Raw genomic sequence first — 72,089 nt, 5'->3', positions numbered from 1 at the left:
ATTACAAAAATGTCATTAATGAGGCAAGGGCCTTGTTTGGTTAGTTGGATGTTGGCTTGAAACTTGAAAAGACTCCGTCTTGCACATATAACCATCATCCAATCCTCAAAGCTTGCAATTGTGACCATTTGCATCTATGCCCTTTCTTTTGCACGTCTAGCCACATTTGCATTTTTATCCCTTTGCACTTCTAGCCACTTTTGAGTTCTAGGCCTCCTTTCTAGTAGCTTCTTCTCTGAGCCTCGCCCAAGCTACCTTCCACACATCGTAAGCCATCTTGTGTGGCTCATAGGAGCCTCCAAAGGCCTTCCATGCCATCCTTGTCATCCACGCCGCTTGTAGAGTGTGAAGTTCCATGCCTTGGCCTTGGGTGGATGTCTTGAAGTGAAGTGAGCCAAGTAGGATAATATCACTTGCGCTCCAAAACAGAGATATAATTGTCAACATATTTGTGTATAAACCAAGGAACAAAAAATATAATTTGGTTAATCCGAGAAAGATCTTTATAAAATTCATTTTGAAAACTTGTCGTTTCACTATTAGTAAAACTTGCAAAAGAAACCATTTTCTAAATGGCTCTCATGTGGGTGTATAAAATTCATTGCTAATTTTCAGTCTTGCGGGTGACCCCCGACTAAAATCATTTTTTTTATCTTGATACATTAAATATCTTTAAATTCCATTTCAAACGCAGTCAATTCTATGTTTGAAATACTAGTAACAATATTATCCTTGTCAATCTTAAGACCACTGACTCTATTAGTGTCAGTTTCTCTAATCTAAGAAGTAGAAGCTCCATTGATAAACTTGACAAAGCACCTAAGGAACCAGATATCCAACCTGGTATCCAAATAAGAGAGTCATCAGGTCCATACACCATGGCAGAAGTTAAAAGACTTCTTAAGGAAAGGAGGAATATCATATCAACTCCTGCTACAATCCAAGATTTGGAAAAAGAGATTTCTAATCTCAAACAAGAAATCTCTAGTCTCAGACATCATAATAGAATCCTAGATGAAAGGATTTCTAAGATTGAGGACAAATGAAAGTTCGTCATACAAACTCCCATCCATCACACTATGGTAGAAACAACCATGGAAGGAGAAAATTTCGAAGGAAATTTCCTCACAACTATGGAAATAATTACTTCCCAAATTTTTTTCATAAAGGTTACTCTTTTAATTGATTACAATTTCAAAAAGGAATTTACTGCTCTTGTTGATAGTGGAGCTGATTTAAATTGTATTCAAGGAGGATTAATTCCTTCAAAATATTTTTATAAAAATACTCATAGTTTAAGATCTGCTAATGGGCAGAAAATGGGTATTACTTTTAAATTACCAAAAGCCTATATTTGTCAAGACAGAATTTGTATACCACAAAGTTTTGTCTTAGTAAAAGATATTTCAAATGAAATTATTTTGGGAACCCCATTTTTTCAAAAAATATTTCCTATCCAAAAATGGGATACTAAAGGTATTATAGGAACCTTTGAAGGAAAAACTATTGAATTCCAGTTTATAACTGAACCATTTTCCAGAATTATACATGAGATAAAAGATAGGTTAATGGATAAAAATCAGCAAATCAATTTTCTAAAACAAGAAATCTACACTCTTAATATTGAAGGGATTTTGCAACATCCTAAATTACAGCAAAAAATAGATTTCTTAAAAACCAATTTTCATTACAAATTTGTAGTGATCATCCTAATGCTTTTTGGGAAAGAAAAAAACATATTCTTACTCTTCCATATGGAGAAACCTTTTCAGAGGAAAATATTCCTACTAAAGCAAGACCCTGTCAAATGAATTATGAATATTTAGAATTATGCAAAAATGAGATTTCTTCCCTTTTACAAAAAGGTCTTATACGATCTTGAAATCTCCATGGTCATGTACAGCTTTTTATGTTAATAAACATGCCGAACAGGAACGAGGAATTCCTAGGATGGCTATTAATTATAAACCCCTTAATAAGGTTTTGAAATGGATTCGATATCCAATCCCTAATAAAAAGGATTTATTGGATCGACTCCACATGTTATTATATTTTCCAAATTTGATTTAAAATCGGGATATTGACAAATTCAAATTGCCGAAGCAGATAAATTCAAAACTACTTTTAATGTCCCTATGGTCAATTCGGATGGAATTTTATGCCATTTAGATTAAAATATGCCCCTTCTGAATTTCAAAAAATCATGAATGATATTTTTATGCCTTATAGTAATTTTATCATTGTTTATATTGACGATAATTTAGTATTTTCAAATACTCCAGAAATGCATTTTAAACATCTTGATATATTCAAGAAAGTAATTATACAAAATGGATTGGTTATATCCAAACCAAAGATGTCTCTTTTTCAAACCAAAGTTAGATTTTTGGGTCATAATATTGAAAAAGGAAAAATTATTCCAATTAATAGAAGTATAGAATTTGCTTCTAAATTTCCTGATATTATTACTGATAAGACTCAGCTTCAACGATTTCTTGAAAGCTTAAATTATATTTCACCATTTTATAAAGATTTAGCAAAAGATACATCTATTTTATATAATAGATTAAAAAAGATTCTAAAATCATGGATTGATGATCATACCCAAGCAGTTCACAGGATTAAGGAAAAAGTTCATAATCTTCCTTGTCTTACTTTAGTCAATCCTACTTGGCAAAAAATCATTGAAACAGATGCTTCTGATATTGGCTTTGGAGGAATATTGAAACAGCATTCCCCAGATGATAAACATGAATATTTAATACAATTTTATTCTGGTAAATAGAATACTAGCCAGAAAAACTATGCTACTGTGGCTAAAGAAATTCTTGCCATAGTAAAATGTGTACTTAATTTTCAAGGAGATTTATATAATCAAAAGTTTTTAATAAAAACTGATTGCCAAGCTGCAAAATTTATCTTTAATAAAGATTGCAAGCATGATGTTTCTAAACAAAGTTTGCAAGATGGCAGGCACTATTAGCCCCATTTGATTTTGAAATTCATTATAAGAAAGGGATAGATAATAGTCTCCTTGATTTTCTAACAAGGGAATATTTGAGTTCATAACTCTTATTCATCTTATTTGCAGGATGAGGCCACAATTTAGCCCCAACTCTAATAGAGGACGGGGAGGAAGAGGAACAACATCAAAAGGAACAGGTCGTGGTATTGTTCTTGCTCAAATGGGCAATCAAAGGCTAATAGCCGCTAATATTGCAGGATCTTCCAATAATACTAAGGAAGAAATTACATACCAACAATATTTGGATTTTATAAAATCCCAAAAATAGAAGGATAATATGCCTCCATCATACTTTAGTGCCCTTGCAGATGATGATCACGAGGACACTAATTCATATGAAAAAAATGATAACCGAGAATTAATAATTCTCATAGAAAATGATGATCTCCAATGGAGAAATGAACCTTGGCAAATAATGCACAGGTATTTTGATCAAGCATCATATGCCACGATTACTTATAAATATCGTATGAATTATGAGATGGTTCTTTCATCTTTCAGATCAGCAGAATTTTAGCATTTTTATCCTGCTACTAGCAAAAAAGTTTGTAACTTTTCAAAAATTATTAGAAAAAAGATTTTCTCTCCCAATGAATGGGGGTTAAGTACTTTAAAGGAAAGGGATTACACCCATCCTGAACAAAAAGTTCTAGTTAAATTTAATTACTGGAATTATGTTCAAACTTTTAATAAAGTCTTTTTATATGAAAATCCTAATAAAAAGCATTCTTGCTTCATAAAGGTTTGTGCCAATGTTTATAAACAAGACATCCCAAATTGGTTTTCTCTATGGTGGATTAATTATGGTCCAACCATAAAGATTTTACCCGAACCATTCAAAAGTTTATATACTGAATGGGTTGAAGTTTCTCCAAAGATTATAGATTTGGAAACTAATAATATTTTCTTTGAAGGAATTGCTAATATGTATTTCTTCATTGAGTTCTCTATCCCATGGATAATGAAGTGGTCTGTGGAAGTGGGTAATACCCCACTTAATATACCTTGTCTCAACAGGATTTTTTATACAAAGGTCTGGAAAAAATTGCTCCAAAAATCAAATGATGGAACCATTCCAGGGCAAGAGTTAATAAACCAGATCGAAACTACTATTGCTAGTTATAGGGAATCGATCAATTCCAGACAAAGGGAAGTTCCTAGCCCTCTCCAGCATATTGCACGCCGAATTCAGATGAAAAAAGGGATTATATCCCAAGAAGAAATTGAAGCTCTTTATATGGAGGAATTTAAAAAGGTTTTATCCAAGAATCATGGAGTTGATATTTCTCAAATTTCTCCAAACATATCTATGACATCAGTTGGTCATACCACAAACAATGAAGAAAATGAGGAAGAAGATGAAGAAACAGGTGATAGCCATGTTTTAGCTGGAGAATCTCAAAGTCCTGATCATACGGAGGACTTTTCACAATTTTTGGCACAATTCAACAGCCAAAAGAAATAATCTTCCAGCACCGCCAAGGATAAAGGCAAAACCAAAATAAAGTGATAAGGTGGACCTACCCACAAAGAATTAGCTTTTATAAAAGCATAGCTTTAATAAAGCAAAGTAGTTTGTTTTATTTAATTATTGTACTTTTACTTTATTAATGATAGCTTTTTCTTTTTCTTTGTCGGTCATCCTTATCTTCTCATTTTGTCATTTTGCTTTATGATCCGTTATAAAAGGATCACTTGTAACTGAGAAGGGCAAGCTTTCATACACTGCCTTCTCTCTCTTGTAAAAAATCTCTATAAATAAAAGCTTGAAGTTTGCTACATCTCTCTCTCCTCTGGTTACAACACAACCCCCCTAGGTAATTTTCTTTTCTTTTATTTCATTTTATAAATTTCATATATTATCTTTAGCCTAAATGATAGGCTAAACATCTGGTGTTGAACTATATCGCACTAGACTACTAAGTATTATGGTGAAGATCTTTAATTAGTTGGCAAACGTAGTTGTAGTACCGAAAAAGGGCAATAAATTAGAATGTGCATAGATTTTAAAAACCTAAATAAAGCTCGTCCAAAGGATTCATTTTCCTTCCGAGCATCGATCAAATGATCGATGCCACGATCGGTTGTCACGACCCAACCTGAGGGCCATGATGGGCACCCGGAGCTAACCTACCGAGCACCACCTAGCATGATTCTTTAGTCGTATCTCGATGGACCATATATCTAACTCACAATTAGCATAGTCTGGCATAAATTCTAGAATATAAGCTCATTTGTATGATTATCATCAACTCTGCCCCATATATACATCTATACAAGCCCACAAGGCTACAAAAAAAATGATATATAAGATATGAACCGATGGGGTTATGACACGTCCAACTGTACACACACATATCTACGAGCCTCTATACAGAATGCTAGAAGTTATAAAGATAGGACAGGACCCCGCCATGCCCAAACATGTACACAAAAGAGTAATACCAATAGACTGCAGTTCCGAAGCAAATTGAGCGCTCCTGAGACTCCGCAGATGAAGCTCCTAGGGATCTGATTCGTCTCCTTGCCTACCTGCAAGCATGAGCGCAACATCCACAAGCAAAAGAACGTCATTACGAATAATGTACTGAGTATGTAAAGCATGAACAATAACATAATAAAGACATGAGGAGCATGAGATAAAAGAGATAACATGTGCATCTGATTGCCTCTTAAGGCAGATAGCATGTACGCTTAGTTTTTTATTTTATTTTAAAAACATCTTATATATATATATATATATATATATATATATATATATATATATATATATAGTATATTGCCCGACCATATAGGCGCGGTGTTATCATCACATCATCATTGTCCAGCGTCTGGGCATCCCGCGGTCTGGGACGAAATCATAAGCTGCCCACTGCAGTGGTGTGCGCATCTACGAGCCTGCCCGGCCGACTATAGCGCGGCACGGTGTGAGAAAATACATAAATATAGATAAAGCATGCACGAGAGCCCAAATAAAACGTTACTGCTCGATCGGAGTGACATAAGGTCAGTAAACCTCCGATTTCTATTATGGAATCATCATCATCGCCATATCCTACCGTAGAAGAACAGCTATTATAAGATGGGATCAACAACAATGAATACAATCGATAATCATGTGACAAACTCAATAGTATTATGAGAACATTAAGAACTTCAAGCTTTGGCATTTCTAGAATTGAAATCATCATCATTATCATCACAAGGATCATTATCAACTATATCATAAGAATCATGAAAATTATGGGCTTCTAGTGTTTCTAGGAATAGGAATGTTGTGGATATCATGTGTAGGTTGACAACTATGAAATCATGCCTTTAGAAAGGAAAGGGTTAGCCTCACATACCTTCACGTCTTCTTAACTACTAATGTTTTCCTCCAAAGCCCGCAAAATCTACATTCAAGAGGATTCATAACAAGGTTAAGTCTTGAAAACATGCTTAAGTTCAAACTAGAGCAACTAAAAGGCTAACGGAATTTAGGCAGCACTTCCCCTATTTTATCGACTTCCACCATATTGCTAAACAGCTCCCAAACAACAATAACAACATCCATAATATCATAATCAAGAAGTTACATTCAAATTAGTCTCAAATTTAACCAAAATCCCCTTTTCGAGTTCACCTCATAGTCATCTTCTTCACTACAACACTTATAGCTTCTCTACTTTAATTATTTTCCGTTTTAAGGGGTATTAAACCTTTACATCAACTCAACCATAGAAATCGTGTGAAGAACATACCTTGTATTTGAATAACTTCAACTCACACAACTTGTTTCAAGGCCAAGTTCACCACAACTCTATGTAGAAACAAGAGCAAACACCTTTTTATAAACTAGTTGAGGATTTAAGAGTTTGATCCTTCCTCGATTTGATTTAGGGTAGTTATGGATGTTAAAGGAAGCTTAGAGAGGCATTAGGATTTAATTTGGGTGAAAAAATGAAGCCTAGGTCGTGGAAATGGCTATTTATAGTCTTAGAAAAAAATTCCACTGACTTCAAATTTTGAAAATTTCGGGCAAAGTACGGGCTACTGGTCATCCCGTACTTCAAAGTACATGCTACTGTTCATCCCGTACTTTGGAGTTAAAATTTTTAACTTGCTGGAAATTTTGGTAAAATACGCCCAAAATTTTAAACGGGTCGTACTTTCCTCCGTACTTCACAGAAATGCGATTTGTCAGTTGCATTGGAAACAAGACTTGGTGAACTTCAATTTACATAGGTTATGGATTCCGTAACTGCTCATATTCTAGGAGATATTCCTCTTTGAAGTTGGACCAAAAATCCTGCCAAAATTCTGCCAAGTTTTTCCAATTTTCAACGAATCTAATTTCTTTGATTCGCTTGATCCCGAAACCTTTAAATACTTGTCGAAAACTTATTAAAAGTCTTTCTTAACCTTATAGGGGTATCATAGCATCTCTGGACTCACGTTAGTTGGCTTACGACGATGCGAAAATTCACGAGGTGTAACACCGGTCATGAAGTAATGAGTTTTCTCGATACTTACTCAGGGTATAACCAAATAAGGGTGCACCCGGAGGATCAAGAGAAAACCTCATTCATCACCAAATTTGGTACTTACTGCTATAATGTAATGCCCTTTGGTTTGAAGAATGTTGGAGCCACTTACCAGAGGCTTGTAAACAAAATGTTTGAGCAACAAATAGGGAAAATAATGAAAGTATATATTGATGATATGTTGGTCATGAGTCTCCGTATTGGGGACCAGATAAGTCATTTGCAGGATACGTTTGAGTCCTGAGGCAGTACAACATGAAGCTGAATCTGGAGAAATGCGCATTCGGGGTCAGATCTGGGAAAATCCTGTGTTTCCTTGTCTCTCAAAGGGGGATTGAAATAAACCCAGGGAAGATAAAGGCAATAAAGGACATTCCGGATAAGCTACAGGATGTCAAGGCGGTACAATGGTTAACTGGCAGGCTTTCATGACTTACATTACAATAGGCTTAAGTGCATGTATTTACTGGGGCATAGCCGCGCTTGGCAGGTTTATATCTAGGTCTTTAGAGAAGTGCCACAAGGTTTTCTCTTTGCTCAAAAAGAAGAACGAGTTTGAATGGACACCGAAATGTCAGTAGGCGCTGCGAGATCTCACGGCATACCTGTCCTCCCCTCCGCTCATGTCAAAGCCGAAACACGGAGAGGTGTTAATGGTTTACTTAGTCATATCGGAATTAATGGTAAATGTTGTCCTAGTACGAGAATACCAAGGCACGCAATTCCTGTCTATTATGTAAGCCGAGTTATGTCGGGGGTTGAAACGCGGTACCCTCTCGGAAAGGCTGGCCTCTGCTTTAGTAATGGCTTCGCGCAAGCTCCGACCATATTTCCAATGTCACCCAATTGCTATTGTGACCACGTTTCCTTTGCCGAATGTGCTTCACAAGCCGCAGTTATCAGGGTGGTTGGCGAAATGGGCGGTTGAGTTAAGTAAATTTGATAGTAAATATAAGGGCCATACTACGATTAAATCACAAGTCCTCACAGACTTTGTGGCTGATTTGAGCCTGGGTGTAACTCCCCAAGCCGAAAAGAAGGCTTCCTTGGTATCGGGGCTTGCACTCGGAGTGTGGAGGCTCTACAACGATGGGGCATCCAACGTCAAAGGAACGGGGCTGTGTGTGGTACTCCACACTCCAACAGGAGAAATTTTGAGGCAAGCGATTAGTAGCGTGCCTCTAACTAACAATGAAGCGGAGTACGGAGCTTTGATTGCAGGTCTTGAGCTAGCCTGGGGACTCAACGCAGAGGTCATTGAGGCAAAGTATGACTCACTTTTGGTAGTAAATCAAGTGCACGGTGTGTTTGAGGCCAAAGACAAGTGCATGCTGCGGTACCTTGAAAAGGTGCTAACATTGCTTGCCCGATTTCAAGAGTGGACTTTGGTGCGCGTACCTAGAGAAGAGAATATAGAAGCGGACACACTTGCTAATTTGGGCTCTTCAATAGAGGCATCGGGCTTGAGTTCTGAATCAGTGGTCCAATTGGTACACTCGGCACTAGACTGGATTGGTTATGATGAGATCGACTCTACAAGCCTAGTTTAGGATTGGCGGAATGAATTTTCGGACTATCTTAACCACGAAAAGCTGCCAGAGGATCTGAAGGCATCGTTGGCTTTGCCAGCTAAGGAACCTCGATATTGAATCGTAGATGTTTTGCTCAACCGAAGGTGTTTCTTTGGTCCAATGGAGAGATGTATAGGACCAGAAGGGTCTGACTATGTAATGCGAGAGGTCCATGAAAGTATCTGTGACAATCATTGAGGTGCGGATTCACTCACTAAGAAGTTGCTCCGGGCCGGATACTACTGGCCTAGAATGGAGGAGGATGCAAGCTCATATAATCTGTGTGGAGGTGAGCATTTAAAAGAACACCTTCTTAGTGTTTTGGAAGCTTTGACTATTTCTGCAACTTCAAGTGAACTAGTAGCTCTGTTGATTCACCAACAGACTGAAGGGTAACGAGGATTTAAATTGTCTAATCCCCATACGGTTTCATCCTTAAAGAAGGCTGTGTATCTCCATCCTACTTTTGGGGGTTAATATCAGGCAAAGCTACTGAGATTAAGTGGGTCTTTCCTAAAGTTATTTTATATGGACTGTTTGCAAATAGGTGAACCAGTGTGTCTTTGACGGAGAGAGAGTCTCATGGCCAACTCTAAATATACTCTCCTAGTTTAGTTTATTGTTGGGTAAAACTGTAATGGAATGATAGTGTTCTACCGGTTTAGTATTGGGACTTGTTCACTGGTATATAGTATTTCCGTTCTCTAAGGATACATCTTTTTGAACTTCACATGCAAATTTGTATACCACGTTGCACCCACTAGCATGCCTTCAACACATTTACCTGTCCAATTATTGTTCGGAGAAAAACTACTTTTTCTGACCACGATATGAATACATCTTTAAGTTGGGAAATGGAAACAACATCAAATTCCGACGGATAAATGGTTAGAGGGGACGGTCCTAGTGAATGAGTTTCCAGTTCTGTATCAACTAGCCACTGCTAAATACTCCACAATCTCTCAAAACGTGCAAAACAATATCTGGGATATTCAGTTTAGAAGAAATTTTCAAGATTGGGAAATTCCAGAGTTGATGAATCTTTTGGCTAAACTCGAGGGATATTCAGTTAATGAAAACATGACCGACAACATTAAATGGAAGGATGGCCTCTATTCAGTCAAAGCAGGGTACTCTCAATTGTGCTCCACTAATGAAATCATAGACAAATGGCCCTGGAAGAACATCTGGAAACAAGGCTCCCCCCAAAGATCATTTGTTTCAGTTGGTTAGCCCTCAATGAAGTTTGTTTGACCCAGGACAACCTCAACAGAAGAAGAATACATATTGTCAATAGATGCCCCATGTGTCAACAACAACTAGAGTCCAACATACACCTTTTGCTACACTGCCTAGTTGCAGCAGACATATGGTCTATGTTTCTTAGGATTTTTGGTCTAATTTGGTTTATGCCTCAAAGTACTAAAGAAGCTTATGAATGCTGGTCTGGATGGAAAGTTGATAAAGCCATCAAGAAAGTTTGGCAAATGATACCTGCCTGTATATTTTGGTGTGTTTGGACGGAAAGGAATCGTAGATGTTTTGATGGGTTATCAACTCCCACATTCACTCTTAAAGCTAGATGTTTTTTTATGGTTATATGTTGGCTTAAATTAACCCCTGTAGACTGTCCTATTACATTCCTGGATTTTGTCAGCTCATTTGCTCTAGCTTAGGCCTCTTTTTGTATTATAGATGACTCTATGCCCTCTTTTGTACTAATTGCATCTTCTTGATGCCCTTTCTATAAAATCTGTTACTTAATCAAAAAAAAAAAAAAACTACTGCAATATCACCATATCTAGGATAACAGGGCTCAGGATGGCTCATCCACCCACTGAATTTTTTTAATCAGATGTAAGATGGGAGACAGAGAATCATAGCAATACCTCCTTGTCTTCCCTAATATTTTGAACAAACAGACATCAACTGGTTTTTGGAGTCTCTGGTAGAGCTCTATTTACTTTGGGAAACTGATCTTTTCCCTTTCCACTGTATGTTTTGTGACGTAGTTGTTATTTGTGTATGTTGATAATTGTGCGTGCACACAGCTGCAAATTATGGCATAGGTTATTTCTGTGAAAAGCTTTTCAGAAATTCATGGCATATGCAATTGCTTATGTAGGGAATCGTACAATTTTTGTCATCTGAATTTTTCTTTCAATGGGCATACACATTTATTATTTCCTTTTGTTACATCTCCCACAGTTTGTTGCCAAACACTGTGGGACTTATTGAAACAGAATACCAAACACTAAAAGAATGGAAGCAGTAAAGGCGGAAAGAAGCAGAAAAAAAATAGAAACTTAAGATTGGAAATACTAATCATGTACACATATTATTATTAACATGAACAATAAGTACTTGAAGGAATAAAAAAGGATGGCAAAAGTAAGTGTACTATACTCCAACAAGCAACACATTTATACACCACAAAAAGCATCAAAATAATATATATATATATATATATATATATATATATATATATATATATATATATATATATATATATATATATATATATATATATATATATATATATATATGTACAGTATAGCAAGTTAGCAACCAGAGAAAAAAAACAATAACCAATTTTACTTTGATAACATAGCATCAGCAAATAATAACCAAGTGAAAGATCAAGTTTGGCATATTAGGGTACAAACTAATCCAAACCATAACCAATTTTACTTTGACAACATCGCACCAGCAAATTATTAACCAAGTTAAAGATCAAATTTAGCATATATTAGAGTAAAAAAGAACAAAATCACTAAAAAAAAAGCCATATCTAATTTTTTAACATAAAAAAAAAAACAAAGAGCAATAAATCAATCAAATTGAGGAACCTTTGGTGATCAAACCCAAAAGCAAAAAATAATACAGGTGATGATTGTGAAGAATTAAAGAGGACTCAAATGAGAGATAGCAAAAAGAAAGAATCTTGATTGAAATTAAGCTCAAAAACATAAGCAAAATTGTTAAATCAAAGATGAGAAGCATACCAATTTAGCGTTAATATTCTTGTTTCCACTGGTTGCCATAGCTGTAATTGATCTAAATTGGAAAAGGGGAAGTGATTATTTGGTTGTGATTAGAATTTTAGAGTTGAGAAAGAAGAGGGGTTGACGTCAAGCAATTGCAAAAACAAAGGACACTCAACCAAAATTTGTTCATGATGAAAATATTCCTTTTTATTTTATCTCGAAATTTCCTCTTTTTGTTTTTTTTTTCCTATGAATTTCTATAATTAAATAAGAAACTAATGCAAATTGTGTAGAGTTATTGTTCCACCGTCCGTCGCACCTTCCTCTTTTCTCATCTTCTATATTCTATGTAATAATGTCATTAAAAATAATAATACTAGTAATATAGTATTATTCCCTCCGTCTATTTTTATTTGTCTTGTATATTAAAACTAATTGTCCATTTTGAAAAATCAAAATATAGTTTATCATTTCATATTTGTTTAATTACTCCCTCCGTTCATTTTTCTTGTCCAGTATTCTAAAAATAAATTTTCACTTTTACTTGTCACTTTTAGCATATTAAGATAAGACAATTTTGTTTTTCTGTTTTACCCATAGTATTAATTGCTCACTTCAAATAATTTTTCAAATCCAATAAAAATATGCATCAATTAATTTGGGTACATTGATAAATTATGTACTCCATTTATTATTTCTTAAACAGCGTGAAAAGTCCAAAGTGAACAAGTAAAAGTGAATCGAGAGAGTATTAATTATTGGATTGAAAAGCTCAAAGAATTCTTAGTGGTTGCACAACTTTTAAAGTATGTTTTATTGATTTCAATCATTAGATGACTTAGTAATAATAATAAGGGGTGATTTAATAAAATGTCATTCTATTTACGGCGTTTTAAGAGTGTGTCAAGTTAATACAGGACAAGTAAAACTAAATGGAGGGATTAATTAAGAAAATTTTTTTTTGTTCCAACCTATCATTTAACCACAATTTTAATTTGGTCCCCAACGTTTGATTATGTTTCATTCTTCAACGTTTCGGTTTCACATTGAACTGACATTCCAATATCAGTATGTTCACATAGTTTTATTGAGAAAATTTATGTATTTTTTTTAAACTCTATTTCGTATGTAAAAAATTATTTTAAGACCTTGCGTTGGATAAATAATAAAACAATGAAGACGTAAATCTCTCGCTTTCACATATTCAACCGTCAAGTAAAAGTGAATATATAATTTATAAACGACAACTGCTAAAAAAACTATTAGTTACACCAATCTGATATTCAAACGAGATTTTGTTTTATATAATCCTTGGTCATACATAAAACTCGACACATGGGGTGGAATTAAAATTACAAACTTGAAGTTGAGGGAGCTTCATATAATTTACCCAATTTCCTTCCCTGGGCTCTTTTTTTTTTTTTTTTGGGAGTTAATAAGACGCAACGCGTTACCTACCAGTTTTGACTTCTGTTAGAACCTTCCCGGCTTAGTGTTAGCTCTTGACCAATAATTACTCAAGGCTTCAAGCAGCAAATATGAGAAAAGAAACAAAAACATGTACAAAAACAATCAAGAATATATCCAACATAAAGCATATCGAATTAAACTTATATAAAGGTAATTAAAAAAAAAAGTATAGTAATGTAGGTGTTTAGCACATCAGCATCGAAAGAAATGTTTAACTTCTGAACATGTGTCCCCTCCACCCAACCCCCTAATAACTTTGCTACACCTTTTTTTTTATCAAGGCTGATGAGGTATCTTCTGATACTATACAAAGATAGCAAAAAGGCAAGATTTTAGTCATATCTCCACTCCACTAACAAAGGGGACGTCGACTGCTAAGTCACTCGAATAAGTAATACAACCATGACAAAGACTAAAGTCATAACAAAGATCAAAAGCCATTGGAAGCATGTAGTCTTGAAACTCCGCGAATACACGTCCATGGCGCTGGAAGTTGCATGCCCTGTACTTGCCAGGCTATGCTCAACTGCTTTCTCAGTTGAATCAGGTATCTGCATCCACATTATATGTCACAACTACGAGGCCAATATACAAAAAGTGACCTCGTAAAACGAGACACTAAAGTAAAAATTCGTAACTGGAAATCAAGTGAACCCGAACAAATTGAATGATACAGTGTTTAATTATAAGTAAAGAATCCTCAAACATGTAGTAATGCAAGAGTTGAGAGTAATAAAATCTTGTTCTGTGTCAGAAATGATGGTATGAACTAGAATGGTCTCAACTTCCTTCTACACGGAATACTTTAAATGATTTGGACACAACAAATTCATTCTCCAAGAGAAAATTGTTAGAGCTCCTGACAATTTAAACAAACAGTAGGAGTAGGAAAGCCTCAAAGGGAAAAGAGACAGAGAACTTACTTTCTCTGTATTTTGGATAGATTGATTCATCATGAGACTACTCACTTTGAGCTGCCGTGCCAAAACAACCATTTCATCAGTCAAGTCCTCCTGAAGTTTCCTGCAAAAGATGAAACCATCTGAGAATTGATCGAGGAGACTCCACCCAACTACCCTCACCTCTCCTAGAAAAAAAAAATTGCACAAGTGATTAATTTCTCTTTTATACTTTTCTCCTACAAAAGAGAAAGACTTGACAAACATAAACATAGTACCAAAATGCAGGTCTAAGTATCACAATTGCAGATGAAAAACACCATCTTAAACTACAATTAAGACAACAAACCTAGTCTGAACATAAAACTAACCAGCTTTTTTTATTTTATTTGATAAAGGTAGGTTATAAAACTGACCAGTTCACATGGTCATCTGCTTTCTCTACATCTAATTTACAGCGCATACCTTCTTTACCTTGTCTCGTTCTTAGCAACTAAGTTGCATCAATTATTGGCATCCGTTCACAAAAGCATTTCAAGAATTGGACTACTTTAGTAAATGGTAACTTCAACCTTCAGCTAACTTTGTTAGTATGTTATCCATACAACATAAAAAAGTTGTGGATTTATAATCTTTCAACTGCATGGGCCCTTTCTTTTTCGCATTAATTCTATGAAAGAAACATTAAATCTCCTTCCTATGATGTTGATCAAACCAATTTTCGCAGTGGCTCCCACCTTTAACAAAAGGCAATTGTCGATCAGTATGAAGACTCCACTTACAATTTAAGCAAAAGGTATTGGAGACGGATGGGCTCTATTACATTGACCATTTATTTATTTTGATGTACACGTGTCAAACGGAGTGTGGCATGTGCATGGGTATTTCTTGTGGATCCTTCAAACTACACTAAAAATTAGCCCAAAAAAAAATGCACGTAATCTTAGTCAAGTTCATCAAACATAGAATGGGCAGTGGGGTACAAAAAACATCGGAGCTAAGAGTCAGTGTAGTATGTATAATTTATGCAATTTCAGAGCACACAAAACACAAAAAATTCTAAAGATACTACACAAACAAAGATGAACAGTGAAGTAAAAGATGCTTCTCTTCAGCTCAATCAATTTCAAAATGCCAACTTAACTATAATACACCACCTACCATTAAGAGACTTTAGAAAGGCAAATATTGGTAATAATAGCCCCTTATTTTCATTTAAGATGTTAGCTATACAGCATATAACTGATAACCCAACAAAAAGACAGAAGTGGACAGAGCTCATAAAGGATTCCTTGCTCTTCTCCTCCTCTTATTCTTAGTAAAGAACACAAAAAAGAAAGATATGTGGTATCTTAAAAGAAAAAGATTATCATGCTTCCTTTCTACAGGCCCTGTTCTGCTTAAATTTAATAGATTTACTACATTTTAAGAGTGCAGATCCACTGTCTCTTTTAATTACACATGGAAAGTTGTTTCTTTTTTTTTTTTTGGAAAAGATATACATTGTGAAAAACCCTAGGTGAAATAAAAGTCAACAGGCAAAAACTGTCTAAATATTAGTATGGAAAGTATTTATAGATAGAACACCTGTGCTTATCAATATGTGTTCGTGCAGCATCATCCAGTTTGACTGCAGTTGTTTGATCAGAATCGACGGTATCTCGAGATCTCTCCTCATTGTAAGAATGGACCCTGTTTCACTCAAAGAACATCATGTTCAAACGAGCTAATGATAAAATGGCATATTATAATGGCTATAAGTGACAAAAAAAAACATGCAGGTACCCAAATCTTCTTCTCAATCCTTCAGAAGCAGAATTCACACTTTCTACTTCTTTAGGAGTTCCACAGCTGGAAATCTCAGCCAAAGGTTCCTTAGGTGTAAGCACATCAGGCTGGATTTGGTTAAGCAAAGATAACAGATCATTGACATGTTAATCATATCAATAGAAGCCAAAAAAAAAAACAACTGAATACTTGCATATATCTATAGTAAGTTGATGTAATATAAGATCAAATGAGGACACCAGGAGAGAAGATCGAACCATGTTCAAAAACATCGAAAGAATGCAGCATTATGACAAAAAAATTAGCAGCAAGGCCTAGTGAAGTCTGAAAAACTGAGCGCTACTAACACCACAAAATAAGGCACTAAACTTCAAGGACAGTCAATTGGTAAAGAAATGTGAGCTCTTTCATATTCCATCAAAATCAGTAAATTACCTCAATAAGATATGTTTTCTTATATGAAAGCAAGGTGTATCTGAATGGTAAATCACAAGAAATGAACCTATCTTGGGCATACCATGGGCACAACTAACATGGAAGTAACGGCTTCAATGTTCTCTGCATATTCGTTCACCTTGGCTTTTGAAACTCTATTTTGGGGAGGAAATGAAAATTGAACACACATCAGGAAAAAAACATCTCGTAAATAAAGAAAAGACCAATTAAGAACATACACCCTCAAGCAAAGTTTTTCAAGAACATTAAGTCATTCTAAATTAGCCTTTAATTTACAGGAAACACTCTCATGAATAGTTAAGAAAAGTTTAAAACGTTCTCCTCGTACAGTAGATAAAGGAAAAAAAAAAGATAAGAGTTATTAAAAGCATATAGCTGAAGTTCTAGTTTAAAAACAGAAAGACAATAATCCTTTCATGTCATCCCTGGTCATCACATAGATAACAAAAGCATCAAAAGTGCAGAAATGTACTGTTTCCACACACCAGCAAACGGTTTGAACAGAGATTACTAATACCAGCATCATGATTGCCTCCATAAAAGGAGAGAAAGTAGTGTCAACGTACTAGCCATACTGTCGGGATGCAGATTTTTATAGAAAGGATATTTTCCCACTAAGTAAAAAACATAACTAAAATATGACCAAATTTGGAGGGTATGGGGAGTAGAGATTGAAAGAGAGTGATTTTCCTTTTAATTGACCATGGGGGGTTTTCCACCTTATTACTTAGGAAGAGTAAAATTGCTAGGACACGTGCATTTAAATTTATACGATAATTCCAACTAAAGAAACAGAAGGCAGGGACTTTATTTAAAAAGTCACAGAATGTAAGGAAGCGAACAGTTTCTGAAATTTTTGTAGCAGCATGTAATTTTCTTCAAATTATCTAATTGGAAAAGAATAAAGCATATATACCTTGGTAATCCATCTGGATTCCTCTCTTCAGCCAACTGCTCCATTAGTTCACACAAAGTGGCAACATACTGTGGGAGATGTAACAAAAGGAAATAATAAATGTGTATGCCCATTGAAAGAAAAATTCAGATGACAAAAATTGTATGATTCCCTACATAAGCAATTGCATATGCCATGAATTTCTGAAATAACCTATGCCACAATTTGCAGCTGTGTGCACGCACAATCATCAACTTTCACAAATAACAACTACGTCACAAAACATACAGCGGAAAGGGAAAAGATCAGTTTCCCAAAGTAAATAGAGCTCTACCAGAGACTCCAAAAATCAGTTGATGCCTGACTGTTCAAAAGATTAGGGAAGACAAGGAGGTATTGCTATGACTCTCTGTCTCCCATCTTACATCTGATTAAAAAAATTCAGTGGGTGGATGAGCCATCCTGAGCCCTGTTATCCTAGATATGGTGATATTGCAGTACTTTTTTTTTTTTGATTAAGTAACAGATATTATAGAAAGGGCATCAAGAAGATGCAATTAGTACAAAAGAGGGCATAGAGTCATCTAAAATACAAAAAGAGGCCTAAGCTAGAGCAAATGAGCTGACAAAATCCAAGAATGTAATAGGACAGTATACAGGGGTTAATTTAAGCCAACATATAACCACAAAAAAACATCTAGCTTTAAGAGTGAAGGTGGGAGTTGATAACCCATCAAAACATCTAAAATTCCTTTCTGTCCAAACACACCAAAATATACAGGCAGGTATCATTTGCCAGACTTTCTTGATGGCTTTATCAACTTTCCATCTAGAGCAGCATTCATAAGCTTTTTTGGTACTTTGAGGCATAAACCAACTTAGACCAAAAATACCGAGGAACATGGACCATATGTCTGCTGCAACTGAGCAGTGTAGTGAAAGGTGTATGTTGGACTCTAGTTGTTGTTGACACATGGGGCATCTATTGACAATATGTATTCTTCTTCTGTTGAGGTTGTCGAGGGTCAAACAAACTTCATTGAGGGCTAACCTACTAAAATAAATGATCTTTGGGGGGAGCCTTGTTTCCAGATGTACTTCCAGGGCCATTTGTCTATGATTTCATTAGTGGAGCACAATTGAGAGTACCCTGCTTTGATTGAATAGAGGCCATGCTTCCATTTAATGTTGTCGGTCATGTTTTCATTAACTGAATATCCCTCTAGTTTAGCCAAAACAATCATCAACTGTGGCATTTCCCAATGTTGAAAATTTCTTCTAAACTGAATATCCCAGATATTGTTTTGCCAGTTTTGAGAGATTGTGGAGTTTTTAGCAGTGGCTAGTTGATACAGAACTGGAAACTCATTCACTAGGACCGTCCCCTCTAACCATTTATCCTTCAGAATTTGATGCTGTTTCCATTTCCCAACTTAAAGGATGTATTCATGTCGTGGTCAGAAAAAGTAGTTTTTCTCCGAACAATAATTGGACAGGTAAATGTGTTGAAGGCATGCTAGTGGGTGCAACGTTGTATACAAATTTGCATGTGAAGTCCAAAAAGATGTATCCTTAGAGAATGGAAATACTATATACCAGTGAACTAAAGTCCCAATACTAAACCGGTAGAACACTATCATTCCATTACAGTTTTACCCAACAATAAACTAAACTAGGAGAGTATATTTAGAGTTGGCCATGAGCCTCTCTCTCCGTCAAAGACACACTGGTTCACCTATTTGCAAACAATCCATATAAAATTACTTTAGGAAAGACCCACTTAATCTCAGTAGCTTTTCCTGATATTAACCCCCAAAAGTAGGATGGAGATACACAACCTTCTTTAAGGATGAAACCGTACAGGGATCAGACAATGGAAATCCTCGTTACCCTTCAGTCTGTTAGTGAATCAACAGAGCTACTAGTTCACTTGAAGTTGCAGAAATAGTCAAAGCTTCCAAAACACAAAGAAGGTGTTCTTTTAAATGCTCACCTCCACACAGATTATATGAACTCCATTAAATAGCACAATTTAGAAGTTATTCAAAACCTCTAGCAAAATAATCAGCAAGAGAAAGAGAGAGAAGATGCAAACACATATAGCCATCAAACCACTGTTAGTCAAAGAAACTTGTTAGGTACATCTATACAGGCCTCGAGTTTCAAAGTTAGTTTCTCAAAGCATATCATCAAAGTCACAGAAATAAGCCTCTTAATAGTTCAAAACATCTTGTTTTTTGTAACTATAACATGTGATATAGGCCGAGCACAACCTTTCCAAATTAGATAACCAGATTTACCACACTCGAAGACGGAAAAATGAAATTAAATTACAAAAACCAATCACGTTACAGTGAACAGAAAATGTAAGCCTTCTTTATTTGAACAGTTACCATACAGATAGTTTAAGCCTTTAAGGACAAGAATCATTTGTTCAAGAATATAATATCTTTTTTTTATGACATGGGAATCCGCAGCCGCTACCATTCAGGTGAGCATAGGGTAAATCCAGCTCCCGTGCAATAGCTCGCAAACTACACAGGAGATATAACCCGCACTAGGCAAGCCCCGTGCAACGAGCTCGACCCAGAAGGTAAATCCCCTGCTGTCATAGGCAGGGGGTTTCGAACCTGAGACCCCCATTATGAAAGCCCCGCGCTCAACCAACTGAGCCACCCTTGCGAGTATATAATATCTTAATTTATATCTATAAAAGAAACAACACAATCGAATCAGTGAGCTGATAAACTCACCATGTTCACAACAAGTCTCACACAAATGCAACAAAAAACAGCCATGCCATAAGGAAGAATGAAAAGAAAAATAAGCAAACGCAACCATCAATTCTCTGTAAAGAGTTGAACTTGAATGACCTATGCACTTACATGTATAAGCTTTGCTTGATTTTGCTATTGTAGTGCAGTTACAAGTAACCTCTTCAAGTTCACTTCAGGTTTGCTGAACCCCATCACACCCTCTAGCTAGCTTTCTGCCAAAAGCAGATTGACAAAATCAAATCTTTATCTAGCAAAAAAAAAAAAGTACAATAATATGCAAATTTTCTACTCAGTGTAGCAGATCATGTTTATCGTGCATTTCTAGCATATTCCTCACATTATAAAATTGCGAACTAACAAGTGTAAACGGTCCTTTTTCCAAAATAGCTCAATAATCACATATTCATAATTAAAACAAACTAGTAATTAAAGCAGATTAATGGACTAGTCAACTTCACTACATAGTAAATGCACCATGATCCAATCACATATAGAGAAACAGAAACCTAACGTTAAAAACAAATACATAAAACCCAGTACGAATCTAAAAGATGTTGTTTGTTAACAATGTTTCGGATTTCCTAAAAAAAAAAACTTGTTTTTGCCAAATCCAAGGTGTTGAAGGAGAAAGAAATAGAAAACTTACAAATCAAAACATTCGAAGCTTCAAAATATTTGTAATTTGGTTGTGTCGCCAAGGGAATTTGATGGAAATAACTATTTTACTCTATGTTTCTTGTAAGATTTAACTAAAGGTCAACTATGAAATTAGTATAGGTGACTTGTGGGATCACATCAAATCAAAACCCAATTAAATTTGGGATTAAAAAGATTGGGCTTAAAATGTATTTTTTTAAAACTTCTTAATCTTTTATAAAATACTAAAAGATTCCAATTTAATCCAAAAAAAAACCCCACCAGCCCCCCTTCTCCTCCTCCCACCCCTCCCCAGCCCCACCCTTGCCGCCCCGCCCCCACAATTTTTTTTTTTAAAGAAAAGTTTGGATACTTTTTATTTGCTTTTTCACCAGCACCCCCTCCTCCTGAGTCCGGAACCAAAATGCCCCCAAAAAAATCACTTTGAACCAAAATACCAAAACAAAAAAAAATGTTACAAAACTACCTTTAGCGCAGTAATTTACTGTGCTAAAGCAGTTCACGGAGACGGAGCCGTTAATTGCTTTAGCGCAGTATTTTACTGCGTTATAGAAGCTGTTAAAAAAAATCTATAACGCAGTAAAATACTGCGTTATAGAAACAGTACCAAAAAAAAATAAAAAATTGGCCACTTTATTTTTTGCAACACTTAGTGTTTTTTTCCATACTTTGAACAATGATTAGTCGTGTGCCAAGACTCCGAAACGTCAATATTTTATATAGAACCTGATATTTTTTTCTGCGTACAATAATGTAGGCTCAATACATCAAGGATACGTAAACGTTCGGATCGTCATTTTTGGGGTTGAAAAGGTGCCTGAAGTAAGTTTTATTTGTAAACTTTAGGTTTAAGTGTTCTATATACATAGACGTCCACTTTTGTTTGAAGACTTGTTGTCATTAGCTTAAGGTTTTTTATTTTTAGGGTTTAGATTTATTGAAAATAAAGCCGTTGCCAAAAGGTTTTTAACTGCTTTAGCGCTGTATTTTACTACGCTAAAGAATATTTTTTTTCTGTTTGTATAGCGCAGTAAAATAGCGAGCACTAAAAAAAATTTGGCAAATTTTTTGTTTTTGCAACACTTAGAGTGTTTTTTCATACTTTGACCAACGATTAGTCGTGTGTCAAGACTCCGAAACGTCAATATTTTATATAGAACTTGATATTTTTTTCTGCGTACAATAATGTAGGCTCAATACAACAAGGAAACGTATACGTTCAGATCTTCATTTTAGGGGTTGAAAAAGTGCCCGAAGTAAGTCAAACACTAAGTTTTTTAAAAAGAAACTTACTTCGGGCACCTTTTCAACCCCTAAAATGACGATCCGAACGTATACGTATCCTTGATGTATTGAGCCTACATTATTGTACGCAGAAAAAAATATCAAGTTCTATATAAAATATTGACGTTTCGGAGTCTTGACACACGACTAATCATTGGTCAAAGTATGGAAAAAAACACTAAGTGTTGCAAAAAATAAAGTTGGCCAATTTTTTTTTTTGGTACTGTTTCTATAACGCAATATTTTACTGCGTTATAGCATTTTTTTTTAACAACTTCTATAACGCAGAAAAATACTGCGCTAAAGCAGTTAACGGCTCCGTCTCCGCGAACTGCTTTAGCGCAGTAAATTACTACGCTAAAGGTAGTTTTGTAGCATTTTTTTTTTGGGTAATTTGGTTCAAAGTGTTTTTTTTTTGGGCATTTTGGTTTCGGACTACGGAGGAGGGGGTGCTGGTGAAAAAGCAAATAAAAAATATCCAAACTTTTCTTTAAAAAAAAAATTGGTGGGGGCGGGGCGGCGAGGGTGGGGCTGGGGAGGGGTGGGAGGAGGAGAAGGGGGGGCTGGTGGGGGTTTTTTTGGATTAAATTGGAATCTTTTTGTATTTTATAAAAGATTAAGAAGTTTAAAAAAAATACATTTCAAGCCCAATCTTTTTAATCCCAAATTTAATTAGGTTTTGATTTGATGTGATCCCACAAGTCACCTATAATAATTTCATAGTTGACCTTTAGTTAAATCTTACGAGAAACATAGAGTAAAATAGTTATTTCCAGCGAATTCCCTTGGCGACACAACCGAATTACAAATATTTTGAAGCTTCGAATGTTTTGATTCGTAAGTTTTCTATTTCTTTCTCCTTCAAAACCTTGGATTTGGCAAAAACAAGGAAAATTTTGTTTTAGGAAATCCGAAACATTGTTAACGAACAACATCTTTTAGATTCGTACTGGGTTTTATGTATTTTTTTTAACGTTAGGTTTCTGTTTCTCTATATGTGATTGGATCATGGTGCATTTACTATGTAGTGAAGTTGACTAGTCCATTAATCTGCTTTAATTACTAGTTTGTTTTAATTATGAATATGTGATTATTGAGCTATTTTGGAAAAAGGACCGTTTACACTTGTTAGTTCGCAATTTTATAATGTGAGGAATATGCTAGAAATTCACGATAAACATGATCTGCTACACTGAGTAGAAAATTTGCATATTATTGTACTTTTTTTTTTGCTAGATAAAGATTTGATTTTGTCAATCTGCTTTTGGCAGAAAGCTAGCTAGAGGGTGTGATGGGGTTCAGCAAAACTGAAGTGAACTTGAAGAGGTTACTTGTAACTGCACTACAACAGCAAAATCAAGCAAAGCTTATACATGTAAGTGCATAGGTCATTCAAGTTCAACTCTTTACAGAGAATTGATGGTTGCGTTTGCCTATTTTTCTTTTCATTTTTCCCTATGGCTTGGCTGTTTTTTGTTGCATTTGTGTAAGACTTGTTATGAACATGGTGAGTTTATCAGCTCACTGATTCGATTGTGATGTTTCTTTTATAGATATAAATTAAGATATTTTATACCCGCAAGGGTGGCTCAGTTGGTTGAGCGTGGGGCTTTCATAATGGGGGTCTCAGGTTCGAAACCCCCTGCCTATGACAGCAGGGGATTTAACTTCTGGGTCGAGCTCATTGCACGGGGCTTGCCTAGTGCGGGTTATATCTCCTGTGTAGTTTGCGAGCTATTGCACGGGAGCTGGATTTACCCTATGCTCACCTGAATGGTAGCGGCTGCGGATTCCCATGTCATAAAAAAAAGATATTATATTCTTGAACAGATGATTCTTGTCCTTAAAGGCTTAAACTATCTGTATGTTAACTGTTCAAATAAAGAAGGCTTACATTTTCTGTTCACTGTAACGTGATTGTTTTTTGTAATTTAATTTCATTTTTCCGTCTTCGAGTGTGGTAAATCTGGTTATCTAATTTGGAAAGGTTGTGCTCGGCCTATATCACATGTTATAGTTACAAAAAACAAGACGTTTTGAACTATTAAGAGGCTTATTTCTGTGACTTTGATGATATGCTTTGATAAACTAACTTTGAAACTCGAGGCCTGTATAGATGTACCTAACAAGTTTCTTTGACTAACAGTGGTTTGATGGCTATATGTATTTGGATCTTCTCTCTCTTTCTCTTGCTGATTATTTTGCTAGAGGTTTTGAATAACTTCTAAATTGTGCTATTTAATGGAGCTCATATAATCTGTGTGGAGGTGAGCATTTAAAAGAACACCTTCTTTGTGTTTTGGAAGCTTTGACTATTTCTGCAACTTCAAGTGAACTAGTAGCTCTGTTGATTCACCAACAGACTGAAGGGTAACGAGGATTTCCATTGTCTGATCCCTGTACGGTTTCATTCTTAAAGAAGGTTGTGTATCTCCATCCTACTTTTGGGGGTTAATATCAGGAAAAGCTACTGAGATTAAGTGGGTCTTTCCTAAAGTAATTTTATATGGATTGTTTGCAAATAGGTGAACCAGTGTGTCTTTGACGGAGAGAGAGGCTCATGGCCAACTCTAAATATACTCTGCTAGTTTTGTTTATTGTTGGGTAAAACTGTAATGGAATGATAGTGTTCTACCGGTTTAGTATTGGGACTTTAGTTCACTGGTATATAGTATTTCCGTTCTCTAAGGATATATCTTTTTGGACTTCACATGCAAATTTGTATACAACGTTGCACCCACTAGCATGCCTTCAACACATTTACCTGTCCAATTATTGTTCAGAGAAAAACTACTTTTTCTGACCACGACATGAATACATCCTTTAAGTTGGGAAATGGAAACAGCATCAAATTCCGACGGATAAATGGTTAGAGGGGACGGTCCTAGTGAATGAGTTTCCAGTTCTGTATCAACTAGCCACTACTAAATACTCCACAATCTCTCAAAACTGCCAAAACAATATCTGGGATATTCAGTTTAGAAGAAATTTTCAAGATTGGGAAATTCCAAAGTTGATGAATCTTTTGGCTAAACTAGAGGGATATTCAGTTAATGAAAACATGACCGACAACATTAAATGGAAGGATGACCTCTATTCAGTCAAAGCAGGGTACTCTCAATTGTGCTCCACTAATGAAATCATAGACAAATGGCCCTGGAAGTACATCTGGAAACAAGGCTCCCCCCAAAGATCATTTGTTTCAGTTGGTTAGCCCTCAATGAAGTTTGTTTGACCTAGGACAACCTCAACAGAAGAAGAATACATATTCTCAATAGATGCCTCATGTGTCAACAACAACTAGAGTCCAACATACACCTTTTGCTACACTGCCCAGTTGCAGCAGACATGTGGTCTATGTTCCTCAGTATTTTTGGTCTAAGTTGGTTTATGCCTCAAAGTACTAAAGGAGCTTATGAATGCTGGTCTAGATGGAAAGTTGATAAAGCCATCAAGAAAGTCTTGAAAATGATACCTGCCTGTATATTTTGGTGTGTTGGACGGAAAGGAATCGTAGATGTTTTGATGGGTTATCAACTCCCTCCTTCACTCTTAAAGCTAGATGTGTTTTTATGGTTATATGTTGGCTTAAATTAACCCCTGTAGACTATCCTATTACATTCCTGGATTTTGTCAGCTCATTTGCTTTAGCTTAGGCCTCTTTTTGTATTATAGCTGACTCTCTGCCCTCTTTTATACTAATTGCATCTTCTTGATACCCTTTCTATAAAATCTATTACATAATAAAAAATAATGTACTGCAATATCACCATATCTAGGATAACAGGGCCCAGGATGGCTCATCCACCCACTGAATTTTTTTAACCAGATGTAGGGAGACAGAGAGTCATAGCAATACCTCCTTGTCTTCCCTAATCTTTTGAACAGACAGGCATCAACTGGTTTTTAGAGTCTCTGGTAGAGCTCTATTTACTTTGGGAAACTGATATTTTCCCTTTCCGTTGTATGTTTTGTGACGTAGTTGTTATTTGTGAAAGTTGATAATTGTGCATGCACACAGCTGCAAATTATGGCATAGGTTATTTCTGTGAAAAGCTTTTCAGAAATTTATAGCATATGCAATTGCTTATGTAGGGAATCGTACAATTTTTGTCATCTGAATTTTTCTTTCAATGGGCATACACATTTATTATTTCCTTTTGTTACATCTTGTCACGCCCCGAACCATGGCCTGGGCGAAACACGGCACTCGGGCCTTGCTTACATGTGTCCGAGCGAACCTCATGGCTTGCTTGTCAACATGGGCATCAAAACAATACAATCTATATGATGCAATTTAAATGAATCATGAAATGTAATTTGCGGAATGAAGTCTTAAAATTTTCTCATAACATGAAATATCATGAAAACATAGTAGTCTGCAAACATGAAAGCATAGCTGACTCTGTGAACTATTATATGTCTATGAAACCTCTAAAACATGTCTGAATACTAACTACCAGGACATGGCTCTGGACTACCATCAACTGAATACTAATGCAGACTCCATGTTGAACCCCGAGAGGAGTGGGGCTCACCAATAAGCTCATAACTGAAGTGATCCTACTGCGCTGGTTATGCCCCTGAAAATCGGTATCTGCACCGTGAAGTGCAGGCCCCGGGCAAAAGGGACGTTAGTACATGGTGAATAGTACAAGTATGTAAAACCTGCTGAAATGAAGAACATGGCACAACATAGGTACAGGACATGAACCGAAACTGAATGTAACTTGAACATGATCATGAAACGTGAGTAAAGTCTGAAAATAGTAAATCAATGGAAAATACATGTATGTAAAACTACTTGTAACGTGGGGAATGCTATAGTATAACCGACAACATGATCTGGTACTTGCGTCCTACCAGGAGAACACTCACACCTTGCCAGGGATACGAGATTTAAGTAATAATAAGCATGTAAGGATCCAAACTGCATAATGAAGGTGTTGCCTCCTTGCTGACAACCCTTATCCTACGGTGGCAACGTAGTTTCAGGCTATCTGATCCTTCTCGGTTAACTAAGCAATTCCCAAAAATATGAACATGATATAGTTAGCTAAGAAGCCCATGATTTATGTGAAATAACTTGTAATCATGATTTCATGAAATATCTTGTAATATGGTTCCATGAGATAACTTGTCATAGTCTTGCAAACATGTTCTTGTTTCATGAGTAATTACAATAGTTCATATATATATATATATATATATATATATATATATATATATATATATATATATATATATAATTTGACTTGGAAACATGCTTGTAACTTGCTACATAAAATCATAAAGTTTCATATAAACATAATAAGAACACATGAGGAAGAATTCATGATTCATGGATTAAGCTAGGGTTCCTAATAACCGTAATGGAAGGTTAGGAATACAATAACGAATATAGATACAAAATTCATGTACATAAATACATAAATACGGGCTACCAATATGTTGGGTTTAATGCCCTAGGGTTTGAACTTCATGGATATCAAGAAACGGAGCATGGGGAAGAATGTAGAGATTCCCACATGTGGATGGAAGTTCTACATACCTTAATTGCTCCAAAATCTTGAATTAAAGACTTGAATTTTGGAGAAGATTTCCTAAATCTTGATTCTTGAACCTTGAGATGGGTTTTCTTGATAACCCTAGATTAGGAACAATGATTTCTTGCTTAGATTATTAGAGTATATGTTAAAAAGGGATTAGGGACTTGAATTCAACCTAGAATCATGATAAAACTTATCTTGGAAGGTCCTTTTGGTTTGGGACTTGTTCTCTATGAATTTAGGGTGATTTTTCGTGAATGGGGTGTTGGGGAAATAAACCCCAAATCTTAAATATAACTTAAAACGCGTAAATCCGACTTTTGACCTGAAACCCGACCTTTTATGCGTTGGTTCCACGATGCACATGCATCGCGCGACCCCCTGCAGGTCAATATTCAGAGAGGGTTTTTTTTTTTTGCGATCGGCCCGCGACGCGGGGCCATCGCATGCGCCCTCACAAGCGACGGGTGTCGGTTCTGAACAATGTTCGGTAAAATAGGCATAACTTCTTGGACATAGCTCTCTTCAAGACCCATAATATACCGTTGGAAGATATTTCGAAGGGCTACAACTTTCATGTTTTAAGTTTTCTCAAATTCCCAACGGAATTTCACGAAATTTGACCATAAGGCAGACGTATCGAAAATTTAGCCGATTCTATAGAATTTTAAGTGCCTTACTATTAGCTATATTGAGACGATCATATCTCCTTGCTCCGATCTCTGATTGGCCTAGTCCTTATATCGTTAGAAAGGTATTTCTACGTACTACAACTTTCATTGGGGTACTTTCCCAAATTCCCAACTAATCAAGGAGTTATCGCTGCCCGAAATAGGCCTATCAACCATTTTCGCAAAATGTTCAAACCTTCAGTTTTTCCACTAAAGATCTATTGACATGAGTCTAACCCTAGTTCTAAGATACGAGGTGTTACAATATCTCCCCCTTGGGATCATTCATCCTCGAATTATGGGTCTTGGTTAGGTATGGGACTGGACATGGCATGAATACATGAACGTGATGAAAATGACATGAAACATAAGAGCTTGACGTGATTACATGAAAACATGGTCATGGATCATGAGAACTGAATACGTGATTACATATAAACATGTACATAGGAACATGAAACTGAGTAGCACCTACATGAACTAGAATCATGAAACCATTGTCCTCGATTCATAAATAATGATTAAGAGTTTCTACTAACTCTAGAATTTATGAAAATTATGGCAGGACTTCCTTTGTAATTCGGACTCTTACGACATTTCTTAAACGCCTGTCAGCTAACTAAAGTATCAACATAAACCTCACACGGTATCTTAATACATATGATGTGGCATAATCTTAAGTACTGAATCTTGAATGTGGCTAACATGAATACTGAGCTGGCCTGAACACATGATTATTGGCTGAATGATTACATGATTACTATACATGGGGTTTAGAAGAGAATTTGTAGGCACGAATGACATAAATTCTGGAAAATTGGCACGAACATGAAATGATTACATGGACGTGAGGAGCACGACGTGGGACATAAATACATGAAGACTGGCTGGCATGAAAACATGAGTGCTAAACTTTTATAACAGACAAACACGTGTAAACATGGACATCATAACATGAGATTTGAATGTTGAAAACATGATTGTTACAACATGAGGGTTGAATACTGAGCGTAGGTAGGATCTGAACACTTAGAGACTTGATAATAGATGTTCATGTGTTACCACGATAGACATACGAGATAAGAGTATGACTTAGGCTCTGAATGTAAGTGCAACTCCGTGCGAATGAGATAGAGTTGAGTCAATTACTAGGAATATGATTCTAACATAGGTATTCATAAAGCTCTAGAGTAGGCATGACATGATACATCAAATCTGAGTAGAATACTTTTGAGATAAGTACCATAGAATACCTGAAGGGATCTCACTATGAACTTGGAACATACCTTACTTCGAACCTTACCGTGTTCGCTCTGAAACATAGATATGAATATCTTGGCTTACCTTGCTTATTATTGTAAGCGGATCATTAAGGAGTGAGAGAAAGAGATCATTCATACGAATCAGACACTTCATCTTCGAAGATAGACGTGGCATGGGTACATCAGACTGAACAACATAACATGGAACATGTATACATGGAAATAAGACTAATATGGCATAAGACATGAATACATGAGTAGCATATCATGGGTCATAAGAGACACGGCGTTTACATAAGTACTTCGAAGCTACATACCCTGACATTTGCATATTAGGTCATGAATATTGAAGTGTGAATAAGACATAAGTGTGACTTAAATGGAGTATAAGTTGTAGGCTTCACTCTTGAGTACTTAGAGACATAGGGATGGATACGATATCACTTTTGGAACTTAGCTATACTTACAGAATGGGACATGGTTAAACATAGTTTGCTCTTATTACTGTAAGTCGACACCCTCATTATAAAATAAGACTCATGAAGGAAAGGATCATAGGCATGAATGCTTCGTTCGTAAAGCACCTAAGGCATAAGTAGAAAGTTACCTTGAACTTAAACAGGGCATAGGTACTTCGAAAAAGAAAATGGCATCTTTTGTGCCAAGCTACGAGCTGCTTTAAAACCGTAGCCAGAGGAACATAAGCATGAGTTACGTAGAATCGTGGGTAGGACATCCATCTTGACTTACTCTTATCATTACCTACCAACCCCACTGTTATGTTATTTCTATATGTGGTTGCTCAAAGAATTCGGTCGTGGGCACGAGTACGTGAGAACGTAGGTAACATATCTTTAGAGTTGAAATAAATCATTTACCTAAGGCATTTTCCCCTTGTTCAAGGACCAGGTGGGCATTCCATAGGATTCTTAGTCTTTAAACTATTGTGTTACCTTCTCCTCAATCATTATCAAAATCAACATCATATTCGGAAAGCACTTAGAAGCTAGAACGTGGCCATGGGTATAAAAGCACGATAGATACGTGAGATATGAATGCAGTCTTTAACCTTGGACATGAGTACAACCTGATGTGAGAAACATGAAAGAACATTCCCTTGCATAGCTTACTATCGTATGGAGTCTTAATTCTTGTATCTTAAACATGGAGTGTAAAGCTTTAACAAGGGCATAAGATAGGTATGTTATGCATGTGTAGAGTACGTTTGGGCATTGGTCCTACATAGTGCATGAATTATTCTGGAATTGGAAACGTTATACTCTTAAACCTTTTATTCGCCCTAAAACGTGATCTCAGCGACATGACAAAAGACGAATTCCACACACTTTATCTTAGCTACATGAAACTGTGATCCTCTGACATTATCCTCTGATGCCTATCAACTTACGAAACACAACCTCTATATCGACACCTTATCATATTATCTCCCCCTTAGTTCAAAAGTAGACGTCTAAAGCCTGTGGATCCCTTAAGTTAGCGATAAGTGGTCATCTTGTGGTTTCGCTAATTTCCTCTAAAATACTGACGACTCATTTATTTAGCTTACTTCAAGAAAGTCTTACTTAGTGGGAAAATTGTATTACTTAAATGAATGGGTTTCTAATGTACATAACTGGCATAACCTGGCTTTGTCAGTCTTGGGGAAAACTCTTTTCTGATAATTCTTAAAGGCTCTTCTCCTATAGCTTGCTCTTTTACTGCTTAGATGGTTTTCTTCTTTCACCCATGTCTATACCTTGAATTTAACTTAAACCGTTTGGGTTCTAATACGCCTTCGGTGTATTCAGACGATTGCCCACTCACTAGTATTAACTTGACTAAGTAACTCAAATCATACTTCTACTAACTCTGCTGAAAATTTCTAATTCACCGTATCTACTCAAACTTACTTACTAAGCTTCTGTTACCACTTGCTAGTATCATATTCTCTAATTCTTCTCTGAGTACTAAAGTGAAACATAAGGTTATTTCTAACTTTTCCTCCTCATCTGACTCTATTCTTGGATTGTATACTATCTTTCGGAACTATAGACATAGATCACACTTACGGAAATTTCATCTGTCTCAAACGAGAAATTGGAACAACTAACCCCCAATTTCAAAATTATACCATACTATACACATCAGGGATAAAATACTTAATAACATAACCCTAAGAGGGAACTGTTATATCTTTTTATCTCATAGTAATATTTGCTTCTTGTAGTAACTTACTAACGTCATACTCTCTAGGCCTGATTTGAATAAGCTTAAATAATCTAAAACTATCCCTAGAAATTCAATATCATCTGCTCATGGTTAACTTCATAACATGTTACCTTGTATGGTCTTAAATCTGAACTATCATTCTTATACTATAGCTCTATAGTCAAAGAGTCCAAATAACTTTATTCTATAGGGTATGTAACCTATATGTACTACCATATCGAAACTTTTTTTTTTCTTTTTCAAATGATACTATCACCTAATAAACACACCATGCACTATTTGGCAAGTCATGGGTCTCGAATTTCCTTCTCGCCACTTACGCATCCGATACGTTCAGAATTGGATGGAAAATGAATGCTACTTACTGCTCTAAACTTCATGGCACGAGTTAGAATAATTCCCAATGACTCTATCTAAAATCAACACACCGATAATGATTAGATTTACATCTTCCTCATTCGTTGAGACAAGGCGTATTCGGTAGAATGGGGAACAATGCACGAGTTCAATTGATTTCTGATAACATAGCACTATTGCACGATCTAGAGTTGAAAGAAGTGAGACAATCCTAGATGTCTTGGTGGTCAACTATTTATATGTGTGGCGTGCACACACATATAAAAGTGACCCCACTGGACACGGTTTCATAGACTCCCTAAGACACTTGAACCTAGGCTCTGATACCAAGCTTTATCACGCCCCGAACCATGGCCTGGGCGAAACACGGCACTCGGGCCTTGCTTACATGTGTCCGAGCGAACCTCATGGCTTGCTTGTCAACATGGGCATCAAAACAATACAATCTATATGATGCAATTTAAATGAATCATGAAATGTAATTTGCGGAATAAAGTCTTAGAATTTTCTCATAACATGAAATATCATGAAAACATAATAGTCTGCAAACATGAAAGCATAGCTGACTCTGTATGAAACCTCTAAAACATGTCTGAATACTAACTACCAGGACATGGCTCTGGACTACCATAAACTGAATACTAATGCAGACTCCATGTTGAACCCCGAGAGGAGTGGGGCTCACCAATAAGCTGATAACTGAAGTGATCCTACTGCGCTGGTGTATGCCCCTGAAAATCGGTATCTGCACCGTGAAGTGCAGGCCCCGGGCAAAAGGGACGTTAGTACATAGTGAATAGTACAAGTATGTAAAACCTGCTGAAATGAAGAACATGACACAACATAGGTACAGGACATGAACAGAAACTGAATGTAACTTGAACATGATCATGAAACGTGAGTAAAGTCTGAAAATAGTAAATCAATGGAAAATACATGTATGTAAAACTACTTGTAACGTGGGGAATGCTATAGTATAACCGACAACATGATCTGGTACTTGCGTCCTACCAGGAGAACACTCACACCTTGCCAGGGATATGGGATTTAAGTAATAATAAGCATGTAAGGATCCAAACTGCATAATGAAGGTGTTGCCTCCTTGTTGACAACCCTTATCCTACGGTGGCAACGTAGTTTCAGACTATCTGATCCTTCTCGGTTAACTAAGCAATTCCCAAAAACATGAACATGATATAGTTGGCTAAGAAGCCCATGATATTTGTGAAATAACTTGTAAATAACTTGTAATCATGATTTCATGAAATATCTTGTAATATGGTTCCATGAGATAACTTGTCATAGTCTTGCAAACATGTTCTTGATTCATGAGTAATAACAAAAGTTCATATATAAATATATATATATATATATATATATATATATATATATATATATATATATATATATATATAATTTGACTTGAAAACATGCTTGTAACTTGCTACATAAAATCATAAAGTTTCATATAAACATAATAAGAACACATGAGGAAGAATTCATGATTCATGGATTAAGCTAGGGTTCCTAATAACCGTAATGGAAGATTAGGAATACAATAACGAATATAGATACAAAATTCATGTACATAAATACATAAATACGGGCTACCAATATGTTGGGTTTAATGCCCTAGGGTTTGAACTTCATGGATATCAAGAAACAGAGCATGGGGAAGAACGTAGAGATTCCCACATGTGGATGGAAGTTCTACATACCTTAATTGCTCCAAAATCTTGAATTAAAGACTTGAATTTTGGAGAAGATTTCCTAAATCTTGATTCTTGAACCTTGAGATGGGTTTTCTTGATAACCCTAGATTAGGAACAATGATTTCTTGCTTAGATTATTAGAGTATATGTTAAAAAGGGATTAGGGACTTGAATTCAACCAGAATCATGATAAAACTTATCTTGGAAGGTCCTTTTGGTTTGGGACTTGTTCTCTATGAATTTAGGGTGATTTTTCGTGAATGGGGTGTTGGGAAAATAAACCCCAAATCTTAAATATCACTTAAAACGCGTAAATCCGACTTTTGACCTGAAACCCGACCTTTTATGCGTTGGTTCCACGACGCACATGCATCGCGCGACCCCCTGCAGGTCAATATTCAGAGAGGGGTTTTTTTTTGCGATCGGCCCGCGACGCGGGGCCATCGCATGCGCCCTCACAAGCGACGGGTGTCGGTTCTGAACAATGTTCGGTAAAATAGGCATAACTTCTTGGACATAGCTCTCTTCAAGACCCATAATATACCGTTGGAAGATATTTCGAAGGGCTACAACTTTCATGTTTTAAGTTTTCTCAAATTCCCAACGGAATTTCACGAAATTTGACCATAAGGCAGACGTATCGAAAATTTAGCCGATTCTATAGAATTTTAAGTGCCTTACTATTAGCTATATTGAGACGATCATATCTCCTTGCTCGGATCTCTGATTGGCCTAGTCCTTATATCGTTAGAAAGGTATTTCTATGTACTACAACTTTCATTGGGGTACTTTCCCAAATTCCCAACTAATCAAGGAGTTATCGCTGCCCGAAATAGGCCTATCAACCATTTTCGCAAAATGTTCAAACCTTCAGTTTTTCCACTAAAGATCTATTGACATGAGTCTAACCCTAGTTCTAAGATACGAGGTGTTACACATCTCCCACAGTATGTTGCCACTTTGCGTGAACTACTGGAGCAGTTGGCTGAAGAGAGGAATCCAGATGGATTACCAAGGTATATATGCTTTATTCTTTTCCAATTAGATAATTTGAAGAAAATTACTTGCTGCTACAAAAATTTCAGAAACTGTTCGCTTCCTTACTTTCTGTGACTTTTTAAATAAAGTCCCTGCCTTCTGTTTCTTTAGTTGTAATTATCGTATAAATTAAATGCACGCGTCCTAGCAATTTTACTCTTCCTAAGTAATAAGGTGGAAAACCCCCCATGGTCAATTAAAAGGAAAATCACTCTCTTTCAATCTCTACTCCCCATACCCTCCAAATTTGGACAAATTTTAGTTTTGTTTTTTATTTAGTGGGAAAATATCCTTTCTATAAAAATCTGCATCCTGACAGTATGGCTAGTACGTTGACACTACTTTCTCTCCTTTTATGGAGGAAATCATGATGTTGATATTAGTAATCTCTGTTCAAACCGTTTGCTGGTGTGTGGAAACAGTACATTTCTGCACTTTTGATGCTTTTGTTATCTATGTAATGACTAGGGATGACATGAAAGGATTATTGTCTTTCTATTTTTAAACTAGAACTTCAGCTATATGCTTTTAATAACTCTTATCTTTTTATTTTTCCTTTATCTATTGTACGAGGAGAACGTTTTAAACTTTTCTTAACTATTCATGAGAGTGTTTCCTGTAAATTAAAGGCTAATTTAGAATGACTTAAAGTTCTTGAAACACTTTGCTTGAGGGTGTATGTTCTTAATGGGTCTTTTCTTTATTTACGAGATGCTTTTTTCCTGAAGTGTGTTCAATTTTCATTTCCTCCCCAAAATAGAGTTTCAAAAGCCAAGGTGAACGAATATGCAGAGAACATTGAAGCCGTTGCTGCCAAGTTAGCTGTGCCCATGGTATGTCCGAGATAGGTTCGTTTCTTGTGATTTACCATTCAGATACACCTTGCTTTCATATAAGAAAACATATCTTATTGAGGTAATTTACTGATTTTGATGGAATATGAAAGAGCTCACATTTTTTTTTATCAATTGACTGTCCTTGAAGTTTAGTGCCTTATTTTGTGGTGTTAGTAGCGCTCAGCTTTTCAGATTTCACTAGGCCTTGCTGCTAATATTTTTGTCATAATGCTTCATTCTTTCGATGTTTTTGAACATGGTTCGATCTTCTCTCCTGGTGTCCTCATTTGATCTTATATTACATCAACTTACTATAGATGTATGCAAGTATTCAGTTGATTTTTTTTTTTGGCTTCTATTGATATGATTAACATGTCAATGATCTGTTATTTTTGCTTAACCAATTCCAGCCTGATGTGCTTACACCTGAGGAACCTTTAGCTGAGACTTCCAGCTGTGGAACTCCTAAAGAAGCAGAAAGTGTGAATTCTGCTTCTGAAGGATTTAGAAGAAGATTTGGGTACGTGCATGTTTTTTTCTGTCATTTATAGCCATTATAATATGCCATTTTATCATTAGCTCGTTTGAACATGATGTTCTTTGAGTGAAACAGGGTCCATTCTAACAATGAGGAGAGATCTCGAGATACCGTCGATTCTGATCAATCAACTGCAGTCAAACTGGATGATGCTGCACGAACACATATTGATAAGCGCAGGTGTTCTATCTATAAATACTTTCCATACTAATATTTAGACAGTTTTTTCATGTTGACTTTTATTTCACCTAGGGTTTTCCACAATGTATATCTTTTCCAAAAAAAAAAAAAAAAAAAAAAAGAAACAGCTTTCCATGTGTAATTAAAAGAGACAGTGGATTTGCACTCTTAAAATGTAGTAAAGCTATTAAATTTAAGCAGAACAGGGCCCGTAGAAAGGAAGCATGATAATCTTTTTCATTTAAGATACCCCATATCTTTCTTTTTTGTGTTCTTTACTAAGCATAAGAGGAGGAGAAGAGCGAGGAATCCTTTATGAGCTCTGTCCACTTCTGTCTTTTTGTTGGGTTATCAGTTATATGCTGTATAGCTAACATCTTAAATGAAAATAAGGGGCTATTATTACAAATATTTGCCTTTCTGAAGTCTCTTAATGGTAGGTGGTGTATTATAGTTAAGTTGGCATTTTGAAATTGATTGAGCTGAAGAGAAGCATCTTTTACTTCATTGTTCATCTTTGTTTGTATAGTATCTTTAGAATATTTTGTGTTTTGAGTGCTCTGAAATTGCATAAATTATACATACTACACTGACTCTTAGCTCCGATGTTTTTTGTACCCCCACTGCCCATTCTATGTTTGATGAACTTGACTACGATTACCTGCATTTTTTGGGGCTAATTTTTAGTGTAGTTTGAAGAATCCACAAGAAATACCCACGCACATGGCACACTCCGCTTGACACGTGTACATCAAAATAAATGAATGGTCAATGTAATAGAGCCCATTAGTCTCCAATACCTTTTGCTTAAACTAGAAGTGAAGTCTTCATACTGATCGAAAATTTCCTTTTGTTAAAGGTGGGAGCCACTGCAAAAATTGGTTTGATCAACATCATAGGAAGGAGCTTTAATGTTTCTTTCATAGAATTAATGCAAAAAAGAAAGGGCCCATGCAATTGAAAAATTATAAATCCACAACTTTTTTACGCTGTATGGATAACATACTAACAAAGCTAGCTTAAGGTTGAAATTAGCATTTACTAAACTAGTCCAATTCTTGAAATGCTTTTGTGAACGGATGCCAATAATTGGTGCAACTTAGTTGCTAAGAACGAGATAAGGAAAAGAAGGTATGCGCTGTAAATTAGATGTAGAGAAAGCAGATGACCATGTGAACTGGTCAGTTTTATAACCTACCTTTATCAAATAAAATAAAAAAACCGGTTAGTTTTATGTTCAGACTAGGTTTGTCGTCTTAATTGTAGTTTAAGATGGTGTTTTTCATCTGCAATTATGATACTTATACCTACATTTTGCTACTATGTTTATGTTTGTCTAGTCTTTCTCTTTTGTAGGAGAAAAGTAAAAAAGAGAAATTAATCACTTGTGCAAATTTTTTTTTCTGGGAGAGGTGAGGGTAGTTGGGTGGAGTCTCCTCGATCAATTCTCAGATGGTTTCATCTTTTGCAAGAAACTTCAGGAGGACTTGATTGATGAAATGGTTGTTTTGGCATGGCAGCTCAAAGAGAGTAGTCTCATGATGAATCAATCTATCCAAAATACAGAGAAAGTAAGTTCTTTGTCTCTTTTCACTTTGAGGCTTTCCTACTCCTACTGTTTGTTTAAATTGTCAGGAGCTCTAACAATTTTCTCTTGGCGAATGAATTTGCTTAATGAAGTTGAGACCATTCTAGTTCATACCATCAGTTTTGACACAGAACAAGATTTTATTACTCTCAACTCTGGCATTACTACATGTTTGAGGATTCTTTACTTGTAATTAAACAATGTATCATTCAATTTGTTCGGGTTCACTTGATTTCGGATTTATCTTGTCCAGTTACGAATTTTTACTTTAGTGTCTAGTTTTACAAGGTCACTTTTTGTATATTGGCCTCGTAGTTGTGACATATAATGTGGATGCAGATACTTGATTCAACTGAGAAAGCAGTTGAGCATAGCCTTGCAAGTACAGGGCATGCAACTTCCAGCGCCATGGACGTGTATTCGCGGAGTTTCAAGACTACATGCTTCCAATGGCTTTTGATCTTTGTTATGACTTTAGTCTTTGTCATGGTTGTATTACTTATACGAGTGACTTAGCAGTCGACGTCCCCTTTGTTAGTGGAGTGGAGATATGACTAAACTCTTGCCTTTTTGCTATCTTTGTATAGTATCAGAAGATACTTCATCAGCCTTGATCAAAAAAAAAAAAGTGTAGCAAAGTTATTAGGGGGTTGGGTGGAGGGGACACATGTTCAGAAGTTAAACATTTCTTTCGATGCTGATGTGCAAAACACCTGCATTACTATACTTTTTTTTTTTAAATTACCTTTATATAAATTTAATTCGATATGCTTTATGTTGGATATATTATTGATTGTTTTTGTACATGTTTTAGTTTCTTTTCTCATATTTGCTGCTTGAAGCCTTGAGTAATTATTGGTCAAGAGCCGACACTAAGCCGGGAAGGTTCTAACAAAAGTCAAAACTGGTAGATAATGCGTTGCGTCTTATTAACTCCCAAAAAAAAAAAAAAAAAAAAAAAAGGAGCCCAGGGAAGGAAATTGGGTAAATTATATGAAGCTCCCTCAACCTCAAGTTTGTAATTTTAATTCCACCCCATGTGTCGAGTTTTATGTATGACCAAGGATTATATAAAACAAAATCTCGTTTGAATATCAGATTGGTGTAACTAATAGTTTTTTTAGCAGTTGTCGTTTATAAATTATATTTTCACTTTTACTTGACGGTTGAATATGTGAAAGCGAGAGATTTACGTCTCCATTGTTTTATTATTTATCCAGCGCAAGGTCTTAAAATAAATTTGGACATACGAAATAGAGTTTAAAAATAAAAATAAAAATTTAAAAAAAAAACAGAATTTTTCTCAATAAAACTATGTGAACATACTGATATTGGAATGTCAGTTCAATGTGAAACCGAAATGTTGAAGAATGAAACGTAATCAAACGTTAGGGACCAAATTAAAGTTGAGGTTAAATGATAGGCTGGAACAAAAACAAAAAAAAAAAAATTAATCCATTTAGTTTTACTTGTCCTGTATTAACTTGACACACTCTTAAAACGCCGTAAATAGAATGACAATTTTACTAATCACCCCTTATTATTATTACTAAGTCATCTAATGATTGAAATCAATAAAACATACTTTAAAAGTTGTGCAACCACTAAGAATTCTTTGAGCTTTTCAATCCAATAATTAATACTCTCTCGATTCACTTTTACTTGTTCACTTTGGACTTTTCACGCTGTTTAAGAAATAATAAATGGTGTACATAATTTATCAATGTACCCAAATTAATTGATGCATATTTTTATTGGATTTGAAAAATGATTTGAAGTGAGCAATTAATACTATGGGTAAAACAGAAAAAAATTAATTATCTTATCTTGATATGCTAAAAGTGACAAGTAAAAGTGAAAATTTATTTTTAGAATACTGGACAAGTAAAATGAATGGTGGGAGTAATTAAACAAATATGAAATGGTAAACTATATTTTGATTTTTCAAAATGGACAATTAGTTTTAATATACAAGACAAATAAAAATAGACAGAGGGAATAATACTATATTACTAGTATTATTATTTTTAATGACATTATTACATAGAATATAGAAGATGAGAAAAGAGGAAGGTGCGACGGACGGTGGAACAATAACTCTACACAATTTGCATTAGTTTCTTATTTAATTATAGAAAATTCATACGAAAAAAAAGAGAGGAAATTTCGAGATAAAAGAAAAAGGAATATTTTCATCATGAACAAAGTTTGGTTGAGTGTCCTTTGTTTTGCAATTGCTTGACGTCAACCCCTCTTCTTTCTCAACTCTAAAATTCTAATCACAACCAAATAATCACTTTCCCTTTCCCAATTTAGATCAATTACAGCTATGGCAACCAGTGGAAACAAGAATATGAACGCTAAATTGGTATGCTTCTCATCTTTGATTTAACAATTTTGCTTATGTTTTTGAGCTTAATTTCAATCAAGATTCTTTCTTTTTGCTATCTCTCATCTGGGTCCTTTTTAATTCTTCACAATCATCACCTGTATTATTTTTTGCTTTTGGGTTTGATCACCAAAAGTTTCTCAATTTGATCGATTTATTGCTCTTTGTTTTTTTTACGTTTAAAAATTAGATATGGCTTTTTTCAGTGATTTTATTCTTTTTTACTCTAATATATGCTAAATTTGATATTTAACTTGGTTAATAATTTGCTGGTGCTATGTTGTCAAAGTAAAATTGGTTATGGTTTGGATTAGTTTGTACCCTAATATGCCAAACTTGATCTTTCACTTGGTTATTATTTGCTGATGCTATGTTATCAAAGTAAAATTGGTTATTGTTTTTTTTCTCTGGTTGCTAACTCGCAATGCTGTATATATGTATTATTTTGATGCTTTTTGTGGTGTATAAATGTGTTGCTTGTTGGAGTATAGTAAACTTACTTTTGCCATCCTTTTTTATTCCTTCAAGTACTTATTGTTCATGTTATTAATAATATGCGTATATGATTAGTATTTCCAATCTTGAGTTTCTATTTTTTTTCTACTTCTTTCCGTCTTTACTGCTTCCATTCTTTTAGTGTTTGGTATTCTGTTTCAATAAGTCCCACAGTGTTTGGCAACATACTGTGGGAGATGTAACAAAAGGAAATAATAAATGTGTATGCCCATTGAAAGAAAAACTCAGATGACAAAAATTGTACGATTCCCTACATAAGCAATTGCATATGCCATGAATTTCTGAAAAGCTTTTCACAGAAATAACCTATGCCACAATTTGCAGCTGTGTGCACGCACGATTATCAACTTTCACAAATAACAACTACGTCACAAAACATATAGCGAAAAGGGAAAAGATCAGTTTCCCAAAGTAAATAGAGCTCTACCAGAGACTCCAAAAACCAGTTGATGCCTGTCTGTTCAAAAGATTAGGGAAGACAAGGAGGTATTGCTATGACTCTGTCTCCCATCTTACATCTGATTAAAAAAATTCAGTGGGTGGATGAGCCATCCTGAGCCCTGTTATCCTAATATGGTGATATTGGAGTACTTCCTTTTTTTTTTTTTTTTTTTTTTTTGATTAAGTAATAGATTTTATAGAAAGGGCATCAAGAAGATGCAATTAGTACAAAAGAGGGCATAGAGTCAGCTATAATACAAAAAGAGGCCTAAGCTAGAGCAAATGAGCTGACAAAATCCAGGAAAGTAATAGGACAGTCTACAGGGGTTAATTTAAGCCAACATATAACCATAAAAAACATCTAGCTTTAAGAGTGAAGGTGGGAGTTGATAACCCATCAAAACATCTACGATTCCTTTCCGTCCAAACACACCAAAATATACAGGCAGGTATCATTTGCCAGACTTTCTTGATGGCTTTATCAACTTTCCATCCAGACCAGCATTCATAAGCTTCTTTAGTACTTTGAGGCATAAACCAACTTAGACCAAAAATACTGAGGAACATGGACCATATGTCTGCTGCAACTGGGCAGTGTAGCAAAAGGTGTATGTTGGACTCTAGTTGTTGTTGACACATGGGGCATCTATTGACAATACGTATTCTTCTTCTGTTGAGGTTGTCCTGGGTCAAACAAACTTCATTGAGGGCTAACCAACTGAAACAAATGATCTTTGGGGGGAGCCTTGTTTCCAGATGTACTTCCAGGGCCATTTGTCTATGATTTCATTAGTGGAGCACAATTGAGAGTACCCTGCTTTGACTGAATAGAGGCGATCCTTCCATTTAATGGTGTCGGTCATGTTTTCATTAACTGAATATCCCTCTAGTTTAGCCAAAAGATTCATCAACTGTGGAATTTCCCAATCTTGAAAATTTCTTCTAAACTGAATATCCCAGATATTGTTTTGCCAGTTTTGAGAGATTGTGGAGTATTTAGCAGTGGCTAGTTGATACAGAACTGGAAACTCATTCACTAGGACCGTCCCCTCTAACCATTTATCCTTCAGAATTTGATGTTGCTTCCATTTCCCAACTTAAAGGATGTATTCATGTCGTGGTCAGAAAAAGTAGTTTTTCTCCGAACAATAATTGGACAGGTAAATGTGTTGAAGGCATGCTAGTGGGTGCAACGTTGTATACAAATTTGCATGTGAAGTCCAAAAAGATGTATCCTTAGAGAACGAAAATACTATATAGCAGTGAACTAAAGTCCCAATACTAAACCGGTAGAACACTATCATTCCATTACAGTTTTACCCAACAATAAACTAAACTAGGAGAGTACATTTTAGAGTTGTCCATGAGCCTCTCTCTCCGTCAAAGACACACTGGTTCACCTATTTGCAAACAGTCCATATAAAATTACTTTAGGAAAGACCCACTTAATCTCAGTAGCTTTGCCTGATATTAACCCCCAAAAGTAGGATGGAGATACACAGCCTTCTTTAAGGATGAAACCGTACAGGGATCAGACAATGGAAATCCTCGTTGCCCTTCAGTCTGTTGGTGAATCAACAGAGCTACTAGTTTACTTGAAGCTGCACAAATAGTCAAAGCTTCCAAAACACAAAAAAGGTGTTCTTTTAAATGCTCACCTCCACACAGATTATATGAGCTCCATTAAATAGCACAATTTAGCAAGAGGAAGAGAGAGAAAATCCAAACACATATAGCCATCAAACCACTGTTAGTCAAAGAAACTTGTTAGGTACATCTATACAGGCCTCGAGTTTCAAAGTTAGTTTCTCAAAGCATATCATCAAAGTCACAGAAATAAGCCTCTTAATAGTTCAAAACGTCTTGTTTTGTGTAACTATAACATGTGATATAGATCGAGCACAACCTTTCCAAATTAGATAACCAGATTTACCATACTCGAAGATCGAAAAATGAAATTAAATTACAAAAACCAATCACGTTACAGTGAACAGAAAGTGTAAGCCTTCTTTATTTGAACAGTTACCATACAGACAGTTTAAGCCTTTAAGGACTAGAATCATCTGTTCAAGAATATAATATCTTAATTATTATTTTTTTGATGACATGGGAATCCGCAGCCGCTACCATTTAGGTGAGCACAGGGTAAATCCAGCTCCTGTGCAATAGCTCGCAAACTACACATGAGATATAACCCGCACTAGGCAAGCCCCGTGTAACGAGCTCGACCCAGAAGGCAAATCCCCTGCTGTCATAGGCAGGGGGTTTCGAACCTGAAACCCCCATTATGAAAGCCCCACGCTCAACCAACTGAGCCACCCTTGCGAGTATATAATATCTTAATTTATATCTATAAAAGAAACAACACAATCAAATCAGTGAGCTGATAAACTCACCATGTTCACAACAAGTCTCACACAAATGCAACAAAAAACAGCCAAGCCATAGGGAAGAATGAAAAGAAAAATAAGCAAACGCAACCATCAATTCTCTGTAAAGAGTTGAACTTGAATGACCTATGCACTTACATGTATAAGCTTTGCTTGATTTTGCTGTTGTGGTGCAGTTACAAGTAACCTCTTCAAGTTCACTTCAGTTTTGCTCAACCCCATCACACCCTCTAGCTAGCTTTCTGCCAAAAGCAGATCAACAAAATCAAATCTTTATCTAGCAAAAAAAAAAAAAAGGAACAATAATATGCAAATTTTCTACTCAGTGTAGCAGATCATGTTTATCGTGGATTTCTAGCATATTTCTCACATTATAAAATTGCGAACTAACAAGTGTACACGGTCCTTTTTCCAAAATAGCTTAATAATCACATATTCATAATTAAAACAAACTAGTAATTAAAGCAGATTAATAGACTAATCAACTTCACTACATAGTAAATGCACCATGATCCAATCACATATAGAGAAACAAAAACCTAACGTTAAAAAAATACATAAAACCCAGTATGAATCTAAAAGATGTTGTTCGTTAACAATGTTTCGGATTTCCTAAAACAAATGTTTCCTTGTTTTTGCCAAATCCAAGGTTTTGAAGGAGAAAGAAATAGAAAACTTACGAATCAAAACAATCGAAGCTTCAAAATATTTGTAATTCGGTTGTGTCGCCAAGGGAATTCGCTGGAAATTACTATTTTACTCTATGTTTCTTGTAAGATTTAACTAAAGGTCAACTATGAAATTAGTATAGGTGACTTGTGGGATCACATCAAATCAAAACCCAATTAAATTTGGGATTAAAAAGATTGGGCTTAAAATGTATTTTTTTTTAAACTTCTTAATCTTTTATAAAATACAAAAAAATTCCAATTTAATCCAAAAAAAACCCCACCAGATCTCGAAAAAATACACAAGTTAAAAAAAAAAACGCGTAAAACGGACATCTGAGCGCAAAGTTATGACCATCTAAAGTTTGACCACTTTATAACTAGTTTTTCTCCCTATACTTGGGGTGAGTGGGGGAAGTAAGAAACCAAAAAAAAAAAATTCAAACCTTCATTTTGTTGTGGATGGGGGAAGTAAGAAACCAAAAAAAAAAATTCAAAACTTCATTTTGTTGTGGATGGGGGAAGTAAGAAACCAAGAAAAATAATTGAAAACTTCTTTTCATACATATATATATATATATACACACACATATATACACACACACACACACACACATATATATATATATATATATATTATCCCTCATTTTGCATCAAACTGTGGGAGCTTTGATTACGAAGGGCTCAGATTGACGGTTCCGAATATGGTAAAGGAGCTCGAAGCATGTGTGGCTACGAACTAGTGGTGGTCATTCTAGTCGCCTCACCGGGCGCATGTCGATTCCTACCTCGCGACACCAATGAGCAATCATCCTACCCCCCGAAGGATAATTACCTTTCCCGACTAAATATTATCGAGCTAAGTATCAATTCAAATCAGTAGAATATCTGATAGTAGTATCTATTCTTTTCAATGAAATATCCGTAGTGTATCATTTGTTCTTTTCAGTAAAATATTTGTTCCGTTCAATAAAATCAAGTATAGGAATCTGTTCTTTTAAAAGCGAGGCCTCAAGTTAAACAACTCTTCATCGGCCCAAGTGTAGTATCATGTTCGAATCAATGATCTTTGACCAAGTACAGGATCTGTTCATTTTTTCTAAATACAATGATCTGTTCATTTTTCAGCAAGAAATAGCACCAGCAAGCAGAAGCAAGTAGCAGCCTTAGGTAGCAGCAGCAGCTATGGTACTAAAACTTTGGAAAGGCAGCCACTATTTCCATCAATAGGAGGCCATGGAGTAAGCCAAAGCCAAAATGCCACAGAGATCGGTGTAGGTAACAGCAAGGTAGCATCAACGAACAACAGCAAAGTAGCACAAGGTGCAACAGGGAAGTGCCACAAAGTGAGTTTCAACAGCAACAAGAGTAACTGAGCCCATAACAATTGAGCAACAGCCAACAACAGTCAAACAATGTCTAGCCAAAGTAATGGCGCCAGATGCAGGTTTGGTTTCAAACAATAAGTCTCTTTTGCCTTCAAAGTGATATATGGCAATAGTAATTCAGCCAGATAAACGGCAAACCATCGGTGGTATGTTGCAGTAAACAACGATAGTAACAGGCAGCCACATATAGGAACAGCTATATTCCTTTATCAAGTGTGATATATGTTCATTTTTTCAAGAAACTTAAGCAACAAACATGGCTGTAGCTCAATCTCATAATGTGAGAGTCAGCTCAAGGTGACAATCTGTTTGTTCTTTTTAAGGATAAAGCAATGATGACTAATGATCAAAAACAACAAATAATTCTAATAACAGCCGGGGGGGGGGGGGGAGCAGCAGTACACAATATACAACAACCACTAGTATAACTCCAAGTGCAGCCAATGTTTTCTTTAAAGGACAACAACATGTACCAAACATGGTGGCCATTTAAACCACAGGTATGGCAAGCCTATCGAATGTAGTATCTATTCTTTTTACAGAACAAAACCAGCAGGCAGCTAATTCCCCCTCAAAGTGTAGCATTTGTTTTATCAAAGTAGCAATAGTTCATAGCAAACAACAAAGAGCCACAGTTCATAGTAGACTAGCTGAACCTTTCAAAAATGCACAAGTTATTATGCTCAAATGGTAATTAAAATGCAGCAAGAATCTCCAGGTTCAGCAGTTCACAACAGTAGCAGCAAGGCAAAAGCTATGCAAGTGACAATCTTATCCCAAATGAGTGTCAACAATAGAGGACTTGCCCAGCCTGCTTCTAACAAAAAACATGGCAACAGCTAGAATCTCAGTGTGCAGCACCTGTTTAATAACAGTTTCAAGATCCTAGGTGCAACCATCTAGTTGCAGCAGTTCAGAGCAACATGGCAGCAGGCAGGGTGATGGAAAAAGTTTTTGAGTAAGAAAGACAATGCAGAACTACTTTGATCAGGACTTGGATATCATCACAAGTAAACACACAAAGAGGCAGTTTCTAAGAGAAAAAACAAACTTTCAAACGAGATACATGTTTTATCTTTTTAAGCCTCATGCCAACAGTATCTACCAGTATTCAAAGTGAAATTATGCAAACACAGTTGGTCTTCTACAACTAGGAGGGCTTTTAAATTTGTTCACTAAATGCAAAAGGAAAATGCTTATACCAAATCTTATTACCTCCAAGGAAATGACCAAATCAGATTCTTAACTCTATAAGCCTATAGCCTTGAAGGAATTCTCAGAGGACCCCCAAACAATCAAACACACAACACTTGCACCTATTGTCCCAACCATGCAGACTCAAATCACCCTTTATTTTTTTCACTATTTTTTATAAGACAGTTCAGAGACAAGGAAAATGATAATCTTTCTACATGTTTTCAGAAACCAAGGTTAGACCATGAAGGACTACATATTCCCCGTTTCAAGGATCCCTATCTTGATCAAACACTTAGGGAATAGACAGACTTTAATACACCAGCAGTTTTGCCATTTATTTAGCACAATCAGCAGTAAATCAGCAAACTCAACAGCAAGGTAGCAACCCCTTTTTCTTATTTCAGAAGTTTGCACACTTAAAGGAATAACACTAATCACTGAAGCAAATTCCACACTTAGGTAAGGATCGTGGACCTCAATGGTCCAGTACAATTCAGTTAAAAACATCAGTTCAGCATGTCAAACAAAATAAAACTCCATACACGATCTAGGAATTCTTAACAGAGGCATGAAGGTGACAGAAAAGAGAAGAGGAAAGTAGTAGTATCTTTATTATTTAAAGCTTATGAAAGGCTGACTGGGTTCTAAACTTTGATCATCATGAGAAAACTGTCTAGTCTTTCCCTTTATGACATATTGAGTAAACAAAAATAGAGGAGAAGAATACAAGAGAAAAGAAAAACTTGTCACTTGGTTCAATTCAGAAAATGGTGAAAGGCAGGGGAAGATAGCTTATACAGATTTAAGGAGTTGAAAAGATGTGATCATGCAAAGTTCAAAGTTAAAATCCTTTCTCTCATTCTCTCTTAAACAGGGTTGGTTCACATTTATACCTTTTATTATTTTATTTTTTTTAAAGAAAAGTTCTCTTTTGCAGACAGAAACTGCAAACAGATGGGACTTTAACATCTAGATTTCAGACACACATAGGGCAAACTTATCAAATGCACAGCAGGGTTTTAGTTCAGAGCAACAGCTCTCCCTATGCAGTGCACCAAAATTTAAACAAAAGAGTTCTACTTTATCAATTTGCATCATACATAAGCATAGTTGTAACTGCAAAAATATCCAAGATGCATCTTACAGGATGTTTAAGAACTACTGAAGCCTAAAACAACACATAATCCCCTTGACACAGCTTGATCCAAACATAACTTATGTGTTCATTCCAATCCAGAGGTTACATAAAGGAGAAACTGTCTGGAGGTTTCAGAAAATATTTCAACTTCCTATTAGAAAAATACTTTAAAGAACTTCAAGACCACTGAAGAGAAACTGAGAATGAGACTTGATCATTTAAAACTTTTGAAGCTCTTTTCTGGGAACTGGTTTTAAGGGAAAAGGTCACTGCTAGTCTCTTGTCAACTATCCAAACCAAGTTAAAGAGAACCTATTCAAATCATACATTTTTTTTACTACCAAAACAGTGGCCATACATGATTCTCTGAATTTTTCCTATTCTTTAAACAAGAACCTTCCTCATTTGAAACCAAACTATTGCAAAAAAGGTTTAGGTAAGGAAATTGAGTCTTGACACACATACCTGATCTATTGATTGCTTTCAGTTGGGCAAAAAATTCCAAATTCAGGTATACGCTGCTTTTTACTAAAATAGAGTCTCAATATTTACCAGTTACTGACTTAGTATTAGAATAGATGCATTACAGAGGTAATAAAATTTGAATGAAATGGATAAGTCTTTGTCCCCCAAATGGATGCTGCTCTAGGAAACAAGTGAAAGAGTATTTAATTCATGCTTCAACTCAACATTACAAAAAGAACAGACATAATTACATACGCAAGAATAAACAGAAAAGGTTGAATAGGTGATCCTCTATTCCAAACCCAAAGCATCAGGCCCTTCTTACTAATTTATGACTAAGTTAATTCTCCCGAACACACAGCTACTCATACAAAATACATACAGTTTTGAGAGGTTCGCAAAAGATTTTCATCATCAGAGGAAAAGTAAAGCTCAACTCACAGATTTACTACACTCCTAAGCATGACAACAACTATAGGAGAAAGCACTTACATATTCAGACAAGGAACTGAGAGCAGACTATTACATCTAAAACTTAAAATTATCTATAATAACATGAGATTGAATCTTGCTAAGAAAGGAAGTGCTGAAAGTGATCTCTTAACAACAACACAGAAACTAAATAGCAATCCTACTACCAATCTCAAGCACACAGGACATCAATTAAAAATAGCCGAATAATGGAGGACAAATTACTTTGCCTAATTCTAACAACACTAAGAAATAATCTATGTAAAATCGAAAACACAGAGAACTAAAAATATACCAAGACGATAAAGAAAAATTACCTTTTCTCGACGAGAATCAACGAACAACCTTTCCACCCAAATCGATTCCGACAAGCGGAAACGATTTCCAAAAATTATACTTCAGTGAGAACGTCCTCAAAATTGAGTGTTCTCACTCTTAGGGTTATAAAAACCCATTTAATGGTATGAGAATTAGGATTTTTGGTCCCAAAGCCATTGTTTTTTCTCCTTTTTAGAATGAAAAAATGGTCTTCTATTTATAGAAGGCCAGTTCTAGGGTTTAAGATGTTCAAATTTGATGTGGGACGGATTTGAAACTTGAAATTCGTTTCTATTTGCTTTGAAATCCGAATCTTTGTACGAAAAATGAAGAAAAAAAAATACCATTTGAAGAACAGAAATGGGTCAGCATATTACCGTTCTGTGAGATGATGACACGAAACAATCCAAAAGAAAAGGGCAAATACAGTTGGGTTCCCGTGAATTTAGAGCGTGGGGTTATGCTTAGGGCTCGTTTGTTGTACGAAGAAGATGATGAACAGTCGTTTTTGTGCTGTTTGTTCTTCAAGACGGTCGTTTGGTGTTAAGGGCCTGTTTGGCTATATTTTTATTGTTAAGATGAAAGGTTTGGAGGGGTTAAGTGAAAACTTGGACTCCTTTTTAAAAATAACTAATTTAGTGTACGCGCTTGCGCGCGACCAAAAGACGTAAAATAATTTGCATCGAGAATTATACATTTTATTTGTCCTATAGTTAGGCTTGACAATCCCATTGTCAGATCCAAAATCTTAAATTTTAGTTTCACAAAAAATAAACTATTATTTATAATGATGGTATTATCCAACATGAAATATACTTATTAATAGTAAAAAATATCAATCAACATTTCATGTTAGAAAATTCTGCTTTTATTGTAGTATAGATATATCTCAAATAGATTATGCCTGTCTATAAAAAAAAAAAAAAAGAGTCCAAACGTAAATCCTTAAATAACATTCCATCAATGTTATCCAAAAATTTCATTAATTGAATTCAAAAGTCTAAATGTTTGACAAAATCTTAACTACAAATATAATATTTTAACATATGTTAATTTGTTGAAGGAATAAATTAGCTTTTAAAGATATAAAAGTGGATATGTTGATCACCTTCAACTATATGATAATTAGCTTCATATAAATCACTCCATAAACTTCTAGAATGTATTACGTACCTTAAATATTTTTTACTTTTTGTTAGCCTAGAACTTCAGTAGTTAATTTATACTTTCAGAATATTTCCAAAGCCAAAATCCTAGTTGTTTTTCAATATCGTCAATCAAACATAGTAGAAATTTAATCCCAGACTTAATTTTGAATATCCCACCTTATCCGATTAAACTTGGGATTAAATTATTCCACTTCCCAAATGGAATAAATTAGTTCAAAAATTATAATCTCAGGACTATAATTTCAAGATAATTTAGTCCACGAATAAACGACTCATAAGTGTGCTATAGATATTTAGGTCCATTTGTGTGTTGGGGAAGAAATATACTCATAATTATGAAGTAAACGATCACGTAGATTTAATTAATTATTTATAGGATTAATTACATTAAATACCCTTATAATATGACTCAGTTCGGATACAAAGTCTGTGTTTTTGATATATTAAATGAATTTAAAAAAACAAATCAAAAAATTATTAATATCATATTATGATTAAAAGAACGGAATAATTAATTCCCTTCAACGGTGTAACTCCTTTGTGAGCTTTGGCGCTGAATCATTAAGGTGATTAGAATTTTTTTACCATAATCACTTATATAAAACGAAGAGGAAGAGTGTTTGTTCATGGACATTTCAAATAAAATAAACAGCAAAAGGAAAAATATATAATGACCTCCCTGGATCCCTCAAGACTTCTTCATTAGCAGGGAGACACTATCATCTTCTTTGTTTAATTTTGTTAACAAACAACTTAACGTAACAAAAATATAGAGAATCATTATATATTTAAAATCTAAAAAAATATAATTAGAAAATCATGAAATTTTTACACACACAAGGTTTGATAATTCCCTCCCGAAAACTTTTAAGTTAAGAAATATTATCATCTTTTCTCTAGACAAAAAAGAAAGTCTCTATACTCTCTGCCCATGTGTTTTTCTTCTGATCTATTTATTTCTTTTACAATTCATCTCTATTTTTTGTATACTAAAAAGTGATTAACTATTACTCGTATAATAACCTCTAGAATTTCCTTAGAGCAGTTTAAATGCAATAAAATCAAGATAATTTCAATTGACATAAGTACCATCAAATTATTCACATAACTCAAAAACATTAGAAGAAAGAATGAAGCAAATACTACTCTATATATCAAAACCTAGTAATATTTCTAGCAATTAAGACATAAAAAGTATGAAATAAATAGTATGAATAACAGAAATTAAATGCAAAGGTTACATCTTCATAGACAAATTTCAAGTCGTAAATATTAGGATTTCATACATAACTCAAATTAGGAAAGATTTAATACCAATGCAATATTTTAGTTGATTTTAAAGTTCTAAATATTATAGAAGTAATTAAATGACTATTTTGTCTAGTCTGAAACAAAATTTTAAAGGGCAAAAAAGGTGAACGACACTGTGGGTTGCATGTGTGCATAGCGTGACACATTAGATGGACTTAATATCTCCTGAACACGTAAAGATGATGTATTTAATTAAAATCAATCATTAATTTTTACAAAAAATTGAACCAAATTTTAAATCAACTTTCACTAATTAGCCTTATGGATTACGTGTGAATGTATATATTTGACATACAAATAAAGATATCCATATTAATAGAACTCTAACAATTAAAAACAGAAAACTCTAACCTTTTTTCTTTGCCTTCGAGCTAGGTAGCAAGGTAGAAAAAATTAGTAGGACAGAGCAATAGAATTTGTGGCATGAATCAACCAATTTATAAAAAAATAATAAAAAACAAATCTGACCATTAAGCACACATCAATCAATCATGTGCTGGTTTAACTTATGTAAATTATAAAAGATTATATAATTGAAAAAAAGCACAATCTCAAAAGAAAAGGTCATCGAAACATGGTCCTAAGGAAGTTGTTTTTTCACCATTGCTAATATTCTTTTATAGATGTACAAATGCACTTTTCTAACCGTAGTAGGATTTTATTTGTCATAAAATATGAAAATATAGTGTTTAATAACAACTCTACTTTTAAAATTTAGTAATAAAATATTTATTACCCTTGTTCACGTTAGAAGTAACATTATTAATCTCTTCTAAACTAAGTTGGGAACAAAATTATAGGAATAGAAGTCCTAAGTGGATGGAAAGTAATTGACAGCCATTTTTCCTTTTAATGTTTTTTATTTTTGTTGATTTGAATTATGGGAATTCTACAAATGGAATGTTAAATAAGAAAAGAATGTAATGGCTGAATTATTAATTAATGACGATGTCCTAAATATTAGGATAATAAATTTAATGGGGTGTGAAAGTCTTCTACTATTTGGTAAGAGAACGTGTTTTTATTTTTTGGTTTAGAAGTATTGCTTAAATTCGTTGGTGTCCAAGTAAAAGGAAATAATTTAATCTTACTCAATTTCAAATTCCTAAATATTAGGAGTTTGTGCATAGGTCAAATAAGAATTTAGTCTTATTTAATTATAAAAATAATTAAATAATAATATGAGAATATAGTAATGACAACTTTGTCTATTGTGAAGTCTTTTAACGAAGGGTAAAAAGTTCAATCAACATTTATAAGGCCATTCGTGCTTTTAATATGGTATAAATTAACTTAAAACACTCTCATAAAATAATATTCGTAAGGAATAAAATCCGTAATACGTAGTTTAAAAATACGAGCTTCAATACGAGCCCAATATCGACATAGTTCCGGACAATATTTAAATAATGTGAAAATTGTGGTCAAAATGAGCCGTAATTCATACGACGTTTTAATTAATAATTTTCCCGAGTTAGATGGAGCGGGATACGCATCTAGTCTTCAAATCATGTTTGTGAAAGTAAATAACTCGTAATTTTCTCATAATCATCAATTTTGTCGATTTCTGTAATTTTCTCGGGATTTTTGAATTGTAGAATTTTGAAAGCGTATCCTTATTTCGTCTTGGCTAGGGAATTTTGAGAATTAAAATGCGATCATTATGAGGTGAAAATTAGGTTCAACAACTGCCCCTTCGGAGTTCAAGGATGGCAAGGCCATCGTTGAGCTACGAATTTGACGAACCTAATTTTCGCCGAATAATGTAAATTATAGCTCTTTTTGCGCAAAAGTATGGCCGGACCCTGGTCTTTGGGTTTCCTACATATCTCAGGTAATATGAGAATTCAGGCCACTTATAGTTCGACTTGCCCCCTTTTCGTTGAAAACTCTCTTTTTCCTCTTTTATTTTTCATGTTCAATTTCGGATCCTTAGACTGAGAACTTTGGGACATGATTTGGGGGGAGTGTGGAACACGGCCGAGTTCTGTCATTGAGATCGCCTACATATCCCTACCCTCATGAATCAGGCCGTATATTGTTCGACTTGATCAGTAGAAAAGGGTATTCCTTATGCGGAACTACTCTTTGGTTTGGGATAGATGACATCAAACTTTCGAGTACGGAAAGAGGCTTGCATTGTTATACCTCGCATTTCCACTGCATGAGTATGACATGTACCTCATCGTAGTAATGGGGTATCGGAGACATCCCAGGATGCTTTGAAAGGCACAAGCCATGGAAAGTACGTAACAACGAAGAAAACGGGTGAATTACGATCTCGTAAGTCGTAATCGGGAAAAAGCACTTTGAAACACGAGAACATGGCCATTATTAGTGTAATAAGTGATAAATACCATGTATGGATAATTTCAGAATATTTCGAGATCGAGCAAATTGAAGAAAATAAGTTCGACGAAAATTTGAGAAACGCGAGACGGGTTTTAGTCAACTTTGGAGGCGCATACCTCATAGTATATGTGGAGTTTTAAGGTATTTCAAAATCCTAAAATGAAGTTCGTTGAGTCTAGTTTGTAATGCAACAAACCGTTCATTGATAGGACATCGGAATAGGGAATTATAGACGTTACAAACTGAACTGTCGATGCAGAAACAGCATTCCCGCGGTACCGCTACAGTACTGCAACAGTACCTCTACAGTACTGCTATAGTACCGCTACAGTGAAACTGACTTCAGCATTCCTTTTTAAGGGACAAAAATCTCATTTTTTTTCAGCACAAAAGTTCCCAATATTTCCAGAAAAATTCAGCAACAAAAGATCATTTTTTTATCTTGTGGATAGAGAATTGAGAGAGAGGTTCGGGCACTGTTCACGGCGGCGCCATTGTTCGCGACGGCAAACTGTTCACGGGCTACTATTCACGGCGGGGGGTACTGTTCACGGCGTCACTATTCACGGCGCTACTATTAAGGTAAGGTTTAATATTTTCCTACATATTTTAGAAGATGATTAGTCTTTATATGAATTGGTGGATGTGGAAGAAATTGCAAGAGTTGTGTATGTTGATATGGAAGTGGAGTTTGAGCCGTATGGGGCCAATTTAAACTAGCTATGGTAAATGAAGTTTAATTAGTAGTGTGGTTGTTATTATCATGGATTATATGGCGAAAAGATTAGAAAGTTAAAGTTGGAATTTTGTTGATGTGAATATGATGTTGTTTTCGTTGAATTGAAGGAATTGAAGATATGATTGTATCCATATGTTGTTGTTGGTATTTCTGTGTCAACAGGAGGGCGATTGAAAATTTGGGATAGGCGAATGTATAGGGGAAGTGCTGCCGGATTTTCGCTAGATTTTTAGATAATAAAAAAACCCTAAATGGGGATATATAAACTAAAATATAGGTTCAATAAGAAATGGGTTATAGAATTGTGGACTAGAAAATATAGTTACTAACGATAACGTTACTTTTATATAAATAGGCTAAAAGGGCGACGAGGCGAAAAGGATCCACGACTAAGTCACTGACATGTATGTAGAGCCTACCTTTCTTTCTTTTGGCATGACCTTTATGTAATGAACAAATAACGTATATGTATGATTCTAAGGAAAATTCTATTCTTAGCGCCACTAGGATGGCCGATGTCTTTGATTTCCACAAGTACTCCATATGGTTTGATATGTATATACATGACGTTCAAAGATTGTAGTGGGTATATTTTCGAATGTTGTTCGAAAGAAAATCGATATGACTAAAGTATTTGATGAATATTTTGATACTTAAATATGATCTTAAGGTCCCTATTTGATTTGGTCCAAAACATTATTCAGAAGTTTCCTAATATGAATAATACTTGAATTTCGAAATATGGCTTATGAAATGTTTTTAGAAGGTTTCGTACTTCAAAAGCTCGTAACTTTCGTAGACTAACTCGGATTTACTTGAAACGTGTTTGTGGTTTACTAATGATTTCAAGAAAACTAGTTTTGTACTAAAGGAAACATAAAGTCGATTTTCAAAACCACTCCGAAGGGAGTGCGAGATTTTATTATTTAGACTTTCCAAAAACCACTCCGAAGGGGGTGCGAGATTTTCAAGCCTAAGTCACTAGATGACTTCATGACGTAGCTAAGTGTGCTATATGATATATGGCCTCAGCTCGTGCCTGAGTGAGCTATGGCCTCAGCTTACGCCTGGGTGCGCTATGGCCTCAGTTTATGTCTGAGTGTGCTATGTGACACGTGGCCTTAGTTTATGTTATGGATTTTCTTTAAAAGAGATTTCCATACATTTGCATATTTGCATTCATGCCCGAAGGGGCCATTATTGATATAGATCCGGAAGCGGCTGCCCGAAGGAGCCACTATTGATGTTGAGCCGGAAGCGACTGCCCGAAGGGGCCATTATTGATATAGAGCCGGAAGCGGCTGCCCAAAGGGGCCATCATTAATTTGCCGGAAGCGGCACGTGTGTTGCATTGCATTATTCACTTAAAGGAGGTGTGTTAGATTACATTACTTATTTTGAAAATGTTAGTTAGATTGCAATTATTTACTTGAAGCCTGCTTGAGATTTGCGTACATATTTACGTTTCTTCCAGCTATTGGGTTGGTTATGATTTCTTCTTTCCTAAATTATGCGATGGTTATCATTTATTCCCGCTTTACATATTCAGTACATATTCCGTACTGACCCCCTTTCTTCGGGGGCTGCGTTTCATGCCACGCAGGTACACCCAGGTGAGTAGAAGATTTTGCTAGAAGGTATTCTAGCGGGATTGGCGAGCTCCATCTCAGTTCGGAGTATTGTCGAGTCGAGTACCTTTGTTATGGTGTTTTGTATGTGTTAGAGACTTTGCAGACAGTGTCCTGTGGATAAGGCGTCGAGAAGTGCGAATCATTTATAGATGTTAAAAGAGTATGTATTTTTAGATGATTTCAGTTGGTAAAAAGTACGTAATTGATTGAAGGTTTTTTTATAATTTGTATAAAGATAATGACCTCTATTTGGAAAAGTTTCATGTGTTTAAAAGTTTTTGAAATGACAGGTTTTCGTAAAGCGAATGTTTAAGGGTTCGCTCGACTCTGAAGGGAGTCGGGTGCCCATCATGCCCTATCAAGATGAGGGTGTGACATGCATTTTCTAAGTTATAAATGTGGCATGCTTCACACTCATAATAAAGTCTTTGCACGAACATAATAAAGTCTTTGCACGAACATAATTTCGTACATCTTAAGTATGGTTTCACCTATATTTTAAAAGGATGATAATGCCCCAGCGTAGATACTAGGTGTGAAACTCAAAGATAGTGATTCTTGCATTTTGGCAAGTGCTTTTGACTTTGAAGAAAATTTCTACACCCCTTCTACAGGGGTGTAGTTTGATGTTGGCAAAAGGTGTTCATCAACTCTCACCCGAAGAGTCTGTTCCTCTCTTCTGAAATGCCCTGGTTCACTGCCGAGAAAAAGCTCCACTTCGCTCCGCATGTTTTGAGCTCGATTTTTGCTTCCTTCGGTAGCTTCCAGCTCGTCTCCAAATGCTTAGTCCTGCGTGTTAGTCTTTTTGAAAATTTTGATTTTAATGTAGTCATACCTGAATGGCATTTTGCCATTTTGTTGACATTGAAGTTATCCTCCAATATTATGCCACCTCTTCGCAAATGCTCTTCCGTCTTCTTTCTTTTCACCTGTAACTGTGTGTTTTTTGAAAAAATAATCTACTCCGGATAAGAATCACGATACTTTCGACTGGCTTTTTTTCGTCGTTTTTAGATGTTTCCATCGTTCAATGATAATTTCTGTTGGTGTCACACCCCTATCTCATCAGGGCATGATGGGCACCCAACCCTTACTTAGAGCTGAGCGAACCCTCTGGTATTAACACAATGAAACTGGACATATAATTTTTTTTGGAAATATTAGAAAGTACTTTCAGTCAAACCATAGAAATTTGCGAACGATACTCAATTAATCAAAAACCGAGTAAGTCAAACTAACTACATGGTCGCTTTACTCAACACATGACATCTCAACATACTAACCACAGGACACTGTCTACACGGTCTCTAAGAGTAAACACCTGAATCATATGAGTTGGGACAGGGTCCCGACATACCCATACACACATATGATAACCATAATGACTCGGCACTGCTCCAGGAAGAAAAAGGAGTTTGCCAATCCCAGCTGATAGCCAACCACCCTAGCTAAATACTTTTACCTGCAAAACAATCTGGGACTGTGTGGCATGAACACAGCGCCCCCAGGCAAAGGGACGTCAGTACGAACAATGTATCGAGTATGTAAGACATAAGAACATCAAGTACAGACGAATCATGAAAACCCGTCTCAATATTTGAATGCATCTATGGCTAACATCTGAGAATATCTGCGTAACTCTATATGACTGAAACTGACTCTGTGGCGTATGATAGGCATAGGTTATAATATAACTGATAGTGTTGTGGAACGTACACCCCGATCCATATATAATATAATAGTGACGAGGAACGTACGACCCGATCCATATATAATATAATAGTGACGAGGAACGTACGACCCGATCCATATATAATATAATAGTGCCGAGGAACGTACGACCCGATCCATATATAATATAATATATATAAATGCATGAAAAACTCGAAAAAGGATACTCTGAACTCCTCTGGTGACATAAGAAGCTAGTATGATAAGTCTCAGAGAGTTATGGACATAAAACATAGGAGACCAAGGATACAAATATTTATACACTATCTAAGAATAGAGTCTTTGGAACTCACTTGCTCACTGTGTTCGTTCATATGATAAGGATCATGCCAAAATGAAAGAAAGGGATAGCCTTAACATACCTGGTCTTAGCTCAACGGCTCAAGAACCAACTCGTATCTGCTCCTCGACCTATATCGATGAATACGTCCTTAGTTGTTTTCTACCAACCTCACATATTAACAAATGATTCGGTTTACGGGGATTTCGGCAGCATCTCCTCTGTTTCTACTATTTCTCCAAATCAACAACCATACTCAATTTACCATAATCACTTTGTATTAATTCCCATACAACCAACACGACACCAGTAACGCACAAACACCATCAATATACACATCCAACACCTCAACATACCAACAAACTTCTGAATATCACAATACAATAAAGAACAACCTGAAGGACAAAACAGCTCCTAAACAACCTACTACTGGTATACCAACAAGACTATCAAGCAATCAAGGAGCGACGAGCTCCCGAGGCTATAATACAATGGTGTACTCCACACCTGACCTCCTTTTAACAACAAACAAGCTCCATACGAGCTACTAAATTCCACCATCACCATAGCATATATAAAAACACCCATTAATTAGTTTAAACTACTACAACTCAAATTCACGGCTTCCTAACACCATCCCGTGAGTTCTTTAACAAATACATACCTTAATCACTCACACGAGCTTGTAGAAGGTTGTTGATAAGCAATCAAACTTTGGTCGCCTTCGTGAAAGATTCCCGATACCTTACTTCATTACAGAGTACTGTTCAACTTGCTTTGAAGTTCTTGAAGAAGAGGAGAGAAATCTTGGCTGTCGATATCTGGAGCAAAAACGCTACATCCATCTTAATATTGAGGAACATGCTTTTAATGTCTCACGGAAGGTTGTCCGTATATGGCCTTGATGAGGCGGTGAACTCTCAAATAAAAAGGTATTTTTATTACTTAGCTACAAGGTTAACTCATTTCTACATTAATTACTTAAATGGTAGGTAACTCATTGTATATATCTATAGACATAATAATCACGTGAAAGCACGCGACAAAAGTTAATGAAGTTGGAGAATTTTCTGTTGTCCTTTCTACCACATGGTCTAGTATTGATGTGGGTAGATAATATCTTAATACTTTATGAAATACTCATACATAAATGGGTACTATAATTTGAAGTAAAAGTTGTCACCAAACTTATATTCTTGGAAAAATAATAAATTTACAACGTTAAAATAAAACATTTAGGCAAATAAATGTTTACCGTACTTTGGAAATGCATATACATTTTATCAAAACTGATTTTGCCAACTAATATCAAGAGTACAAATATTTTAATTCTCAAAATGGTAAAAGATACCTTTTGTTTTTATAAGAAAATAATTTCTATCTTTGTAATATAGAAAATCCCATTTATAAAATTCCTTGTATCAAGGGTATAATATGAAGCATATCCGCAAGTAGTAATAATCATAACTACCTGAAATCATACTTGTCGAATTTTTACTAAAAGGTTTCCACCTAAGAGAAAATACCATATCAAGGCTGCATATAACAGTTTTGAAATTCGTCGAACTAGTGAGGTCCTACATTTATAACCTCATGTATCACCGTAATCTCTTCCAATTCATATGATTTTACTACGATGCATCCTAATGCTAAGGTACGGGCTGTTACATCTGTTATATCCCGTATTTTATACATTCGGATATTTCAAGGTGGTCATGGTAGGTTAAGGGCAAGACTATGTTCCAAAATTATTTTAATATACAAGTTGTTTATTAGTATGGAAATATTGAGAGAGGCTAAGGGAAAAAAGGAAAAAATTAGCAAAAATTCGCAAAGTGGCCCATGGTAATATTATGGAAGGCTAGGGGCAAAATGGGAATTTCACAAAATATTCATGAAGGTTCTTGAAGGGCCATGTTGGCCGTGTGGCATGTGTGGTATATGTCCACATTTTTATTTAATGGGGACTAAAGCTTACATAAGAAGACACTTAGTCTTCTTTGTTTAATTCCAAGAAACTTCAAGAAAAATAGAGAAGGGGACATGTGGCCACCCTTGTGTGGATGATATATATATATATATATATATATATATATATATATATATATATATATATATATATATATATATATATATATGAGAGAGAGGGCCACCCTATTCATCAATTTTAAATTAAGAAGCTTGGAGAGAAAAGAAAAAGAAGAAGAGAGAGGGAGGTTCGGCCATGGTTGGCCGAACTTGGAGTTGTGGGAATCAATTACAAAAAAATTATTTCTTCTTGTATTCCAAGCAATTGGAAGGTCCTTGTCAACATGAAGGAGTTGTTGGAGCAATTAAATCATTCATTTGTGCAATATGTGCCCCTAGCCGAGTGAAGAGATAAGTGGAGAAAGGTACGTGTTCAACCTTCCCTTACATGTTTTATGGATGATTTGTGAATATTATAGAAGGTAGAAATGGATGAAGTTCATGAAATATGAATATGGGGTGTTGGCCGAATATAGTTGTATGGTGTAGAACAAATGAATTGATTTTATTTAGTAATTTGATTATTGTGGTTGTGAATTCCATGATGTCAAATGAGGATTTAATGGCTTGAAATGAAGTTGTAATCGTTGTGGTGTCGTTGTGGAAGTTAATGTGACGTTAGTGTGGTTTCTTATAGTTGTAAGAATAAATTTGATAACGTATGGGTTGTAAATATAATTCATGAATTTAGAAATGAGACATGTGTTGGAAGATTGCAAGTTGGGTTGTTGTGATTGAATTTGAAAGAAGGAAATAGGTTGTTATTGTTTTTGTTGAATTTGGAAGGTGTCGGATGAAGTAGTATATTGATTGAGTCGTTTTGAATATTATATTATATGAATTGAATATAAATGAAATGTCGTTGAATTATATGACAAAGGTTGTTAATGTTAGAATGTGTCTTGAATGGGTTGTTGATGTGGTTGGCATGATTGTTGGTATTGTTGTTGATAGTTTGGCCGAGTTGAATTCTCGGATTGTTGATTGATGATTTGGGCCGAGTTAGATTCTCGGGGATGGTGTATTTACAGGGGAGATGCTGCCGAAATTTCGGCAGATCATAAGTGAATTCATTTAAAGGATTAAGACAAGTATGTGGTGATGGATCTAATGATTGCGTCAATCTTCTTGAATGTAGACTAGCGATAACGAGCTTGGACAATTAAGCGTAGCGAATAGGACGTGGAACAGGTATGTTAAGGCTCGTCCCTTATCTTTCAAGGCATGATCCCGATGTTATGATCTCATAATTGTTTCCGTATCTTTCTTGTTTTCAAAAGTTAGATGTCTATGATTTCAAGGCATGATTCTCTTCCCGATAACTCGTAAATGTCTTTTTCCAAAAGTGCCCGTATTCTATCAAAACAGAGGTTTATGATTTTGTGAGATCTTATGACAATAAAGATGAATATGTTTTACAATGACGTGGATGATGTCAAAGATGAGAATGTTTCTATGAGTTCATGGTTAAAGGTACTTGGTGTGATTATTGCTTTGATTTTCCAAAAATAGCTTCTGAAACGTTTATAGAAGGTTCTGTACTTCAAACGCTCATAACTTTCTTATACTAAGTCGGATTGACCCAAAACTTGTTTCTGAGCCTTCAAGTGTCGATTTATGTACGTACCCATTGAGTCTTAAAAATTTGTTCTATGAGCATAGGTATATGAAGCGACGCCTTACGAGATTTATGATCTTATCCCATGTTTTCTTAATGTTGTTATTCGTTGCTAGTCTCATCTTATAATAATTGTTCCTTCAAGGTGAGACAAGTCATGATGATTATTCCATAATATAATCGGAGGTTATCGACCTTACGTCACTCCGATAGACTTATAGCTTTTCTTGGGCTCTCCTGTATGCTGCTTACATGATATATGTATATGTATATGGGGAAGATGGAAAAGAGGGCCAGAGCATTATATACGCGTATCCACCTGATCAGCTGGTATTATATGACATGATATCATCCCGGACGCGGGATATAGGTGGTTAAATGGATCGGCTGCCGACGCCTCGGCAATATGATATGTTCTATTTTCTATGTATATGAAAAAGAAATGTTTTCAAAGGAAAAATAAGCATGCATGGCATCCGCCCTAAGAGGCACTCAGATGTACAAGTTATTCTTTTACCTCATGATATGTTCTATATTTCCATTCTGTTATTATTCATATTTATATCCCTTACTATGTTACTATTCATGTCTTACATACTCAGTACATTGCTCGTACTGACCCCCTTTTCTTCGGGGGCTGCGTTTCATGCCGCGCAGGTACACCCAGATGAGTAGAAGCTATGATAGAAGACGTTCCAGCGGAGTTGGCAAGCTCCATTTGGCCCTGGAGTGTTGCCGAATCAGAGTACTATGCTACGGTGTCTTGGTTGAAGTTAGAGACTTTGCAGACAGAGTCGTGGGTGTAGTATGTCAGTCTTGAAAGCGGCTTCGCCAGCCAATGTGTTTTTATGTATTATGTTACAGATCCCACATGACCACAGATTTTGTTTGATTTGAGAACAACGAAAGAAAGACTCTGAAGGCCTAACTATGTTTTTCATTCCTTATTGATGTAAGAACCTAAAGAGTTTATGTATGTAATAAGAGTCAGCGGGTTCGCTCGGCTCCGAATATGGGGTCGGGTGCCCATCACACCCTAGTAAGATCAGGGTGTGACAACATCCTTTCCCCCTTTAGAAATATTCGTCCTCGAATGTTTACTCTTAGAAATGTTCGAAAATTTTTCCAAAGTTTCCTCTTTAAACTAAACTAAGACTCAACCTATGCACAACCAGAAAGCATACTATACAAGCAGCTTTCCCACGTTCCTCGATACATCTCCTTCCACTCTATATTGTCCCATGATTCTTATAATCCTCTAAATAGCTGTTGTGCCCCGAGTCGTTAGATGGTAGTGGACTCTTTCCTCTCCTTGTAAAGCTTAGGACTCTTTACTTGCAATAGCCACCTTCTTTAATCACTTAATTCATATATCCCCCTTAACCATCCACTCATGAAGTTGTACAGTGTACATGAAATCCTGGACATCGCCCTTGGATTTCAGTCTTCATGTTACAATGCCCGTCTAGTATATTCTGTCACAGATTGCCCCAGGGTGTAGAAGTACTATCGTCATATGAGCTTACCTTATACCAAGTCTTTCTACTCTCATCCTTTTCTTATAGTTAATTTTAAGCCTTATCCTTAGTGTCGACTTTATTGTTTCCAACTTGATAATTCCTTTATCTTAGACTTTTCTTGCATTATTATTATAAATCCTTTGTCATGATCGTCGCCTTGATTAACCCTTGCGGTAGTAATTTCATAGCAATATAACTAATTCAACACAAATACGCCATGGTCCATATCTAACTTCAAGTGTCATCGTACTCAGATTCCTTTTCAACTCCTTATAGTCCTTCCAATATTCCCCTTTAAACCTTCATGGTTTTCCTTGAATTATATCTGCCGTCACTATCTTTATTAATTAAGTCATGTTTTCATTATGGTGTTTGACCATAGCCGTTATCCGCTAACCTTTGCTACTCATCAATGGTGCTAGTGCATTCCTGTGGAGCTGCTCTTCTACCCTTTTTTTTATTTTTTTATTCCTCCTTATTCCAATTCTCCCAACGAATTCGTAAGTAATCTAACAGACCCCCGGGCTATCGAAGGAAACATATAACATATATGTTATATCCCGTGTTTTCACACGTTGGAAAAATTTGAAAACAATCTTGACTTGTAAGAAATAAGGTCATAATTAATTTTTATTTGACATACGAGTTGTGTATGAAAGAATATTAATGTGGAAGTGTCGAATAAGGCCAAGGGCAAATTTGGAATTTTGGAAATTAATTTCGGGAATTACAAAACGTGGACTATAAGTCATTGGGCCAAGAATAATGGAAAAAAAAATGAGGCCCAAAGTTTCTAGGGGTGGCCGGCCAAGCCAATGGCCCAAACCCATGTTTTATTTAATTTCTCCATGTGATTAATTAACTTAAGGGACCATGTTATATATATCATCTTATCCCTTAGAAAGTTCAAGAAAATTAGAAGACAAGAAAACAAAACAAGAGAGAGAGCAAGGAGAAGAAGGGTTCGGGTTTTGCTTGGAAATTTCACCACCAAAAATCTTGCCTTAAAAATTATTCTCTTGTTGGATTTTCACTAATTCAAAGTCCCTTTACAACTTGGTATAGTTGGTTTGGAGAGAGAAGCACTCAATTCTTCAAGGTGACCATTCATTCAAGTGAAGAAGAGGGAGTAAAAAGGTAGGAATTCACCCCTTATTCTTGTGTTATGAAGTTTTGTTTGTGTTGTAGTATGTGGAAATGTGTTGATTGTATGAAGAAATAGAAGTTTGCAAAGTGGGTGTGTGGTATATATGTGTAGCCGTGTGTATGCATGCATTGTATACCAATGAAGAATTAAAATTATGTTGTATTCTAATTGTGAATGTGATGGAATTCATATTGTGAATGAAAGTTGAATAAAATTGGATGAATTGGCAAAAAGAGTATTTGGACGTGTGGTATGGAGTTGTATGGAATGAAATGGATTAAGTTTGTTTAGTGTGTTAGTTTTGTTATTGTGATTCTTGCAATGTAAATGAAAGTAAAATGATATAAGTTTGCTATGAAATGGAGCGTAGAAGTTTATGTCGTTTTAGAATGATTTTACGACATTATGGGAATGAAGTTATTAGGTTGTAAATTATGATGGGTGTTGATGAATTTGGAAATTGGAAACATGTTATGAATATGTATGCCAAAGATTAAAAGTTTTGAATGCGTTATGACTTTGGCGGAAAGTTGTATATTATGTATATCGTGCGTATAATTTAAGGAAACAATATGAAACGCTTCTAAACTATGTTGTGATGATCTAGTTCGATAATGAATGCGAAATCATTGACATTGGTTTGGGAATTAAAGTTGAAATAAAGGTTATGGCGTTATGTCGGCAAGTAGAACTAGTTGCGCCATATTGTGTTTCTAATGTTTGTTGTTGATGTTGATGTTGTTGTTTGGGTTGTTGTTGATGATTTCGAGCCGAGTTGAATTCTCGGGGGTGCTATATGTATAGGGGAAGTGCTGCCGAAATTTCGGTAGACAAATATGAGTTGAATTGAATTCGTAGCACCTATAACTTACAATTGGTAAATGTGACCATTTACAGATTTTCGACGAAACGGAGAGTGAGCTTGGATAGACTTAAAAAGCTCAAAAGGTATGTAAAGCTACCCCGATCCTTCTTTTGGCATGCCTAAGTGTATTAGAATCGGATTCGGGCCTCGAAAGAATTTCTGCCCATCGGAATCCGCAATTGAAAATCTCGCTTCCCCCCTTTAAGGGTCTTACTTATACCGTTATAAAATCCGTTTCCTCAATTCCCTTATTATTCTGAATCATATTCATGCCATTTCCCATAATTTATAGCTACAGTAATTCATATGTGAAGTCTTAACATACTCATCTTGTAATTTTGTGATCAAGTAATACAACCAACATAGCAATCCAAACAAGGATGTATTTTACTTAGCTCAACCATTAGTTATGAGTCAATGTCTACATCCTCTCCAATTAACAACTTCTGTCCCATAGGGATACTCGAAATAGTTGTATGTCTAGCTATCTGTACCATCCATGTAATGTCACTTATCCTATTCTTCGATACTCAGAGTTCACTTATAGCATCATCTTTCCCTTTTCTTCCCGTCTCAAGTCATTCCTCTTTTCCCTGTATCGACTTATAGTAACCGTAAATGCATTTTCCCTTAAACCTGCCATCTTTGTTTTGAAGGATCTAAGTCTCATACGCAACTAATACCTCTTATGCCTCATACTCTTCTACTCTTATATTGCACTCAACATTGATTTCAAAACCAAATCATAATCATATCGTATTTGTCGTTGATGATAGCCTTGCTTTATCGCTTTATCGTCATGCGGTAAACTCATAACTCATGGCCACATTTTTCTTTCCAACTTATTCCTTTATATACTTAACTTATTCTATCTTGGTATAGGATATTCGTAGGAGATGCATCTTCCTTTTCTCATAATATGACTACTTCTTAAGCACGCGTACTTCGCATATTTCCTTTTCTTTCTATACCTATACTTAATTAATTACGTCTATCTTGGGTGTTTCCTTTACAACTCCCTTACCATTTCTCCAGTCTATGTCCATATTTTATTATGTGCACGAGGAATCTTATGCTACCTCGTTGCTCATCTTTTTGTAGTTTGGTCTTTCACAATTTCGTCACTTATATTACTCGTGTTCTCGGCTATACATGTCATAACCTGTTACTATACTGCTATCTCGCTTTCTTCTTGTTTCCTTCTTTCAATTAACTCCTTCTTTTCTTGTGCTTGCTATCATTTTTGTTATCACATAATCTTTATTCTGAACTTTCCCTATAGAAATTTATAAGTCTTTCTTATTCGTTGTATAGCTCGCCTTTCCGTTTCACACTTGCCTTTATACTTTAGTCACATAGATCACGTCATATCTTTTAGTCACTTCCACAGTAGGCTTTACTCATTTTCATAACAATCCTCATTATATCCTGTTCGTAATCAATCCTATAGTGTAACACTTCTTAACCTTATTCACAATTCTTACTATGGTTTAATTTCACTCTGTGGAGTAGGCGTACTTAACCTTTTACCCTTTCTGGTCAATCTTATCCTTAATACCTCACAAGTTGTCTTATCAATACATTCATATTCGTCACAATTCTTCTTTCTTTGTACTCTTGTCTCAATCATACTATTACTTCTTTTAATTATAAACTTGTTATAATTTATTCCTGCTTATCAATTCAGTTGATACCTCAATATAACACTCTATTAAGATTTGCTAGCCTTTTCTAAATCATCTCTTAGTATCACAAGCCCTTCCAAATTATCCTAACATTTCTTTTTACCATATCGATATCGACCTCATAATTACTATTACCATCCATTCAACAGTTAACTTATTTCTCGAAGTCAGCCGTACTCGCAACTTAGTCACATCCTATCATTACTGTTGACACGACCTTTCAAGACATATTATGAACTTATATCTCATTCTCTTTTTATTTCTAGGAAAATTTTGGCAGAGTTTCCTCTGTATTTCTTACTGTCCCAAAACCTGCACGCAGCAAATACCAACAATGCCTCACAGGGCTAATAGATATATACGACATATCTCAACCACACAGGGCTCCCAATTTCAAGTAAAAGTACAAAAATGTCGAAACTTACCACATATATCACACCTCGAGATGTACCTGATCCTTTAGCGATCTGCCCTGTTATACCTTCCCTTTCATTCTTCAGCTTTACATTTCAATCATACCTCAATATTCTTACCTTACCCGATATACATCTTTCGTGCCGTTGCTTACCTTTGTACTGATTCATTCAGTTTGTTTAGTTCACAAACTTATAACTGAACTTATCATCAAGAGATACATTTAATCAATTCCTCTGTTGTAAGAACACTGACTTACCTCTATGACAACCAATCCATTATCATATAAATACATATTCTGATAACGTAACCTCAATGAAGTGACTTAACTCTATAACTTTCAATATCGTCAATCACTTTCTTCTGTCGATACTGTTCTTCTACTGAAATCAAGGGTTAGTATAAAGAACCTCATTTCCTATGGCTTGGCTCTATTGCACGATCTTAGATATGAAAGAAGAGTAACCATCCTAAATGCCCTGTAGCCTCCTGTTTATAATGTGGCGCGTAACACACCATAAACAAGACTCTACTAGACACAACTTTGCAGACAACCCCTAGGACGAACTACTCTGATACCACTTTGTCACACCCCAATCTCATCAGGGCATGATGGGCACCCAACCCTTACTTAGAGCTGAGTGAACCCTCTGGTATTAACACAATGAAACTGGACATATAAAATTTTTTGGAAATATAATAAAGTACTTTCAGTCAAACCATATAAATTTGCGAACGATACTCAATTAATCAAAAACCGAGTAAGTCAAACTAACTACATGGTCGCTTTACTCAACACATGACATCTCAACATACTAACCACAGGACACTGTCTACAAAGTCTCTAAGAGTAAACACCTAAATCATATGAGTCGGGACAGGGTCCCGACATACCCATACACACATATGATAACCATAATAACTCGGCACTGCTCCACGAAGAAAAAGGAGTTTGCCAATCCCAGCTGATAGCCAACCACCCTAGCTGAATACATTTACCTGGAAAACAATCTGGGACTGTGTGGCATAAACACAGCGTCCCCAGGCAAAAGGACGTCAGTATGAACAATGTACCGAGTATGTAAGGCATAAGAACATCAAGTACAGACGAATCATGAAAACCAGTCTCAATATTTGAATGTATCTGTGGCTAACATCTGAGAATATCTGCGTAACTCTATATAACTGAAACTGACTCTGTGGCGTATGATAGGCATAGGTTACAATATAACTTATAGTGTTGTGGAACGTACATCCCGATCAATATATAATATAATAGTGCCGAGGAACGTACGACCCGATCCATATATAATATAATAGTGCCGAGGAACGTACGGCCCGATCCATATATAATATAATTTATATAAATGCATGTAAAACTAGGAAAATGATACTCTAAACTCCTCTGGTGACATAAGAAGCTAGTAAGATAAGTCTCTAGGAGGTATGGACATAAAACATAGGAGGCCAAGGATACAAATATTTCTACACTCTCTAAGAATAGATTCTTTGGAACTCACTTGCTCACTGTGTTCGTTCATATGATAAGGATCATGACAAAATGAAAGAAAGGGATAGCCTTAACATACCTGGTCATAGCTCAACGGCTCAAGAACTCAACTTATATCTGCTCCTCGACCTATATCGATGAATACACCCTTAGTTGTTTTCCACCAACTTCACATATTAACAAATGATTCGGTTTACGGGGATTTCGGCAGCATCTCCTCTGTTTCTACTATTTCTCCAAATCAACAACCATACTGAATTTACCATAATCACTTTGTATTAATTCCCATACAACCAACACAACACCAGTAACGCACAAACAGCATCAATATACACATCCAACACCTCAACATACCAACAAACTTCTGAATATCACAATACAATAAAGAACAACTTGAATGCCAAAACAGCTCCTAAACAACCTACTACTGCTATACCAACAAGACTATCAAGCAATCAAGGAGCGACGAGCTCCCGAGGCTATAATACAATGGTGTACTCCACACCTGACCTCCTTTTAACAACAAACAAGCTCCATACGAGCTACTAAATTCCACCATCACCATAGCATATAGAAAAACACCCATTAATTAGTTTAAACTACTACAACTCAAATTCACGGCTTCCTAACACCATCCCGTGAGTTCTTTAACAAATACATACCTTAATCACTCACACGAGCTTATAGAAGGTTGTTGATAAGCAATCAAACTTTGGCCGCCTTCGTGAAAGATTCTCGATACCTTACTTCATTACAGAGTACTGTTCAACTTGCTTTGAAGTTCTTGAAGAAGAGGAGAGAAATCTTGGCTGTCGATATCTGGAGCAAAAACGCTACATCCATCTTAATATTGAGGAACATGCTTTTAATGTCTCACGGAAGGTTGTCCGTATATGGCCTTGATGAGGCGGTGAACTCTCAAATAAAAAGGTACTTTTATTACTTAGCTACAAGGTTAACTCATTTCTACATTAATTACTTAATATGGTAGGTAACTCATTGTATATATCTATAGACATAATAATCACGTGAAAGCACGCGACAAAAGTTAATGAAGTTGGAGAATTTTCTGTTGTCCTTTCTACCACATGGTCCAGTATTGATGTGGGTAGATATTATCTTAATACTTTATGAAATACTCATACATAAATGGGTACTATAATTTTAAGTAAAAGTTTTCACCAAACTTATATTCTTGGAAAAATAATAAATTTACAACGTTAAAATAAAACATTTAGGCAAATAAATGTTTACCGTACTTTGGGAATGCATATACATTTTATCAAAACTGATTTTGCCAACTAATATCAAGAGTACAAATATTTTAATTCTCAAAATGGTAAAAGATACCTTTTGTTTTTATAAGAAAATAATTTCTATCTTTATAATATAGAAAATCCCATTTATAAAATTCCTCGTATCAAGGGTATAATATGAAGCATATCCGCTAACTACCTGAAATCATACCTGTCAAATTTTTACTAAAAGGTTTCCACCTAAGAGAAAATACCATATCAAGGCTGCATAAAACAGTTTTGAAATTCGTCGAACTGGTGAGGTCCTACATTTATAACCTCATGTATCACCGTAATCTCTTCCAATTCATATGATTTTACTACGATGCATCCTAATGCTATGGTACGGGCCGTTACAGTTGGGATCTGGGTCGGGCTATACCGCATTTCCGTGAACCTACACTCCCCAGTCCGGTTGTCATTTTCGTTACTCGATATGTCAATCATGAAACCCATGTTTTCTCGTGTGGGGCCATTTTTATTTGTTACGACGTCCACTACCCTAAAAAATTTGGCGTCACATCATGATTGCATATCGGGATGACTTTCCAAATCTGGTGTCGCACATCCCGTTATCCGCATACGGTGACCGCAGTATACCAGTTGGTCTAACGTCACCTATAGTCAAAAATACCCAAATGTAGACTGCACATCAGAGTGCAGTATCATATTCCTCTTATGATGATCGCTAACCCCTGTGTCCAGAATTACAACATTTGGTCAGAATTTTCAAGTTAACTATGGCATATTCAAGGGCAGAGCCTTTTCTCATGACTACCACTATCCCTGAACCGTGATTACGTTAACTTGAAATAGACTGCAATAGCGACAACAAATTTTGATGTAGGAATCACATTCGTATTTCAACGATTGCGGACATCAAGCTCGGAATTACGCTACTTATTTTTGGCTATATATATGGATGGCGACTCAGCCCCTTCGGCACATAGTCGCTTAATCCATATCGTCATTTTGAATTTTGAATTTTTTTGTTTAAAGTCATCGTGTTTTTTTAGTTGGTTAGCGTTTCACCTTAGTGACTGGCGTTCCGTTTTATCAGGCAGCGTTTCACATCGGCGACTAGCGTCCCATTTAGTCGGTTAGCGTTTCACCTTAGT

At 35.6% G+C, this 72,089-nt stretch overlaps 2 protein-coding genes and 1 long non-coding RNA gene across 13 annotated transcripts; 2 read left to right on the top strand and 1 right to left on the bottom strand.

The window, feature by feature from the left end:
• Positions 1-13,724: 13,724 nt before the first annotated feature.
• LOC132618112 (uncharacterized) lies at positions 13,725-50,354 on the bottom strand. Of its 11 annotated transcripts, none has more exons than XM_060333172.1 (9): positions 50,054-50,354; positions 44,170-44,273; positions 20,503-20,606; positions 17,639-17,706; positions 16,784-16,856; positions 16,264-16,373; positions 16,066-16,170; positions 14,503-14,602; positions 13,725-14,130 (listed from the first exon to the last, which is right to left on the bottom strand). In XM_060333172.1, the coding sequence occupies exons 4-9, from the start codon at positions 17,680-17,682 to the stop codon at positions 13,954-13,956; spliced, it is 609 nt and encodes a 202-aa protein (XP_060189155.1). In that variant the 5' UTR covers positions 17,683-17,706; positions 20,503-20,606; positions 44,170-44,273; positions 50,054-50,354; the 3' UTR covers positions 13,725-13,953. The 11 variants fall into 11 exon arrangements, 3 of the variants coding, with proteins under 3 accessions (XP_060189155.1, XP_060189154.1, XP_060189156.1); XM_060333171.1 differs by having other exon boundaries at positions 49,676-50,333; XM_060333173.1 differs by lacking the exons at positions 44,170-44,273; positions 50,054-50,354 and adding an exon at positions 21,041-21,309.
• On the top strand, positions 22,916-39,079 carry LOC132618113 (uncharacterized). Its single transcript, XM_060333174.1, has 6 exons — positions 22,916-23,710; positions 35,064-35,131; positions 35,914-35,986; positions 36,400-36,509; positions 36,603-38,278; positions 38,635-39,079. Exons 1-5 carry the CDS (start codon positions 23,627-23,629, stop codon positions 36,736-36,738), a joined length of 471 nt encoding a protein of 156 aa, XP_060189157.1. The 5' UTR covers positions 22,916-23,626; the 3' UTR covers positions 36,739-38,278; positions 38,635-39,079.
• LOC132618114 (uncharacterized) lies at positions 40,344-46,485 on the top strand. Its single transcript, XR_009573994.1, has 2 exons — positions 40,344-40,663; positions 45,828-46,485. It is a non-coding gene; the product is annotated as an uncharacterized LOC132618114 (long non-coding RNA).
• Positions 50,355-72,089: the final 21,735 nt, after the last annotated feature.

The sequence above is a fragment of the Lycium barbarum genome, chromosome 11, assembly GCF_019175385.1.
Source record: "Lycium barbarum isolate Lr01 chromosome 11, ASM1917538v2, whole genome shotgun sequence".
Classification (NCBI taxonomy): domain Eukaryota; kingdom Viridiplantae; phylum Streptophyta; class Magnoliopsida; order Solanales; family Solanaceae; genus Lycium; species Lycium barbarum.
Note: the sequence above shows the minus strand (reverse complement) of the source record. Positions and strands in the feature narration are given on the sequence as shown.

Coding starts and splice junctions, on each gene's coding strand:
- LOC132618112 (XM_060333172.1), bottom strand. CDS start 17,682: ATGGAGCAGTTGGCTGAAGAGAGGAATCCAGATGGATTACCAAG. Junction 16,857..17,638: donor AATCCAGATGGATTACCAAG/GTATATATGCTT, acceptor TCCCCAAAATAG/AGTTTCAAAAGCCAAGGTGA. Junction 16,171..16,263: donor GGATTGAGAAGAAGATTTGG/GTACCTGCATGT, acceptor TGAGTGAAACAG/GGTCCATTCTTACAATGAGG.
- LOC132618113 (XM_060333174.1), top strand. CDS start 23,627: ATGGGGTTCAGCAAAACTGAAGTGAACTTGAAGAGGTTACTTGTAACT. Junction 23,711..35,063: donor ATCAAGCAAAGCTTATACAT/GTAAGTGCATAG, acceptor CATCTCCCACAG/TATGTTGCCACTTTGCGTGA. Junction 35,987..36,399: donor CCAAGTTAGCTGTGCCCATG/GTATGTCCGAGA, acceptor AACCAATTCCAG/CCTGATGTGCTTACACCTGA.